Source organism: Brachyistius frenatus, unplaced genomic scaffold (genome assembly GCF_029030835.1).
Source record: "Brachyistius frenatus isolate BFR_SWC_R1_liver_20210118 unplaced genomic scaffold, ASM2903083v1 Contig_94, whole genome shotgun sequence".
Taxonomy (NCBI): Eukaryota; Metazoa; Chordata; class Actinopteri; family Embiotocidae; genus Brachyistius; species Brachyistius frenatus.
Genome location: NW_027210693.1, coordinates 865,153 through 936,470, shown reverse-complemented (window position 1 = coordinate 936,470; position 71,318 = coordinate 865,153). Strand labels below are relative to the sequence as shown.

General features: G+C 41.6%; 3 protein-coding genes and 1 long non-coding RNA gene across 20 annotated transcripts; 2 read left to right on the top strand and 2 right to left on the bottom strand.

The window, feature by feature from the left end:
* Window positions 1-20,072: 20,072 nt before the first annotated feature.
* On the top strand, window positions 20,073-28,218 carry LOC138628021 (alpha-synuclein-like). Its single transcript, XM_069710746.1, has 6 exons — window positions 20,073-20,392; window positions 20,778-20,936; window positions 21,085-21,114; window positions 22,765-22,907; window positions 26,996-27,067; window positions 27,341-28,218. The coding sequence occupies exons 2-6, from the start codon at window positions 20,816-20,818 to the stop codon at window positions 27,356-27,358; spliced, it is 384 nt and encodes a 127-aa protein (XP_069566847.1). The 5' UTR covers window positions 20,073-20,392; window positions 20,778-20,815; the 3' UTR covers window positions 27,359-28,218.
* A 2,007-nt stretch (window positions 28,219-30,225) lies between these two features.
* On the bottom strand, window positions 30,226-39,619 carry nop14 (NOP14 nucleolar protein homolog (yeast)). Of its 2 annotated transcripts, XM_069710808.1 has the most exons (19): window positions 39,470-39,619; window positions 39,011-39,193; window positions 37,759-37,893; window positions 37,272-37,413; window positions 36,694-36,842; window positions 36,416-36,553; window positions 36,208-36,330; window positions 35,448-35,579; window positions 34,966-35,308; window positions 34,676-34,806; window positions 34,509-34,594; window positions 34,259-34,394; window positions 33,916-34,017; window positions 33,456-33,609; window positions 33,182-33,341; window positions 31,257-31,404; window positions 31,027-31,145; window positions 30,737-30,892; window positions 30,226-30,647 (listed from the first exon to the last, which is right to left on the bottom strand). In XM_069710808.1, the coding sequence occupies exons 2-19, from the start codon at window positions 39,191-39,193 to the stop codon at window positions 30,551-30,553; spliced, it is 2,634 nt and encodes an 877-aa protein (XP_069566909.1). In that variant the 5' UTR covers window positions 39,470-39,619; the 3' UTR covers window positions 30,226-30,550. The 2 variants fall into 2 exon arrangements, with proteins under 2 accessions (XP_069566909.1, XP_069566913.1); XM_069710812.1 differs by lacking the exons at window positions 39,011-39,193; window positions 39,470-39,619 and adding an exon at window positions 37,988-38,185.
* On the top strand, window positions 35,556-37,348 carry LOC138628057 (uncharacterized). Its single transcript, XR_011311441.1, has 3 exons — window positions 35,556-35,645; window positions 36,331-36,846; window positions 37,266-37,348. It is a non-coding gene; the product is annotated as an uncharacterized lncRNA (long non-coding RNA).
* Window positions 39,620-40,804: 1,185 nt separating the features above from the next.
* On the bottom strand, window positions 40,805-67,268 carry add1 (adducin 1 (alpha)). Of its 16 annotated transcripts, XR_011311440.1 has the most exons (20): window positions 67,104-67,268; window positions 58,369-58,577; window positions 57,686-57,848; window positions 57,220-57,371; window positions 56,791-56,871; window positions 56,465-56,614; window positions 56,228-56,371; window positions 55,455-55,553; window positions 54,935-55,108; window positions 53,893-54,243; window positions 50,802-50,897; window positions 50,539-50,631; window positions 50,152-50,169; window positions 49,015-49,101; window positions 48,002-48,158; window positions 46,111-46,203; window positions 45,158-45,191; window positions 44,301-44,316; window positions 43,411-43,464; window positions 42,914-43,014 (listed from the first exon to the last, which is right to left on the bottom strand). XR_011311440.1 is itself a non-coding variant. In XM_069710822.1 (19 exons), coding segments are annotated over exons 2-18 (2,088 nt in total). In that variant the 5' UTR covers window positions 58,564-58,577; window positions 67,104-67,268; the 3' UTR covers window positions 42,914-43,014; window positions 44,301-44,315. The 16 variants fall into 16 exon arrangements, 15 of the variants coding, with proteins under 15 accessions (XP_069566914.1, XP_069566916.1, XP_069566915.1 ...); XM_069710822.1 differs by lacking the exon at window positions 43,411-43,464; XM_069710819.1 differs by lacking the exon at window positions 45,158-45,191.
* Window positions 67,269-71,318: the final 4,050 nt, after the last annotated feature.

Below are 71,318 nucleotides of genomic sequence, written 5' to 3'. Positions count from 1 at the left end.
TTCAAGTTAGCGTCGGGCTAAAGTCTCTGGTGCTCATGTTGTACCCATAGAGCACAGAGCAACACCAGATTTTAAAGCTCTGTATTGTAGATACAGAGAGATTTACCAAGAGGAGACTGGCTTAGTCAGCATTATGGGAACTTGTATGGTAAGGACTTAAATATAACACCCGCACCATGATTTTAAGTCAGTATTAAGACTGGAGGTTAAGCCTGGCTCTGTCCAAAGGTGAAAAACAATGCTGGTAGGCAAACACGCGTGAGGCAGCTCACTACTTCAAGTGTTATTTCACTTTTATTTAATCCAAACAAAAAACCAAAGTGTAAAATGCCAAATAGGGCATTTTATAGGGAATCATGCGTTTCTTGGCCAAAGTTGAACCAAAATTGCAAATGCAAATGCTCTTTCCCCACATACCAAACTATTCTTTCAGCAACAATCCCGTTCTACCTGTATCTGGAAACTGCAATTTAACCGCCTCATTTGCAGCCTTAGCTCTCCAACGGAAAAATTACTGGTTCTTTTAAAGATTTACCACAAGGTGTTTTTGTTACAGTTGTAAAGTGTACTCGCCTTTAAAATGGAGGAGGCAAGTTTAAAGTAAAAAGCAGACCTCAGTAGTAAAAAAAAAATTGCATTGTATTCAAAAATATATAGAGCTATAGTTAATGACAGAATAAAATATATATTTTTCTAACTGATAAACATGTAGAAACAAAACAGACTGTGTAAAAGATGTCGAAAGGGAAACTAAATGACTGATGGCTCATCCAGGTGGTCAGATGTTCATTTGAGTTGCTGCTACATCATTTACCATCTTTAGAAATTTGGTGTATCCATGTTTGTCACAATGACTGACACCAGATCCTTTTGTCAAGTGACTTCCTGCCACTGTGTTTTATTGTGTGGAGACAGTGTGACGATGCTGGTTGGAGCCGCAGCGGACAACCATAAAAACAAGCCAAGCTCTAATTTAGTTTGTCATTTACTGGATGTAACACATGTGGCAAAAAGGTCTTCCACTACAACTTTCTACAAATGTATAATGTGTGGTGGATCCACTGATGGAAACGTGCATTGATTTTTTTTTTTAACATGGTTGAGATGTGAAAACATCTATTTTCGTAGACCTCTGCTGAGGAGCTTTTCCTCTGCAGTGTGCGGCTTCCCTTCAGCTCCCTTTGATCTTTTTCTGGAATCAAATGTAATGATTGTGGCTAACTTTGAAATCTGGAAACACACTTGCTGTGTCTCGTTGCAGACCTCCTTTGCACGACTCTCTCCGGCGCAATTTAAGCTGCTGTTTTATTTATTTGAAATATCGGATCGTTTTTGATGAGATGCCGTGAATCGCTGACCGAGCGTCGTCTCATTAGTGCCGAAGTGAGTTTTCACCGTGTCAACAAAAATACACCAGGAATAGTTGGATATTTTGAGGAAATAGAACCGATTCACTTTCTCATTAAGCCATGGATGAAAAAAGTCAATATTTCTCTCGTCTGAGATGTGAAGCTGGAGCCAATAGATGGTTAATTTAGCTTAGCACAAGAGCTGCAAACAGCAGGTACACCAACACCTTTGAAGCTCAGACAGACATTGAAAAAAATGATGTATGGTGTACAGGATGAGCTTTCCTGTATCTAAATAAATTCATTTCTTGTTTGTGGATAGAAGAGATTAGATACACCAAATTAATTAATGAGCTTAAAAACGAGGCAGCTGCATCCTGCATCCAGTCTTGATGCTAAGCTACGCTAACCACCTCCTGAATAAACCTCCATAATCACAACATATCGGGTGGTTGGCAGAGGTGGTAAAAAGTTCCCGTGTTTAATTCAGGTCATCAAACAGCTCAAGAGGTGTCCATATGAACCCGTTCTTATTCCCGGGTTGTCAAATACTGACGTTTTATCAAAGACTTTCCCGTCTCCTATAGACGTAGAAGGTGCTGTAGGTTTTGGCATTATATGGTTAGGGGTTATGAAAAAGATCATGGTTTGGGTTCAAATAAGTACTTCTAATTGAAAGAAATCCATGTTGACTTCTGCTTTGTCAGTCCTGGGTTTATCCCATCCAACCATGTTCCTTCCTGAGATCATGTGATGAAGTACCTGATGATTTACCTTTTATAATTTTTTCTTTTTTATAAAAACTATGTACAGTCAGCTTTCCATTAGTGGATCACTGCGTAAAAACTGGTTCCTTAAAGGGAAAATCCTATTTGTACTTGATCATAAAACAATTCATCGTCTTTGTGCACATCGATTTATTATCCCTCTCTAAATAACCTCACTTTGTGCAGTTTCAGTTTTGTTGCCGTTAACTAGTTCAGGTTATCTTCCACCATATGTTTTTGTTGAGTATCAACCATCATTACATAAAAACCAGTAAATGCTGAAAGGCTGATAAACAGAGCGTCAGTGTGAAGAGGTAGACCCAGTAAGACACTGCTGACTGCATGTCAGACTATGATGGTAGATGGAACTGGAGCACAGCGTGTCTTTCATGTGGCAATAAGCCTATTTGTTGGAGTTGGGGGATCGTGCTTTTATGTTATTTAAATGGCTTTACGAGGCAATACTCCAATATATATAAATATCTTCTTACCACAAGACTCGGAGTTGTTGTTTTTTGTTTTTTTCATGTGAGCGTGCATTTTGAAGGGAATATATAGATGCATTTTTTTTGCTTGTTTCCCTTATCTTGTATTACAGTATAATAATGAACTCTTTAATTATGAGGAGCAAATATTATAAATGTGGTACAGAAAAAACTGAAGAAATTCTACTCTTAATACAATTTTGGGACTTTTGGGGATTTAAAGAAACCATTTCAGTTTGTAAAATCTTCATTTGTTTCATAATTATTATTTTTTTGACTAAATGCCAGTATTTAAGTATATTTTAACATTAAAATAAGATGTTGGGGACCTATTTTAACATTTCACTATCACCACTATGTGATCTGACATCGCAGCCTCACAAAGCTAGATGGAGAACGTGACCTCTCCACCTTGATTATCCGGTGTAATGAGTTCAGAAGGTGTAGCCCATTAATCTGTCACTATCTGGTTAGGCTGCTGCACCTTACCTTGTCAAGAAAATGATTTGGCACTGCAATCAGTTTTGTAAAGGGATGTTGTAACTTGCACTTTTGTGTTGCTGCCTACTCTCTGTATTGGAGTTTCTAACTTTAAATCTTAGGTACAGCATGTTATCATTACGCCCGAGGCACAAGTTGACACATGCAAACAAGGTCCAAAATAAGAGTTTGTAATTTCAGCTAAACAAAGAGTCTATTATGGCCGACTGAGACGCTGACTGCTGATATTTCTGTTTGTTTAAACTTTTTACTCACAGCGAAACAATGTTAATTCTGGTTTGTGGGTTGACGGTGGTCTAGCATTGCAGAGCGGTGTGAAGACCAGATGGTCGGAATAAAACCTGTCGGAAAACGCACAGCCAGTTGTGACAGTGCAGTTTCTTTTCCTCTCCTGATTGTGAAAGTCGCCACTCTGTGACAGATCGCAGACTCGGTGAGACGGCAGATATTTGTTTTGAGCTTTTGTTTGATTTTTTTTGTGTGTGTGTGTATTCAATGCGATATGGTAATCATAGAAGAGAACAAGCCAAAGACACTGTACTCATTTAGCAATCAGTGAATGCAAGAGAGAAAAAAAAAAAAAAAAAACGAAAGCCCCATTCCCAGCCGTAGCACACACATGGGAATCCGTTCCCACTAGTGTCTTAAAATAGTCACAGAGGGCTTTTCAATTATACAGGCCACGCTGTAAGAAGGGGCCCAATCATAAAACCAGAGTGTTTACCTCGTCTCTAAATCTTATTCTGCTTTGATTAAGGAGGCAGAAGGCGGCTGGGAAGCTGGGATAGGAAGGACGAGGCCGGGGGAGAGCGATACTGCACGAACAGTGTAGGAAACACAAAAGGGAGCTGTAATTGTCAGCCATCTGTGACCCGAGGCCGGCAGATTTTCCGCCATAATGTCAGATCGGTCCTGTAAGACTGGAAGGAGAGCGAGAACATGAGTGGGGTCACTGAAGTGGCAAAGTTATGTCAAGGTGTGTGAAGCTGAGGTTCAAGTCAGACTGTATTAAAGGGGCCCTCTTCCATTTTACATGTCAAAGTCAATTGATTTGTCATGAGGAGTAAAACTCAGCCTGAGAAAACAGATGAATAACGTCTGTGAAATCACGTGATATTTCCAGAATATCCCAGCTTGTTTTTGGAGACTACAAATTTTAAACTCAGTGTTTATAAACTGGAAGAACCAGACAGGGAGGAATTAGCAATCTATGAAGTTGCATTATGGAAAGTGTTTCGGTAAATCAAGATAACTCAGTCTTTGCTGCTTCAGTTTTGACCATATTCATCATCTGTCTCTTTAAATTCCTAAAACTTTATTAGGGGTGCTTTTACACCAACCTTATTTGGTCTGGACCTTTGGATTTTTCAGTTTGGCCAACAGCAAAACAAATAGCAGATGTGAAAGGTGGCTCAGATCACAGTCCGGACAAATAAATCAAAATTTCGGTCCAACTGAAACAGGTGGTCTCGGTTCAGGTCAAACTGAACCCTGGTTTGATTCATTTACAGTGTGAAAGGAGTTTGGTTTGGACTTTTGGACCAATTACAGGAAACTGAGGCAGGCAACCATCACAAATTCAACAATAGAAGGGGGGGGAAAGAACTGGAAGAAAGGTAAAAATGAGCCGTGGCAGCACATGGGAAAAGGAGGAGACAAAGTATTTAACTGTAATCTGTTCTAATAAAAAAAAAATCTAAAGTCAACGTGACAAAACGCATAAATATGCTGAAACCTATTTTCTGAGAGGAAAGTAAGTGCTGGTAATAATGCCATTATAATAATAGTTCAGTGGCAACGAAATGAATGTCAAACAGTAAAGGCTGCCTGAACTGACAACACGTTATAACAACGTCAAACACACGCTTTCCAATGAACAAATGTCAAATATAATAAGACGCAGCCACGCAGGTGACGATGATGTGACGTTGGTATGACATGCAAAGACCTAGAAACGAACCAGATGAAATGCTGAGACTGTAACAAACATGAACCGTGAGATCGGACTTGTTCTAAATCACTGCAGTATTCTTTTAAACGAATAGTTCTACATTTTTGGAAATGTACTTCTGAACTTTCATACGGCACTGAAGAAGATCGCCTATTACTCAATACATGAAGTATAGAGTTGCACAGTAGGAGTCCCATGCATATGCTCACAAGGTTACTGTAAACTTCAGAGCAAAGGTTTGTCCTCAGAGTTGCACCACAGGATTCCCTCACTGTCATCATGGAAAATATTGCAAATCCCGCATCCACACGCACATTCGGTTGGGCTCGTCTTACTTTATGGGTCTGCCTAAAAGGGTGTGGATTCACATGTTCCCAGGTTTCATTGTCCACCACTGCTTTTGAAGAACCAGTCCGACCTGTTCGGATTGAGCTCCCTCTCAATTAATTGCAACATAAAGCACATCTTTTATAGCACATCTTGCCATTCATGCTGCACGACAGGCCAGCTCATGATGTGCTGCTTTTGCCTCAACCACTAAATACAGGCTTCAGGACAACATTTTTCTCCTGTCTGTTATTTGTTCAGTTCCCCAAACTTAAATTGCAATGAAATTATCTTCATAATTCAGGTTTTGTCATTTGTAGAAAAGCACTGTCGCGAATACATTGTGTGGTACAAGTCATTAGATTTACAATAAAGAAAGTTTGGTAGAAACTACTGAACATTTTCACTCTTAATTGTCAAACATACACATCTGGGAGATGATAGTGTCCACTGAAAAATAAATATATTAAACAAATACTTGTTTTTAAACATAGGACTTGGCTATAAATCATTGATGCTCATTTAAGGGTAAATTAGATTTTTGTTGATCTTTAATTCAGCAGGTCAACCTCAGCATAAACACCCCCATCTGATCTTTTTCTGCTGGCTGGATGCTCAGGGGATTATGTTTTTTAACGAGCTTCTCCTCATAGGAGGTAGATCATCCCTATCAATATTTCAACGCATATATTAACATTATCCAAATTGATTAAGAGTTGTTTATCAAAGGAAATGTCACTTGATGTATTTGGCTGTCCAACAGGGTATCTTCCTGAGGACTCCATGGGAGGACACGGTGTAATATTGATCAATGGTTTAGCTGGGCTTATCATCACAAATGATTCAAGTAAATGTTTACACATGCCTTTAGGGAAACAGTAAAGGAAACATCGGTGTGCATGTTTTACAAAATAAGTGGGGTCCAACTGAAAAAGCAAAAAATGTATCAACAAAGACGGTTATCGCAACGACTGCATGCAAATCAAAGTTCACATCAGTGAGAAACCGTGAAATTTGTGTTTAGAGCCGGATGACAAACACTGCAAAGTGCCTCACGACTGCAGCGCCGTTAATCCGCCGCTCTGTCTGGTTTGGGCTGCTGTTCTGCAGGCGTTCAGGGTTTTAGGCAGTAAAACTACAGCAAGTAAGACGAGATGAGTAGAGCTGGGAGGAAACATGACACAAGAGACGAGCCCGCAAAACAACATGTTTGGCCTTCTGTTGAAATGTTCACGGCAAACATGAGACAAGCAGGAGTTCATTTTTGACGCAGTTTTTGATCATAAAAGTGGAACACGGCAGTCATAGAATAAAAGAGGAAAGAGGATGAATAGTTAAGACTACAGAGTGATGTAATTTCACTCACTTCAGTCTAGTTGATATCACATTTGATTCAATTTGAGAACAGAGTATTAAATTATTTATCCTGGCAGAGATGGAGACCTTTAATGAACACAGTGGTGTATGAAGCCTGTCTAATACTCCATTTGGCCTTTTGGAGGAGGTAAGATGATGTTACAGAGTGAAACACATGCGTTAAATTTGTTTATTATTATTATTATTTTATAAGACAATAGAGAACAGATGATCCATCAGTTCACTCCTCAGTCATTATTTTTTTCTTTCTCTGGGTAAAAACACACAAGAAAAGAGATTTTATTCAAGTTAAAGATGACGTTTTCTGACACTGTGGGAAAATATAATTAAAAACATTTCTGTGAATCAGAGCAACAGTTGAGGTGCAGTTTAGCTGCTTTATCCTTCAATCAAAATGTGGCTTTGGCGCAATCTTGTATGGAAATGAAATGTGAGTAAATATCCCCGAAAAACATGAACAGGCATCTTGATGGGAATTCCCACCAGCTGATCAGGATTGTTTCTCTGGCTCACAATAAGAGATGGAAAACCCTCCAATGTGTGATCGGTCAACTGAGGAGAGAGACGGCTGTGATTTCATTTTTAAAAGGACTGACTGAAGTCTGACCATCAGAGCACTGATACAGTCTGCACCAACTGTGCAAGTTGTGTCAGCTGGCATGTGTCAAAAGATTTTTCATGGGTTTTGATATTAAGCCATTTTCATTTTTGCCATCAGCTTCTGTTCCCTGCAGCCTGATGGAAGTTCGGCCTACAGCTCTCAGCTTACAGGCCTTTTAGATGATTAGATGTTGCTTTGTATAGAATGGAAAAAAAAAAAAGTACAAAACTGGGACTTTCTAGATTATTCTACACTGAGATGCATTTCTTGTAAGCCTATAAAAACTGACATTTATCTCTTTGCGACATACACCAGAACCCGATTACAAATCACAGGCCAGATCTGAAGTCATCCTGAGATCCATAAAGCACTAAACAACGCTTACCACACAGACAAAACTGTGTCGCAATCACATTCTGCGCGAGGTTTTAAACTCCGACCCTCCCTGCTGCGTTTTCACAAACATAAACAAGCCTCGGGTTTGCAGCCCATTCATGAATCTACTTCTTTGGAGTTCCTGTTTGAAAGTACGAGTCTACCAGTTCTGACTCAAAGCCAAGGGACGCCCTTGTTCTCTTTTCACTGTCTCTGCTTTGCAACCATTCATGCCCTGCGGAGTGTATGCTCCACCCAAACAGTATCTCCATGGTGACACACATACTGTATATAGAGCAAGCAACTCTCAAGGTGTGTGTCTAGGTGCATTTTTTTCTTTTTTTTTTTTTTTTTTTCCATCTGTACCTACGCAGCCTTTGAACTGTGACAACGTCAGCAGATAAAGGGTTTCCCTGCTTTGGCCTCCGGTTGCCCGGGCAACATTCCGTAGTCGACAAACATACGAGCGGCTGCATACCAGAGGATCTCCCAGGAAGTGTTGTTGTTGTTGTTGCTATAGTAGTGGCTGCCAGCCAGGGGGTGTGCACAGGTGACAGCAGGTACGCTTCGCTGTTGCCATCCATTCAAACTATAGTTAGAAACACAACACTGTCTTCACAGACAAGAGGAGGACACACCTGAAAGACGTCACGAGTGGTATGACGTTGTGGGCTATCCCCGACGCTGAACGTTACCGTCTGGCATGTTTGTATTGCAGATGTGAACCGACATACATTAACTATATAGGAGTATAAAGATAGCGAAATAATCATTAAGTTGACATTTCTTATCACTGCAATCCTCCACAGCATTACCTCGAGTCAGTCAAATAATAATTTGCAGCATCAAAGCTGCACATAGCAAGATTTAGAAGATTTTTCAGACTCGACCTTTGAAAAAGTCATCGTACGTGGTCCTGCGCGCGCGCGCGTGTGTGTGTGTATATATATATGTATATGTGTGTGTCCATGATTTGTCATGGTCACAAGGGAGGCGAGAGGCTTGCAGCCGTTCAGTGCAAACCCAAACCAGGGCCATCTGCAAGCCTGGATCCCCTCCAACAGCAACACTAGCGCACACACACACACAAGTATATCCACATCCACACACACTTTACATGATATCATGAACTGGGTGTCAGTGGCTGTAGCACCTCATATTTTGAGGTGCATGTATACGGTTTGGAGCCAAGGCAGATGTTCTGCGAGAACCTAAAGGAGTTTACGGCAACGAGTCCGATTCAACGCTCAGAGATGTTGAACAATTAATATGTTAAATCCGGCCACTATGATTTCAATTAAATTCCTGCAGAGTTTGTAATGGAGTCACATCACACAGATTGTGAATCAAGATATGTCTTTGCCTCAAGTCCTAGTTTCAGTGTTGTTGGGTAATGTGGAGAAAACAAGTGAAGCATGTTGTTATGAAACAGTGACTGATGCCGTGTAGCAGCAGGCCAAAGTGAAAATGTCTTTTTCCCTGCCAGAGATTTGTATTGGAAACCGCAGAGCCATGGCAAAGAACCACATAGGCCTTCCTCGAGCAGCGCCCAGGAAAACGTGGACGTGTGTTTGCGGTTGCCTGCCCGACACGCCGACGAGTGTAAAAAGGCTTCAACTGCATCTCCAACTGCAACCGTAACCAAGTTTCTTGTCGATTTTAACAGCAAGAAAATCAAAAGCTACAACAAACGACCTGAAAGTGGTTGCCATAGCGCTGAACGGACATGTGATGAATGCGCTGTCATGTTAAACTTTGTGAATGAGCTGCGACCTGAACATAAACTTGGGATCGCTTTCCACTCCAATCTCCGTCTTTGTTTTCTCTCATCTCTAATGGAAATGTTTTGAAGAAGACATCCGTAACTAATTAGGTCTTTGAGGTTGTCTTCTTGATCCACGTTGCTTGGATACAAAAAAAAAAAAAAAAAAAAAAAGCAGCAGTGGGCTTCCAGCTGTATACACTGTACAGTTAACCATCCATCAAGCTGGTCTCCTTCCCTCTGAAACTCCACAACTTCCCTTTGAACTTAACATTATGGATTGAGAAAGAAAAACAGTTGATAGTCACAGTGAGCGAGCGAATTCTCCTCGTAACTCAAGACGGTCTGCCGTGTCCTCTTATCAGCCGTGCAGACGGCTAACGCACGCGGATTATTAGTCAGCGCACGTCCACATTGAGCTGGAGCCTCTTGAGCTGCAGCACAGCCTGTTATTTAGAGAAGAAATGTGGTCATTAAATGCATGCTTTTTTTTTTTCCAATTCCATAAATTCACGACAAACCATGAGCGGCTGTAGCAGCAGTTACATGTTCACCTTTTTACATTCTGATTGAAGATTTCAGGTCAAGTGTTAAATTAGATGTGATCTAATACGCCTGGAGTTGACATGCGCTGCATGACATAATTGTGTTGCTCTTAACCAACAACTTGAGAACAATGCCTGCTTGCTTGTACAGGAAGCACTGAAGGGAAGAAAGTGACCACAAGAAGGCCTCTTTTGTGTGATGGCACTATGCGATGCCTCTGGGCATCCAATAATGTTTAGCTCTTTAAGAATTGAAATCAAAAACAAACCCTGTGGTTCAGTTCAGCTCCTTTCCATCGGATCATCTTTCTTTTCACTGGTTTCCGCGACTGATTTAGATTTCAGTCGGTTTGGACCCGTTTATTCTGTTCGAGGAGTTTATAGGAAGCGTTTTGGACTTTAAAACTGATTTTAATCTAGATTTTAGACTCTTTGTAAACATGGCTTGTGATCAACTTTAAGGATAAAAAGAAAAATGAAGGACCGAACAGTGAGCGAATAGTGAGCTCACCAGATATTCGTCACAAGAAACAGCTGCATGCTGCAGCAACTATATTCTTTTGTCCACTTGGGCACACTTGCTGCAAACACAACCCGAGTACTCACTCCACTTCTGACTCAGTTTTGGTCTCCACCAACCCTGACAGAAATATCTGGGTCTTTAGCAGCTAAATGGTCCATTATGTTTACCTGATAGTCACTAACTGCATCACTTCTAATTCTACGCTGTAACTTGACCCATTTATAATTCATTGAAATGATTTGTGTCTCTTAAAACAGAGATCAACTTAACAGTGAAAAACTGACATCACAGACTGACATGCTCAGTGACAACAGATCAGATTAGATTAAACTCGATCATGAATTAGTTATCACTCAATCTGACCTTTAGCGGTCCCTGTTTTTCCAGGTGGGTTTTCAGACGAGTCACTCTGAGGTTTTTCAGCCTCTTCTAGTTTTCTGTTTGGATTTCAACAGATACATTAAATTGCTACCAGCCTGTGCCACACTGATAAGATCACCGATTAGATGTACTGTAATACGGCCCTCACTGAGTAAGAACTTAAGCAGTTATGTGGCAAAGCTTTATCAGAAATCCCCGTTACACTCTCACTTCTCAACGAGGAGTTCCCTGAAGACATTTTCATGCTCTCACTAAAAGTAGTTATGCAAGAGACATCATTTTCAGAATTTGTGTAATTCCTTCAGTGGCAGACAAACATATTTATGATATTCAGTTTTGAATTCTACGTATTGGATGCTTTTAGATTTGGTAGAATATCCTCCATTATACTGGTTGTGTTTGGCAGGGTAACAAAAGTTGTATGCATCTTATGTTTCATCACATCACATAATCTTTCCTTTTTAGCTACCACTACCATCTAAATATGTAAACTCCATTTTCCTTCCTTCAGTGTTCACATTGAGGTATGGACCACCTGCACAAACTGTGAGGGTGATAGCGGACAACAATCTGATGTGGCTGGTCTGTATCACAGCTGCACAATTCCCTCAAGATCTGTTGCAGAAATATTTCAGTTTTATTACTCCAATGCCAATTTAATATCTTGAATATTTTTCCTTCTGTTTCAGGGTTTTCAAAACTTTCAGCTCAAATCTTTATCTAACACTTACAGCAACTTTATCAAGAATTTGGGGGTACTAATGTGACCATGTTCTGCTGTTGCATATATTTCTCTGAATAATAAAGGCATGTATATAACTAAACTGTTTTCAGCCACAGCTCGGTTTAGTCCACACGAGGAGGCCCAGTCTACTATTTTGGTGTCATGTGGTGCCATCTAGTGACAATTGTGTGCAGGCAGGCAGTTGTCAGCATGTTATAAGGAAAGTAATTAATTATGAAATGTCTGACTTGTGTTTGTGTTTGACCTCTGAAGGAAAAGTAGGTCAAAGCCGTAAAACCACAGGAATCCTACACCCACAGCCTGCAGAGCCGACATAATCGGTGAGACTACGAAAACGTCCAGGTGGGAAACGTCAGGCCTATCTGAGGGAGCCGTAGCAATAAAACTGGTCAAGCAAAGCGGAAGATCACAGAGTCAGTGCATGAGATTCTCACCAGTGAAACCAGAATGACTGAAACCATTGTTGGGTTGCGAGGTGGGAGTGGAGACAAAAAAATAGCGTGGTTTGAAGAGGTATTGCGCAAGGTTCGGGTTAATCTATGGTATCAACCCACCAGTGCAATTACCTTAGTCATAGCCACTGCCTTAAATTTATCATATAGTGGTTGAAATGAATCTAACCAACTGTTGCATCCTGTATGACTCATCAACGGTTTGGAAAATAAAGGAGTCAAGTTATCAAGTTGAGGCAATTTCATCTGGAGAGCTCAAAATGATCTCCGACCATATGAATATACAAGGTACAGATCTGGGAAACAAAACTACCGCCACACCCCCGTTCTCACTGTGTCCGTCAGTAAAAGGACGAAAACAGCAGAAGAAAAGCATAGAAGCTTAGAAAATAGAACATTAGAAGAAGATATATTAATATGCACATGTGGGTGGATCAAATATGTCATCTTAAATGTCTAATGAAGGACCTATTATTTATATTCTTTTAGGTAAAAGGTAACAGCTTGTACACAATTGAAAAAAATCTGGACTGTTTGCCTGTACGGTACTATATACTATCATATATACTATTTACAAAAACACTTTAGGGTATCATTTATTGCTCCTTTTCTCTAAAATGTGCAGTTTCTACCATGCTCCGAACAGTCGTACAGATATTTTAAGTAGAAGAGGGAATTGCAAAAGGCAATAAGTGTTTTATGGTACCAGATTCATACAACAAAAGTTCACTGTAAACCACAGGCTGTAAAGTGTTGCCAGAAAAAGCCCCCCTGAGGGGGACACGAGTGAAACGACACAAAAATCAATAGGAGGAGGGAGCCGCTTTCTGCCAGAGTTAACAAAATGTCGCAAAGCTGCGATATAAAGTTAAGTTAAAATTTAAAGTGTAGAAATGTGTGCTGTAAAACTGCAGATAAATGTGCTTTGCGGAATTACTTAATGCAAAATGAGATGCAAAAGCATTTAACATCACATGTAAGGGCAACAAGTATAACTGAATTTGTATATTAAGAGTTAAACTCTTAAATCAGCGATTGTCTCATTCATAGATCACAAAAAGACACATCTGGGTGCATTTAACAGCCACTGACAATTATAAATAAAGGAACAAGCATGACGATAATACAGACAATCAGCTTTTCACCTTTTCGTGGCTGCACCTACTCTCGGACAAAAACATTGAGCAACACCCAAGGAGTGACTAACTACCGAACCGTCATCGCTCCTCCACGGCCTCCCAAGCGTCTGATGATTCAAAGTGTGGACGATGTCCAGGCAGATGCAGTGACAGTAAAGGTTTGTGAGCCATAAAGGGGATGGATGCGTCATCAAAAAAAAAAAATGCTAATAAGAAAATCTGTAGTTGAGGTCATATGTTAGACAAAGCTTAAAATGTTCATTTTTTAAAATAAATTAACTAGTATCAGAAGAGAAAATTCAGCAAATAAATAAATAAATGACATATGTGGAAATTTAATTTGTATAAATGACAAAGCCTGACGAAGCGGGCTCATTTATGCAGGATCGTGCAGTAGCTTGTCTTTGTGTGTGCAAGTTTTCACAAATGTTAATATAATGATTTAGAAATTTGTGTGATAGATACTCAAGTTTAAAGCCACTGAAAATATTATTTTGTGGATTTCTGTGGAAAGTTTGATATTTCATCATCTCAGCCAAATATACCAAAATATTAGAAGGATTAATCACCCTGATGTTTGCAGTAATGGTTCATTTATACAGCAGGTACACCTGGAGCCAGAAAAAACAGATGCGGCAATGACATTTTAACCCAATTAACGAGAGCCACGTGTTTTTACAGACGCATTGGACCGGTGTGTCGTGACCTCACCGAGCGCAGCAGACAATGTGACTTTCAACACAACTCAAATGCAGTCAAAGTCACAGGTTGTTGTTTTTTTATCCGAGTGATCAATGGATTTTAATTCTCTTGTGCAGGTGAGTGGGTTCAAATGGCTGTTGCACAAGTCCTACACTAGATGGCACTGCATAACATGAAATGAATTCAGGTCATTAAACACTTTTTGACACCTAAAAAGTTTAATAAAAAGTAAAGAAATAAATGATCATTATAGTTTGGTGCAACTCCATGTTTGAAACTGTGATTATCATCATCATTAGCAGCAGTACAATTGTTCCTATTGTAAAATAATAGGTTGATCATTTCTTTCGCTTTCTGTATGATTTTCACATCCCTGTTTCTCTGTAACTTTAGATCTCAGTCAGTCAGTCCTTAATGAGGCCAGAAAAAAAGTTTCAGAGTGAAGTTCTTTGCTTTAACTTCATCAGCACCCTTCTGGTTTCTGCACACACATGCGGTAGGAAAAAAAAAAAAAAAAAAAAAAGAAGGAGATGACAGACTCACCAATTACTGTGACCGGTGGTGAAAGCAGGGCAGAGCTGCAGGGTCACACAGAGGTTTTGATGTGTCTTTATCCTCTTTATGGTCACTGTGCATCACTGGACTGAGTCTCGCTCTCCTCATACACTCAGTGCAATTCATCTTTCAGCTGTAACAAGAAAAGGAAGATTTTATAACCATAACAATAGTGAAAACTGTATAATGGATGAACGCAATATGGTATGGATGTAGTTTCTATGACTCACGAGGAGGCCCCTTCACAAAGTGAGTTGAGAGAAGAAGAAAAAAAAGGATTACTCCCAGCTGTTTATGAGTGGGCTAATTGTGACTAACGAGCAGCATGTTGTTATGGATTGCAACTGACTGACGTCACTCCTTAAAGAAACTGCCTTTCTCTAGGAATGACAAGTGTCAAAAGAATTATGATCCCAACACTCCTGATATGCATATAGTATGTGAAAGGCCTTTCACCTAACACTGATATGGTCAAGTAATACACGAGAGTCCTGTGTCAATGACTCAATGGGATGACGATGATAATGAAGTGTCTTTTTTAAATGATTTGGGAAGAAAGCATGAAGAGAAAATGAGCTGAAGGAGAGAGAGCCTCGTTGGCACCGCCACCTGTCCATGAGAGGAAAAACATATGTAAATAAAACAGTGATTCGTAAAAATTGTAAAAAAAACAACAACAACTGGGTGGTTTCTTCAATAAGACAGTGTAACAGGGCATCACATGTTCAGCTGAAGAAACTTTCTTCCAATAGTTGCCTCTGTAGAAGATCTGTTAGTGAGTTTATCTATCAGAGTATCAGGGATCATTAACGGATCAAAGTCAGACACTAATTCATTACTTTAAATGTAATCCACTATTTATATTCAGTATCTGACGATTAATATTCAGAGTTCCATGTCAGAAAATATAAACGAGGTGAAAACAAAGTTAAGATTTGACTTCATAATTTTTTTTTTCCTACCAAGAGTATAGAGTCACTAATGTATAAAAACTAAAAGGAATTGTTAAACAGTTGAAACAGAAAAACAAACTGTTCAACTGAATGAGAAGAATACATATGGTGTCCAACCAAATAATAATATCCAGTTTAATATATATTCCTCTGAATAGCCTACCGCAAGATGGATGTCTGGATAAAAAGGTTGAGAACAGACAAGACCATAAATTCATGTCTGTAAACACATTATATTCCAGCACATTATATTTCAGCGCTGTGGAGGAGCTGCGTCTGATATTAGAGACATTTTGACCTCATTTAATTCAACACCATTTGTCTCATCACTTTATTTTTTTTTTGGCAGAGTAACATTGACATGATTAATATTTCATCACTGAATTCCATGTTTCTCACAAAATTTAATCAATATCAATATCAGAAGTCAACAGAGTGAACCCCCCCCCCCACTCCCCCATTAACAACAGTAACAACAATATAGATACCGATGTACAGAAACGTCCTTCATGAAATACATTCATCCAGAACAAGAGAGGATTACAGGGTTTCTACATCACTCTGAAGAAACGCCAATGCTTCTTCAATATTAGTGTGGAATCCATCAGGTGCTTTTAATTGAGCCTTTGGGCGGCGGTGCTGCCGCTGCATCACGGTGAGCCCGCGGCTCGACAGCACAGACAGTAATGAGCCCGACTTGTCCCCTGCAGCTACTGATAAATGGCACGAGGCCATGACGGCTCGGCTCTCCAGCAACCGACTGACAGCACAGCGAATTAGGATTTGGTCTCGTTACACTGCGAGTACTCGAACACATCACATCCACAGTATTTTCTGATACAAAATGACAAATTCAGCAGTGAAGTAAATTTTAGAAAATATACAACTGTCATAAGACCATGTGACCAATCCCTGGACTAACTGAATAGCTATTCATACTCTTATTTACATAATCGATGTCTTGAACATATGTTATTGCCTTGCCTGCTGTGTTAAGAAATTTCTCCCTGGAGACGAATAAAGTACCAACCCACACCTCTGATTGTGCTTTTCCTCGACACCTAGTCGTCTATTGAAGTAAATGGTGATTTTCTCTTTTGTTGTTGTTCTTTACAAAGTACATGTATACAAGTCAATGCGTGTGGCGCTGTCTACAGTATATAGTCAATATATGTATTCATAAATGGATGGTACCACACACACTCATTGGGCTGTTTGCTTAGTGCACTTTGGTAATAATACAACTTTCAAAGTTTGGATTCAGCCTTTAAATCAAACAGAGTAATCACATCCAATGAACAAGTAACACAGGTGAAAAAAAATACTCTTCGTGTCTGTGAGAGCGATCGTGCATGATGATTCACAGGCAGGAAACATAGCAACAGACTTTGGCAGCGACGCTGCCTCCGAGCAGGGAGAGAAGTAGAAACTTGCAGAGCAGGAGTGAAGGGAAGCTCTGAGGCCATCTGGTTTCTCTGGAAAGATGCCAACTGCAACACTGAGGTTCAACGGGGAACGTTTAAGAGATGAAGTCTTCAAGCTTTCTGCAGTACAAAAATTGTTATCAGGGAGGACTAGAGGGGGCAAATATCATGCTATCGTCATGGTAACTTGAGTTTATGCATGACCATTAATATTAGTCACGCGAGTCCACCTGTAAATTTGTCATCTAAGTATCCGGTCTGACATCAAAATGTGTTACAGTGTTGGTCCAAAGCTCAAAATGTTCTCGATTCACAATAACGGCTCTAAAAATGTGAGATAAATATTTGCGACTGGAAGTCGGGGTGGTCGGATAGATCAAACGTAGGACTGTCACCCCGGAGGCTGGTCTCCGAGATGATGAGAAAAGCAAAATATAATGTGGATTTATGTCAAGTAATGTAAATAAGTAAACTCACATAAACTCTTAGGTTTGAAACGTTAGCTACGTTATTTACTTACTGTGACTTAAACCATGACCTAAACCTGAGACGTCTTGTTCACATGCTGAGGTCAATAGAAAACAATAGGCCAAGAGAAACAAAGGCATCTCACAATTCTTGGAGCAGTTATTGTAAAATATTACAATATTACACATGCTGATGTGAGACTGAGTTGCATATAATAGATCCTGTGATTTGTGGCTCTCCAGACATACACAGTGTATTTGTTTCAGAGCCCCGCAGGTTGTATTTCACGGTTCATTTTGTGGTGTGAAATACGATTTTGAGAAGCGAACGCTCAAATCTGTTTTTTGTCCAACACACTCCGCCGGCAGCAGCCGTCACAACAGTGGTGCCGTAATGGCACCGGAGCAGTATCTACTAACCACTTAGTCATAACCAGGGGAAAATGGCTGCAAAACATTTTGCTGTCAAAACAAACTAAAACGAATGAAAAAGCAACAGGAAGCGATTTGCTTCCCACCTGTCAGATGGTCATACTGAGTTATGAATTGATATGATCTGGGATTTTCTCCCGTAACCTGCCAGTTAAAGAGTTTAAGAATCGATAGCAATGCCTGTGAGGTAATGATCACCGAAGTCATGTGGACAATGAATGTCTGCAACAAATGAAAAGGCAATCTAGTAAAATAGTTGTGATCCTTCATTCTGGAATCTAATTGGTGGATCGACCGACCGACCGACCGACCGACCTCGTGTAAAGTGAGCCGAGACTTCTCACTCGTCATTTTTCAATACGTTGTCCGATTCTCACTTTTAAGCGGCATAAGAGGTTGACAAGATCCCAACAGCCTTCTCTAAACGTCCCAGGTCCATGTGTCTATTAAGACCGATGACTTTATGAATTACATGCACCAAGAATGATCAAATGAGGTTCTTCCGAAGCCAAATGTAGACTAAAACTAGTCAAAGGTATACTCAGAAAGAGATGAACAAAAAAAAACACACAAAAAAAATTACACAAACATTTACAGCTCCATGACAACCGGCAAACTCCCATCTACTGATGAAGGTCATGTGATGTGTTCAAAAGCTCTAGAGCAGCAATGACTGTTCAAAGTCAAGAATGAGCTGCCAAACTCAGATCATGTGGCTACCATCTCACATAAATACGTATTTATCTCATTTCAGTTGTTTTCCATGACACATTATCTAAACAAAGACAACAACAAAAAACTTTAGAAAACTTTGAAAAATGTTATAACTGTTCACAAAGATTAAATTAGAGCCTCTGACGTCACTCATAACCTGAAAGAAAGCGGCACATCAGCCCAAACAGCTCACCGTCCTGTCAGCTCACTGCAAAACAATCTGGTTATTTTAGGATTCACGCTCTCATTTATGTCACGTGCCAACGCAGGAAGTAGCGTGCTCTATGTGGGTTAAACTTACCACACTTGTCTTTCCAAAACCTTTCAAACCTCCAGGTGAAGAGCTTCTGCCGGTGAAAGTATTTACAAAACACGTGCTTACATCCCGGGAAAAATATCTCTTTTTAAATATCAGAAATGTATCCATTTGGTTCAGTAACATTTCAAAACAAAGTCTCAAAGAGTCGCGCGCACTGGAAATTAGCCGAGCAGGCCTGGGGGAAGTCGCTAATGCGCATGCTCCGCCCACAGCCATGCCAGGTACGATTTATCCGCTCAGCGCGGGAATGTCTCACAAGACACCTGATTTTACAAACTCCTCATCTACTCGGATCAGATCAGAGCTATCTGACAGTGAAAGGGTTAATCAGAGCTGCGCGAACTCCTGAAGGCTCATAGATATGTAAAAGCTCCACATTATAGTATTAACCTTATCAGTGTTGCTCTGCCCAGATAATGTAGAAAGTAAGACATTTAAAATCTTGTGGATGTAAAAAAAAAGAAGAAGAAGAACAGATTGAGGGTTGGCCGGTGTTTATTCTTTTGTTGTTTTGTGGTAATAAAGTTCTAAAAGCATCAAGTTTGCTGTTTTAAATGTTAAGCAGTCATTTAATAAGGGTTTCAATCATTCTGTCTGCAGTTAGGCTGGTTTTTGAAGGATAACAGAGTGGGTTTTTTTGCAGCACTTTCCTAGAAATAGATAGCCTTTAGTTGAAGGGAGTTTTTACTAAGTGGCATTTCAAAACTTACTCTCCTATAAGTGTTCTAAATTACTAAATGACCCGTCAAAGTAATCCAACCATTTTTTTTACAAATCATAAACATTTTATGAAAGGAGATCTTTTTTCTTCTTTTTTTAAACGGTGTGTACCCATATGATCAAAAACGGTCACATTAAGAGTGAATTAATTCCCAGATTAATTTGCTGTGAGCTAATTCCAGCGCGGCCTTTTAATTCACACTGCAATAACTTGACGTGGTCCAGCTGTGCAGCTGCAGTTAACACGTGGGAGCAGTGGAAAGCCCAGCAGTGTCATCTTACTACTGCTAATTGGTAAGTTTGGCCGCAGATGTCTTCAGCAGACTGATGATTTTAAAGAGCCTGCTGCTACCTACACGCTGTGGACAACCCACGTACAGAAAGAGCTACGTAATCTTCGTGTGTGTGTGTGTGTGTGTGTGTGTGTGTGTGTGTGTGTGTGTGTGTGTGTGTGTGTGTGTGTGTGTGTGTGTGTGTGTGTGTGTGTGTGTGTGTGTGTGTGTGTGTTACAGACAGGCAGCGGAGCATCTCTTCTCTCGCATCAGCATCACGGGGTTTAATCGCACGCGCTCTCCATCGCCGTGGCTGCAGGAGGCGTCTGTCAAACCTGTGGAGCGTCTGTCTGTCTGTCTGTCTGTCTGTCCCCTCTCTGTCTTTGTCCGTCGGTCCGTTTGGGAAGACACACTTACACTCACGTCGGCTTTAGAGTAGCTGCTGGTTGAAGTTTGGAGACAATAAACCGGTTTTACTGCTCCTCGGAGGAATCTCCGCTGTCATCCCGGAAGACTCATCACGTTCACGCCTCAAAGGAAGTTGAAGCAAACAGGTGCGTAAATCACAGCTCTTTTATTTCTTGTCTTTAACCTAAAAATTTAAATTAAAAAAAAAAAAAATCATTTTAGAATATTGGCATCTTTACAATGTTGTCTGACTGCCACATTTCACTCCGATAGATCCGTTTTATCTCCGTTTGTTTCATTTAAAATAGCCTAATAGTAAATCCATTGGTGGTTTCTGAGCCGGACCGTAACCGATTCCTACAGGTGGGATTTTCAGCAGAGCTGCTCGCATCAGCAGCAGCAGCCGACGACAATATGTTGGCTTGTCAGAGAGAAAAGCAGGGCGGTGGCATGGTTCCGGGGCTTTTCATTTACCGACACCATTCGTCCCCCGTGTGCCTTCTCATCGCGCCTGTTTTGATTCCCTCACAGCTGTGTGTGCGCGCAATTTGGGAGCCAATCGAGCAGCCATGGACGCGTTCATGAAGGGTTTCTCTAGAGCCAAGGATGGGGTCGTGGCAGCGGCGGAGAAAACCAAGCAGGGAGTGACTGGAGCGGCCGAGATGACGAAAGATGGGGTTATATTTGTCGGTGGGTTCTGGGAATGCGTTTCATTGATGACCATAAGGGATTTTTTTTTATTTTTTTATGATCTTATCATTATTATTATTATTATTATTATTACTGGAAATTCTGATCACAGTGGGACTAATTGAGCTTCACCTGTATTTTGTTCCAGGTACTAAAACAAAGGATGGCGTCACAACAGGTAATATATTAGTACAAGTCTTCATGCATCTGTTTCATTCCCCTTTCCTTCTTTAAAAAAAAAAAAAAAATCTATATTGTATGACTTTACACGTTTTGTGAATCCAGACTGACTTGTTAACATCTGAGGAAGTTTGTTTTTTTTACTCAGTACATCTTTGACACAAAAGCAAACAGGGGTAATTTAACTGAATCCTCAGGTGGTCAGTGAGAGGTGTACTGAAACTCTGCAGGTGAGTTAAGTGTCATATTTCACCACCAATAACTCAACACAACCCGCCTAACACCTGCCCTCCTCCCCTCCTCCCCCACGGGCTGAGCCTGGCTTTTTCTCATACATAACAAGCAAAGAAGCCGAGGGAGGCCACCTGTTAAGAGGCGTCCAGGGAAACAGCTGTATTGTTGTATATGTTGGCTTCAAGTAAAGCATGTGAGCGTTTTGAAAGCTGGGATTATTATGATTTTTGCGGTTTGTTTCTCTCAGTGGAACCAAGCGATCTACATGAGGTGATCTGATATCCGCTTTCAAGAGGTCCACGTAGGCCAAGATGGTGGCCAAGGAGTAGCTGAGTGTTGATTCATTATCATTTGTTTCATTTAGGCCTGAAATAACTAACATCGTCAAGAAAGGCAAAACAAAACAAAAATAGTAATAATAATTAACATTATTTCATGTAGTGGATATAATGTCCTCAAATAACTTCTCATTGAACCTTTGTTGGGGGTTTGATTTGGGAGTTGCTGGCCTGCAGAGCACTCAAACAAGATTTCAAAACACAATTGGCTCCATTTAACCGAAACGTCACTGAAATGAAAAACCTAACACTCCACAACAGTTACAGAAAACGATAAATGTAAAACCAGATACGGAAAATTACACAACAATGACTTGCTTCAACGGTCGAAGGCGGGGTGAAACCTAAGGAAGTCTGCAGAAGGGTTTGGAATGGAAATGCCTCGAGGCTGTCATGAAGGTGTGTCAGTTATCAAATGACTCCACAGTTGATGATCCTGTTTGGAATAATTGTGTTGGCCAGATCACAAGGGTTAGCACCCTACATAATGAAAGTGCTATTTACAGGGTTATATAGTCCAGATCATTTATAAGCACTCCTACTTTTGGGGGTTTTGCAGCAACAGAAATGGGCATAAATGTATTAGATGCTTTACTTACTTGTGATGATCCTCGTGTTTGAGTTTATGTGATCGCCTTCGTGCAAAACTGGGGAAACCTCATTTCTTGTGTATGTTTATATTTCAAATAGAAGGAACTTTTTTTTGTTTTTTGCTTTTCGATATTTTATAAGTGTTCCTTCATGTAAAAATTAAAACTCTTGACGGAAGGTGAGAGTGGAAGTCTGTAATCAACCCAAATAGAGCTTTTTCACAGCAGACATTTTATCTTGCCGTTGTAGGTTGAGAGTAAGTGACAGCTGGTGGTAATAGTACTTTCTATCACTGACAACTGAAGACTAGTCAGTAAGTGCCACCACTCAGATCACTGTGGCAGCTTTGTTATCCAGTATTGTGGGAGCTGTGTCACCTTGATGTCTTTTTCTATATGCTAATCCTCAAAGGTATTGAGGCTCTATAGAGATACACCCTCCTCAAAATGCCCCCCTCCCCTCTTCTCCTTCCTCCATCCTTACAGTTGCAGGTAGAACTGTGTCTGGAGTGTCTCAGGTGGGTGGAGCGATGGTTACCGGGGTTACCGCTGTGGCCCACAAAACTGTGGAGGGCGCAGGCAATATCGCCGCCGCCACCGGATTGGTCAAAAAGGACCCAGCCAAACAAGTAAGAAAGATACTTACATTTTTTTTTTTTTTTCTAAGAAATCAGTAGACAAACTGATGCAACAAGTCCTCCAACCCAATACGACCACAGAGGTTGTTTGTTTCTACCCTGAAATCTGATCCGCAGGTGTGCTTCCTAAATTAGTGCCTGTGGTTTCAACACAAAAACAACTCGTTAGTGTTAGTTTCACGAATAAAAACACACTCAGAAACGGTAGTTTGCAGCAAAACACATCCTTCTCCTCCATTTCATGTGGCTGCAAGCTATAACTCTTCACAGTTTCAAAATGGCCCCCTGACCTTGAATCATTTTTCATCACTTCTCATATCTGCTGCGTGTCTTTTCTTTTCTGAAATGAAAGCTGTTACATATTGTTAGCTTTCCAGTATTGTTCATCAGTCAGTCTGGCCTTCGTTTGTCAAAGGGGGAGGAGGACGAGGCGAAGGCAGTTTACCGTAGCAAACCATTTACTGCTGAGACACAAGTCAAATATGAAAAATGATTCTCCTTTCGCCTTTTCCGCGGGTTCTCTGATCCTATATTTTGCTGGTATTTTTCTATATCGTTCTCTCTTTCACTTTAGCTTTGGATTTTAATAGCTACTTATGTACAATCTGGCCCACAGCTAATATTTACAACCCCGAGGTCGTGTTTTTGGTGTTTTGATGAGTTTATAAATTTAACATGTGCAGATTTTTAACAAAGCAATTTAAAAAAAAATTGGAATTGGGGAAAGCTTGGCTCATGACATCATTGGCTCATTTGCTTGACTGTTTGTCTTTCCAGGGTTCTCATAATAATCAGGATGAACTTTAAAGACCACTAGTAGTGCTGCAAAGTGAACACTATAGGTGGTCACGGCTGTCACAAGACGCACTTGTGTCAATCACTTCAAGCTCTTCTGCCTTTGATAATTGGTGCCTGCACTGCACAAAAATAGCAACGCGCCAAAAATAAAGTAAACACAGTCAGAAACAATACAAGTACTGAAAAGTTACTCATGAAAGTTATGAATTCATTTCAAAATTATTAATGGGAAGGAAATGTTGCATATGAGGTGCGATTTAAAAGTTGGGTCAGCACCTGATTCACACCTTTTTGGGACCAGTGGTATGGACGCGTTTTCGGTTTCACCGTGGACCTGAAACTGGAGCAGATAGAGCGCATCCAATTTAGTGTCAAGTTTTTGGTGGAACAGAAAGAAGTTGGTGGTGGGGAGTCACGAATGTGTTCTTTGACATTTGAGCGTCATGTTGTGATGTCGGAGAACCCAAAGTGCCGTCACATCACAGTTCGGGTCTTTTGTGCTGAATGTTTTTTTCCTCAGTCTGACCCCGGGGGACAAATTCACAACTCCGCTGATGCCAAAGAAAACCAAGCTTCTTTGGACTCGGACGGCGAGGTGTCCCTCGAGTTTGACACCAAAAAATTCGATGTGCACTCCGTGCTCAAGTCGATATTAAAATCACAAATGCACACTTACCAATGGTCACAAAAACGTGCGTAACACAGGTGCTGATGTTGATCAAGCGACGTCACTCAAGAGCGTTGTAGCTTCCCTCTGCTCCGTGCTGCACTTCCTGCACATCAGGAACCATCTCTGAACTTTTTGAGCGCTCCTCGTATTTAACTGTGTTCGACATCGAGGACACACGCAGCGTGTTTAGCTGAAAAACACTGAATGTGACAAAAATACCATGCAGAGCACCAACGTTTTGACACTTTTTACTTTCCACCAGCTCCAATTAGAGATGAAATTCTTAAGCAGGTGAACTTCAGAGGAGCAGATGGACTTTATGCTCTGCTTTACACAGAAAAACACTCTGTCCTTTATTTGTTGTCAAATCCAAGCAGTCACACTTCCTCGTGCTATTCTATCTCTGGATTAATAAAGGTGTTAATATCGGATGTAGTTCTGAGGGGATGGCTGCATTTGCTTGTAATTACCCTCCTCTCTCTCTCAGCACTGCTGTTGAGTTGCAGGAAATAATAAGCTGATGAAGTATTTCCCAGGGCAGTACAAACACTTCGTCGAAGGTTTGTTGTGATGCTCGATCTCCCGTCCCTTAATTAGTGATGCAACACAGGGGAATCCATAGCAACAATTTATCATGCACACGTTTCTTTAACTTTAATAGGCTGTAATTAGTAGATAAGTAATGCACAAAACGATGAAATACCAACAAAATGATCAAGTTATTTTGCCAGCAGTGGGAACACCTGACACAGCAGTTCCTTCAGCACTTTGTTGCTTGCAAAAAAAAAAACAACAACAACAGGTATTTGAATCGGTTATCAAATCATGGCAAAGCATCCAATCAAATCCTTTCCTCTTTTGAAGCCGTTGTCCTGGTGAGGCAGAGAGATAGGTGACTCTGGTTTTCACCCTGAAGGATAAAATGATCAATATGATCAGTGTCAGTATGAGGACTCCTGACGAGCCAAACTGGCAGGAAGAGGAGACAAACAGATGGACGGCAGACTTGAGTGGAGTGATTGATGAAGAGCGAGTGGACTGACGGACAAGAATAACAGCACAGACTTCAAATATATACATAAATATCCCAGAGAGAGAGATTGACATGCAGACGGCAGTAGATTGTCCTCATTTAACTGTCGTTCCCAGGTGGCGCCGCCATTTAACATCATTAATATTGATTTTATTTAAAAATTGATGGCAGGTTGAGAGTTCATCAGCGATTCTCTCCAATGTCTGACACACACACACACACACACACACACACACACACACACACACACACACACACACACACACACGCACACACACACACACACAAGCACACACAGATCAGCAAACAGATGACGGTGGGATCCTGAGTCCTGATCAATCTCCTCATCTGGTTGCTTCACTAATTCATCCGCTGCCGATGACTCATATCATGACACAGAGATGCCGGGAAGGTGGAAGACAGGGGAAATGACAATGAGACAGAGGCGCAGGCGGCGTGTCGTAGGTAAAAGCGGATGAAAGCAGAGGAGGAGGATGAAAGATAGAAAAGGCTCTCAATCAACACGTGTTACAGCTCAGATCTTTTTAGATAGATGTAATAAAAGATGTCAGCAGGAGGAGATTTCTATGTGAAAATTGCCCTTTAAAAACAGTCTCTGTAGGCGAGGCAGCGCTTTGATCTTGCTTTTTACTTTTTTACAAACTTTGATCTGATCACAGACAGTTTTACGGGCGTAGTCCAAGTGTGTGTGCGCGCTTCACCCGAGCACGCACATCTCTGTGGCTCTGCTACGTGAACAGATGGAGGCTTGATGGGTGGTGTTAAATGCAACAGCAGGAGGAGACGGTGCAATAACTAATTTAAGGTTATGTGAGCCGTCGGCTGGCGCTTCACATGCGCACGCACGCACACGCACGCACGCACACACACACACACTGCACTGTGACCACTCCCCATTAGGGAAGGTCAGTTCAATGACACAGTGTAATCAAGGCATCCTTTCATCTAGACAGGAGAGACATCACCCTCATCCTTCATTAGCACTCGCCTCGTCCCCGTTTTAGCATCCCACTCACTCTGGATGACCACCGATCGTAACGAGTGTTATGAAATGAGCTCAAGTGCCTTTTTTAATGTATGCAGGGACAGAAGCAAGAGTGGGGTCAAGTGTCTGTGTTGTTTAAATTCAAACAAACAAGCGTCCATCATGACTTTTTGTAAAAGGCAGTAACAGACAGACGTGCCTGCACCAACCGGTCCTCCAAATTAAAGAAGCCAGTCGTCATCTACCACCCTTCAAAAGAGCTCATAGAAGTGTGTCAGTAAGATGACGTCGTTGTGATGTCGTCACGCGTGTAATCTTGAACACGCTTCAAATCGCAGCTGCAAAAATAAAGCCATTTTCTGGTCGTACAAAGCTGGCTGTGGTTGAGGTTTGGTTAAGTTTGGTGCAAACAGGAGTTGGTTATTGTTGTTAAAAGTTGCACAAATGCAGGGACAACAAATGGAGCAGGACATTCAAAGTAAAGAAAAAGGTTTTATTCACTAAACGGGAGCTCTGATGCATCAGAAAGCAAAACTGGTCTGAAAACGTGTTTAATTTTTGTCTTATTCCAGGGTGACGACGCCTCAGCGGCGCAGGACATGGCCGAGTCTCCGGTTGACGCCGACCCTGCTGATGCTACAGAGGTAAGACCAAACACACACCTCCCGCTGGGATACTTCTCCGCTAGCTACGAGCTAAGAGTTGTTTTATATGACGGTGAGTTATCTCGTCACCCGAATCCCATTTGATTTGGATAGGAAGAGAAAATCGAGGTAATTTGGTATAAAATGACTCAAAAATAGCATTATCTTTTTTTTTTTTTTTTTTTAACAAAAATGAACTATTAACACGGGGACAGGACTTCCAGGTATGTATGGAGGTATTTTTCACGTCACTTTTCTCTCTTCCTCTCTCAGGACGACACCGACGACTAAACTCCTCGAGAGCTTCTCAGTCAAAGATCAACGACCGAAACATTCCATGTCGCTCTGCCAAGTCCCGTCGTGCCTCGTTTTGGTCCTTCATGGAGTCTGTGCTCAGCGTGTGTGTGTGTGTGTGTGTGTGTGTGTGTGTGTGTGTGTGTGTGTGTGTGTGTGTGTGTGTGTGTGTGTGTGTTGTTACATATGTCTGTACAGTACATGTGTAAATGTTGTAAAGATTGAGAGGAGATGATGATGATGTTGTGTGTGTGTGTGTGTGTGTGTGTGTGTGTGTGTGTGTGTGTGTGTGTGTGTGTGTGTGTGTGTGTGTGTGTGTGTGTGTGTGCCTTTTGCACATCAGTCCTGAAACGGGACCTCAGGTGTGTGTCGTCTGTGACCAGCTGTCATTTTCAGTGACTCCCTCCCACTGAGAAGGTCACCTGCTCACTGTACGTGTGTGTGTGTGTGTGTGTGTGTGTGTGTGTGTGTGTGTGTGTGTGTGTGTGTGTGTGTGTGTGTGTGTGTGTATATATGTTTCCTGTCTAGTCTGTGGCTATGTCAACAACTCAAACATGGAAATATACCACAATCCACAAACACCTAAGTGTCTCTATATAAATGAAGAGTTGACAGTGATGTTTGAAATGGAAACATAATGATAGTCTCTATTTTTGTCTGTGTAATGTCACTGGTTTTTGCGGTGGATTATGAAGTGCTGAGCTATTTGTGCATTCATATTGTATTTTTTAAGTTGTCACTGTTATAATAGATAAATATGATAATGAATGGACTTTTCAAAGCATGTAAACTACTATTCAGCGCTGTGTCATGAATTTACTGGGATTTAAATGTTGAATAAAAATATGTAAAGTGTGGGATCAGTCGTGTTTTTAGAAACCTTCAGAGAAACAGAATTACCTCCTCCGCCAATCGATAAAGTTAGTTTCCATCCACATCTGTGCACACACTCATCACGTGTTCACATGATTGGCTCATGAAACTGATTGACAGTAGAAACTGTCAAATATGGATATTGATGCACAGAAATTCTGAAATGTGGATACGTCACACGCATCTTTAATCCTGACATCACAGAGGATCTATACAACGGTCATGATGTCACACACAGCGTTATGGTGCCGCAGTAAAGTTGACCTTTGACCTTTTGGACATAAAATGTTACCCTATTCCACATTTGTGCGAGATGTTGTCATAATTAGTGCACGTTATGGCCACAAACGTGTCCGGCGAGGTCACAGTGACCTTTGACGGGACGGACGGAGACACAATGGGTCCCTATGATGAGTAATGGTGTGGTTATTAATTTAATAATATAACAAACCCAACAAAATACAGAAACTTATTTTCTCGTCAAATAATAATAAAAAAAACAACCACATGCCTCTCAATCATCGACTGCACCAATTATCAAATTAGGTGTTGATGAATTTTTAGTTGATCAACTAATTGATTAATCAAATTATTCCTGCAGCTTTAGTCATCTTCACCCTCTAATTATTATAACATGCACCAATAACCGGCTGCTGTTTTTGGGGATTTCAGTATCTTTAAAAGATTTTTAGCAAAATAGGGTTTTATTATCAGACGGTGTCATTTTGCTACATTTTAATCATAAAATAATCTGTATTTGGCCACGTGGTTTAAGAGGAGTGATAATCTTGCCTGTAGCCATGCAGCAAAACTCAAAAATAACAATAAAACATATTGTCCTTGACGACATGCTGCATCCGGCTGCAGGCGTTACAGCGTGTGAAGAAAGACGAGACAGACATGAACTTCTGAAGGTCCGTCCTTGTAATCAACAGCTTCAGTATTTCCTGTTTTTTTTCCTCCGAAAAAGAATTCTGCTCAATTAACGCAAAGACCAGCGAGTCCTGCAAGTACATCACCGCCTGTACTGTGGTGCTTGTTGCTCATGACCTACAGCTGCAGCACTATATTACACCGTACTCAAGAAGATGTAGTAAAACATGAGAGATCCATGCACAAGTACACAAAAATAACTGGCTTACACGAAGTGGTGGCTGTCAGACGGAAAACAAAAGTGAGTCATTTCTATCTCTTCTTTCCGCCTGCTTTTCTTCCTAATGAACCCTGAAGTTTCATGAATCAAAAAGTTTGTTTTTTCATCCACACTTGTTATCGAACATACCTGTCATCAGTCGTTCCCTTGCAGGCCCAAAGAGGCGGGCGACTTGATGTTGTTGTTGTTGTTGTTGTTCATCATGACTCCTGCTGAGGGGTCTGTGACAACAACACAAGCTTCTGCTTTATTATCCCAGCCCAGCTGCAGCTTTAGTTTTATGTGTAGTGATATTTCAATAGTGGTCTGCAACCTACCTAAATAATAAAACCCATCCTGTGATTCAAAGATTATGAGATGCAGGATTTTTTTAAATTTTTTTTTAGCTGGGACAGTCACAGTGCTCATGGGAAATCAGAAAATTCTAAAAGAAATAAGTAGAACTCTGAAAATAGGCTTAGAAACACTGTGCATGACATCCAGAGTCTGGTAAAGCACATAGTGCTTTAATACAGGTGAAAGTGCATAAAAAGTGGCGTTGCACAAGAGCCTGAAAACCCTGTTGTATTAAATAGCTGTTTAACATGGTAAACATGGTTAAACATGGTTTAACATGGTAAACACGCAGACGTGATGTTATAATGAGACTCTTGGGAGCTTTTGAAGCCGTTATACCAGCAAAGGTCGTCAGCCTTTCACTGTCGGGAGCCTTCATCACTCTCTACTGTTGCTGTTTTCAGGAGATCCTTTATGCACATTGAAAACAACAGGGTTAGATGAACCTTGACCTTACTTTACTGTCTAAATATGTGCAACATTGACCGGACATACGACACCATAAAGATGAGGTTATTTATTTTTCCTGTATTTTATCACATAATGAAAGAAAGAAAAGAAAATATTCGCTGCTTTGTTGACTGACACTTCCAACAACAGTATCCCATCGTCACATCAAACACCTACATTGTAATATTTGATAACTTGGTGTGCAATCATGACAGCAAATTGTCAAACGGTTTAAAATGTGTCCAGCAAGGAGGTTGAGTGATAAAAAAAAAAATAATTGTACAAATTCCACAATTTTCCACCTCGTAGACGTTATCCAGAGCTCAACATGAGAAGTCCACTTGAAAAGGAAGAGATGATGAAGAGGACCGGTGGTTTCACTTCCTCTTCCTCCTCTTCAGGGCTTTCCACTCTCCCTCCTGAGTGGCCAAGCTGCCGAAGAGCTCTTTCACTTTCCTCTTTCTCTCGGCATCCCTGAAACACACGATGTGTATAAGTTACAGTCTTTTACAAATAGAAGTAGAAAAACGTTTTGGTTCCCCTCTTTTAGGTTTCATCCGTACCTGCTCATGACCTCGTTGAGCTTCTCTCTGGCCAGGAAGCACGAGTCCTTCCTGATCTCCCTCAGAGCGCCCTTAAACTCCTTCTTGTACTTGTGCTTCAATCGCTCCTTCTCTCTCTCCTCTCTGGTGCAGCCACGCTTCTTCCCATAGTCCAACCTGGTCAATAAAAAAAAATAATAAAGAGGCAAACGAGATATTAAAAACACAAGCAAATACACATGTTTACCATCAACTTATTAAATAACGCAAGACTGATTAGGTCTGAATGAACAAGTCCTGGTTGTGCTTACACTTCAACAATCTTTGGTGTGAACAGCTTCAGTGGAATCGGCTTCTTCTTCTCAAAAACTATCCGACTGTGTGTCACAGGAGCGCTGCTGATGGTCTCCAGGATCTCGCTGCGAAGCTCCTGCAACACAAACAACAAACAACAGACAACATGATGCCACGAAAGAGGAAGATACAAAGACAGAGAAAGCCAGAGACGCAGCTCGCTGTGTGAAACCGATCCGCCACTCACCTGCAGAGGCTCCGCAAGTGTTTGGGTGGAAAGATGTTTGGAAAGAAGCGTCCTGATTGGCTGGAAGATGTGCGTGAAGGAGGTGAGTTCTTTGTAGAGCTGGCAGCATCTCTTCACCAGGTCGAGGCAGGTGGACAAACAATTCAACCTGTGAAGAGAGAAGACTTCAGCTTTTAGGATTTACTGTTTTGTCACATGGTAACGAGCCTCGCGACCTCTGACCTCTCAGTTCTCAGCAGATGAGACTTCACATGCACCAAAGGACAGATTACCATCTCGATCCTCTCCACATGCCGCATGTAACTTCTGTCTGTCCGCTGATGCAGGACCGTATGATGGAGTATTAGTGCCACAATATAGGAGGGTTATGCAAAATAAGTTTATTTTTTATTTTGAGAATAAGGTGGAAATGTCAAAAAGTTTTGCTCACAGGTGTAAAACCATCAATTGACTGAAAGCTTCGACCTGCCTGAGGAGCTTAATTAAAGGTCAGCGGACCAACAAATTCATTAAGATTCATCTTCTGGGGACCACGAAAGTCTTAAAATTGAATTTCAATCCAGTGCAACAACGCAGTTTGCAGCAGCGGCGTTTTTTTTTTTTGTTTTTTTTACATCTCACGCATCCATCTTGTAGAATTAGTCACATGTAGGGCAGAGAAGGCACACAACACTACGAGACAGAAAACTACTACGGACTCGACTGTATCTGCATCTACAGCAACTGTCCTTCATTATTACTGCACGTCCTCATCTTCACACATTTGGAGCCCCTTTAGCCTCCGTGCGGTGGACCCTCACTCAGCCCCGCCTGCTTCATCACCCTGCTGGTAATTACCACGGCGACTACACTCCTCACACACAGCTGCTGCTGCTACTAATGTGCTGGCGTCACTGGACGGCCTGCAGGAAGGCAGAAATTAGAATATGACTCGGCACCCGTGTTTGAGGAGCAGGACTCGCGATAGCAGGGATTTAAAGATGATTGCATTTCGGGTAAATCAAGAGTCAATATGAAATAAAATGCTGAAAAACAAGCGCTGCTTTCTGGTGAGTACACTGGATATATTGGTGCATTTTATTTTCTTAAATTATTACAGGTAAATAATGACTTTTTATATGTCTATAATAAAATTGGGGGAATAAGTTCATTCTTTGTGACTCACAGGTTTATTTTCCATTTTTAAACAAAGACAGTAATTGGAATTTGATGAATTCTTTCTAACATATCTGCATTTGAGTGTTTGGTTACGAGTATTAATTTTAGTTGAGTACAAATCAAATTTAAAAAAAAGTATTTTCCTCACTAACTGTGCACCATCGCGGTCCGCTGAAGCCCGTTCGCGAGCTTCGCTTTGTGCCCACACACCAGCTGCTGTGTGAAACCACGCTGGCGACTCATCAGAATCACACGAGTGGAGGCTTCAGCTCCGAGCCGCTCAGCGAGTGCAGGTAAACACAGTATGATGGCCTGTCAGAGGCTTTCATATCCGTACAGCGGGCTCCACAATAACAATGCAAGTCGTACTGTACATTTCTGTAATATGCTCCAAAGCAGCTGGTTACAGGAGAGAACTGTTTGAGTGCATGTTGTTGTTTTTGTTTTTGTTTTTTTGTCTTCGTAGAAAAAATAATATATGAGGTTGTCTTTTTTTTTTTTCTTTCTTATAAAGTGTAACCAGTCTCATTTCATCTCTCGTGGTCGTACTCTGGTCAGAACTGAACACGAGAAGCTGCGTGAAGGAGAAGACGAGAGATTTTCTCACACTTCGGCTCCCTCTCCGTCCTCCAACTGTGCCGCACAACAACAGCGTCTTATATAACTTGTATAAAAAGTCAAATAATAGTAAATAATTCTGTGGTATTGAAGTTTAAACCAGCTTCTTTGCATTCAGTTCAGGTGTGCTCCGCCCCTCCCCCTCCTACCTGTGGTCGTCTCTGTCAAGGTCACTCTCCAGTTCCAGATGTTGGGTAGCGGACAGCGGCAGGCTTTTCTTGCTCCAGCTGCTGTGGGACTCGGAGGCCGACAACACCAGCAGATCACTGTGCTTCCCCGACCGCCTGAACGGCGGCACCACGGCGTAACCTGCGGCGCAAAGTCAAGGTGAGTCGGTTCTGTTTCACACCGCATCAGTGCTGAAACCGAAACACGCACAAGGGACTTGTGGAGAATCATTTTAAAGAAGGAGAGTGACGCTACCTAAAGAGGTTTTGTCCTGCACCGCCAGGTGCAGCGTTCCCGCCAGGAAGTTGATGAGTTCGGGCAGGAAGCGCTTTGAAAAGGAGACGTACTCCACCGCCAGACAGCAGAGCACTAACCCCGAGGTTAGGTCCTGTAATGATCTCACTGGACACTAGAAATGTACAAAACACAGACACACAGATATAAACATAATATTATGGAGGCATTTGTACTAAAAAGCTGAACATCCATTCTTCTATTTACTGACACTGAGGCAAAATCTGAATAACTTCAACTGGCCCTTCATAAATAAAATAAATAATCAGAATAAAGAATACGGGAAAAAAATGTAAAAAGATGGTGAAGCGCCTCCAGAAGCCAACAGTGGTAGTAGGACGGCAGAAACAAAGGTCATAACAGAACAACAACTGCTCTGATCAACACCAACATAAAGGAAAACATGGAAGGCGGTTTGCACCTTGGTGAGAGCCTGGCTGATGTAAAGCAGCGCTGGAGTTGTGACTCGGTGTCTGAAGTCGGAGGTAGGAAACAGCAGCGCCGTCACCTTCAGGTAGATGAGCTAAAAACACAACAATTATTTACATGAAGAAGAACACGTGGGGCGATGAGAGGCGACATCCCATTGAAATCCCATTTAATGTCTCCTGCAGTTCTATAGTTTCAGTTTGACTTAAAATCATGTCGGACGGACCAGATGAGGATGATGAAATATATAATTTAGTATCATGAAGCCCGCTGACTGAATCAAGTGACATTTAAAACCTCTAAAGATCTCTTGATGTTTGAACATGTTTGCTTACCATGTCTAGCGTGGGGAAAGCAGCATGACCTTTGACCTCAACCACTTCCTCCATGCTATGAGCAGCATCTCCGAGGACGCCCTGCATGGCCTTACAGGCCGCTTCTGGAAACATCTGGCACAGAGCGTGCAACTCACTACAGAGAGGGAGAGGGATGATGGAGCACAGATGAAGGAGAGCGTTTAGTTTCCAGGATTAAATGTTTGAATTCTTACGTAAACTTGAGAAAGAAAAGCACTTGTGTACTCACGGTATGAGCTTATCGATGGCGGTGAGTTCAGGTGGACTCCTGGTGGCCACTTCGCCGACGTACTCCAACAGGAAGCCAAACAGTTTCTGAGACAAACGGAGATGACAGTGACACACCGAGAAGAAGCCACCACACTAATCTAGAGAAATGTGTCCTCTGTGTTGTACCTGCAGTTTGAGCTTATTGCCCACAGCCAAACTGGGGTGGTTGCTCTTCTGAGTTCTGGCCACAATGAGGCGCTGGTTGTTGGGGGTGTGACCCTGGAGCAGATGTTTGAGGTCGCTGTAGCTCTCGGGGGCTACAGGAGGAAGAAAAACAGATTCAAAAAACACAATCAAAAAACACAATCAGTGCTTTTCTCATCTTAAAAAACCTCCAACATTTCTAGTTTATGTAAAAAATAATAAATCACAGCATCCTGCTTCTTTAAAATCGATTTAATCACACGTGTAGTTACCAGTGAATGTGTATGGCAGCTCTGCTTTGGCTGCCTCCTGCTGGGCCTTCAGCTCCTCTTTGGTGAGACTCTTCTTCGGTTTGGCATCGGTCTCTTCTTCCTCCCGTTTTGTCTCCTCACTCTCGCTTTCTTGCTCAGAGTCCAAGTCCGAGTGGCCATCTTCTTCTTCTTCTTCCTCCTCCTCTTCTTCACTGTTCCCCTCCTCCTCCTCCTCCTCTTCCTCCTCTTCATTATCTTCATCTCCTTCTTCCCCCTCTGCATCTGATTCCTCTTCCTCATCACTCCCTCCCTCCTCTTCATCCTTATCTTCCTCCAACTCCTCCTCAATGTTCCATTTTCCATCCTATACGTAGGAAGACAACACATTAACATTAAAAAAACAAAAAACATTGGCATATGATTGTCTATTCTTCCAATGATATGCCAATGCTGTAGCTTGAAATTAAAAATAAACTGTTCTTCAGCTCCGCGTCGTCTCCTACCTGATAGGAAAGCGTCTTCTTGTCGAGTTTATCCAGGATGAAGCCGTCGTTGAGGTCATCGGCCGACATGTAGACCTGACTCCGTGTGCTGTCCCCGACTTCTTCTCCCATCATCCTCCTCAGCCGGTCAGCCTGGAGAACGCACAGAGAAAAGAAATCTATCACACGCAGCATTAAAACATCTGATTAAAAATCAAGGTCAGTGACAATTACAGCAAAAAACTGAGTTTGTTTATGCACTAGTCAATTTTTACATTTTGTTTTTTCAGTTTACTTATCTTGCATAACATGTCTTTCAGATGAGTGGAAAGAAATATCCATAAAATAAACATTTAGGTGGATATTTTAATACATTTTATGTTTTTGTGTCTGTAGATTTCTCCTAAATTCTTTAAAATGAGCAAATCTAAAATGTTTTTTTAAATTAGGCTGCGAATGAAATATGAACAAACCTGCCTGGTGTGTGTGTGTGTGTGTGTGTGTGTGTGTGTGTGTGTGTGTGTGTGTGTGTGTGTGTGTGTGTGTGTGTGTGTGTGTGTGTGTGTGTGTGTGTGTGTGTGTGTGTGTGTGTGTGTGTGTGTGTGACTGAAAAATTCATTCAGAGAAAATCCAAATCCAAAATAATTCTATCTTATTACAAGTAGTATAAGTTTCATTGTTAAATCTGTTATTTAACATTTTCACCCTGTTCACCTGCAGTTTCTTGCCTTAAATAAAAATGCACAACGACTTGAGGGAGGTTCCTCCACTGTTTCTGTACCTCCAACTTCTGCAGCTTCTCCCGCTCCTCTCTGGCGAGCTCCTCCGGGGTTTTCAGCTTCTCCGAGGGCTGAGCCTTCATCTCAAAGCCGAGCTCTCTGACCATCATGTCATATTCTTCCAGCTGGAACGCACGAAGAAGAAGCTTGAGATCAGAGGAATATCAGAGGAGCAACAACGCTTTTGCAGTTTGATGGCTGAAACCCTACTTTGGGTTTCTCCTCCGGTATGTCGTCGCGTTCAGCTTTGGGCGTCTTTTTCACCATCAGAGCCTGAATGCTCCTCCACTCCTGATCCAGCTTCTCCGTCAGCTCCTGGGCCTCCTCCTTCTGCACCTGTCGTTCCCTCTGAGCACAAATACAAACATCAGTCAACCGCTAAAACGTCACTGCAATCAATAGTCAGTAAAAAATGTTTAATTACTAAATGAAGTACAAACAAGAGTCAACTTGGACAAACATCCTGACAAATGAGGTGCTTTCATCACCTTCTCCTGCTTGGACTTCTGGATGAGCTCTTCGATGAGCTCCTGCCTGGACTTGGCCCGCTGCCTCCCTTCCTCGTCCTGCTCCCCCCCCGATCCCTTCTTCCTAAGGAGGCCCCCTCCTCCTCCGAAGTGGGAGGCAGTCAGCTCAGCTAGGTGAGAAAGAAAAATATTGTCACTTATACCTGCCAGTTCTGTCGTCTGATAAAAACATTTAAAAAAAGAAAAATCACCTAAAAAGAAACTCAGAAAAAGGATTTTGCTCTACGAGCATCATTTACTTATTCAGGAATTATTCCTTTACTTTGTTACACACACACACACACACACACACACACACACACACACACACACACACACACACACACAGATTACACATTTACTGTTGTTGTTGTTAAATGGATTCATGTAAAAAATACTGATATTTCTCAGACCACAGTAAATTCACCTGAAGGAGCACATAACATCAGAAACAGTGACTACTCCTGCATATTTCTACGATTATAAATTTGTTTCATGTCGTTCAGGGCAAAGAGGATCAAGGTTTCACATAAATATGTTCCCGTTACGTCCAGACTCACCCGACAGAAGACCCTTCTCCTCTGACTCATCGTCGCTGTTCCCTACGTCGTTGAATTTCTCCATTTCCGCCAGCGACTGGCCGTAATGAGTCAGTTCCTCGTCCTCGTTCAGGTTGTACAAATCCTTCTTATCGTGGGCACGCTGAAAACAACAACATGAAATAAAAGAAGCTGAGGGTTTAATGTGTACGTACATAACCCCATGTTTAGTCACAGACATAAACATCGTGATAACATTTGCCTTTATTTGCTTTTATTAGAATTATTACTTATTGTCACATCTGGATATTGAGGAGAATAAAAAAAGGTACTTTATCCATAATAATCTCAAGCTGATAAAAAAAAAAAAAAAAAGGGGCATGAGGAAGAAATATTACAAAATATGTGGTTATATCTGTCCGCTCTGATTATTTTATGCTTCTCTAAACGGCGTTTCAGGACCTGACGTCCTCTCAGGTGATCAGAAATGCATCATCACGTCGCTGACCTGTCTCTCCATCGCAAACCTCTGCAGGATTTTGTCTTCTGGCGCCATGTTGGTGTCGTACTCTCCGAATCGCCTGTCGATGAACTTGTTGGACTTGTTCTTCTGTTTGTATTCCTTCAGGAGGGTTTCTTTTCTCTGCAGATTGAAAAAAAGAAGAAGCAAGAATTGGTTCTGATTTACATCCACTCCCTCTTCTCTGAACATGCACACAGAAATCTCCAACACCTACCTTTTAAAGTTTAAAGTTTTAGTTAAAGTTCCATACACACAAGCAAAACAAATTTAAAATCATAAATTAGAAGCAAACTGCAGTTCAGAAGAAGATTCAACTTTTGTCCAGCTTGTGTTTGGATCGGTTCACGGTTCCCTCTGTTCCTACAAACCTCTCGGTCACTCCTGCAGAAAATCCCTCTCGCAGCGTGACGCTGTGATCACCAGGCGTCACAGCAGAGTGTTGAATCGATGGCGAGTTGTGACCAAAGACTGCGAGATACGGCGCCACGACAGTAGATTTTTTTTATCCTTTCATTTCATCCGAATACAGAATCTTATATCATTTATTCAAGAGTCTGCCTTCTTTTTCTATATTCTGTCGTATTCCCATTTTATGTTATTCACCCCCTACGACTTTAATTTGCAGTTCTTTGGGTGTTTGGTCTAAAAAAAAAAAAACTAACAAAAAGGGGTTTTCTGTTTCTTAAACATCCTCTGGAGTTTGCAGAAACTTATAAAGACTTACATATTTATTCACAGTATTTTTAAGTGTTAAAACAAGCTCCTTCATCTGTTAAGAGGTTAAAGGACCCATAAGACACTGCTGATCAACTTTTATAAAGTATAACTTGATGGCAGTGAATTTTTTAGGGAGTAATTAAAGACTTTAAACACTCCGATGATAATTTAGTGCAAAAAAACAATTTGCAACACCGACGGACGTCTCGACCAATTGTCAGATTTGTTAAATCAACAGGAAAACTCCACAGTATCAACACACAGACGGCCTTTGACGGCAGAAATAAACCGTTTTGACAAGTCAGTATTTATCTTTGTTGCATGTGTTAACTTCTGCGACAGTTAAAAGAATAAACTATTAAATGGTTGGTACTTAAATGTGCTCCTCGATATCCTTTTTTTTTTTAAATTGTGACACAGGGAAGACGAAGAAAACCATAATGTCAAGACCACTCAGTTTGATTAATGAAAAATAATAATACATTATATTGGATGTGAAGAAACAGGAACACACTCTCACCTTATTGTTGGCTTTGGATCGAGAAACACCAGGCAGACCCACATCGTGTTTGCTCTTCCTCCCCAGAACCTCAAACTTCTTCCTGTTGATTTTCACCTCGAAGGGGTTGTTCTTGATCTCAGTGGAGGTCTTGGCTTTGCGGACTTTGTCTGCAAGGCTCCTCTTCTTCGGTGTCTTCCCCATCTAAAATGAATAAAGATGAATTCACATCAACCCTTCTGCATCTGTTCCAGCTCTATATATTTATATATATTTATATCCCGTCATAGCCATAAAGTTGTGTTTCTGACTACTGCTACAGGTTTTTAACGCATGTTGGACTGTAACATAAAAAAAAACACATGAAATTAAAGAGGAAACTTCGATTCTGTGACGAGCGAAAAAAACAAAAGCTGAAGCAACTTTAGCTTCCTTGTAAACAAACGAATGAACATGTTGTTGTTGTTTTGTTTTTTTTACCTTTTAGCTGCAGTCAGGAGTTGAATTATTAAATCCAGTCGGAGCACAACATGGAAACACAAACGCTCTGGCAACTCTGAATTTAATAAATAACTTCAAATTGTTTGATATCCACGTTGCTTCACCGGCATCCCATTTTCCAGCGTGAGCAGCCCCGAGGTCAAAGTTGAAATAATACAAGTCACTTCCGGTGCAATGGTCCCTGCAGCGCCTCTAGCGACGTAAAGTGGAAGTGCGCCCTAAAAAAAAAAAAAAAATTCAAACTGCAGGCAGTGATATGCGGGCAAGCTGCACCCGGGAGCTCCCGCCTGCAGTTTAATTTTTTTTTTTTATCGATCTCGTTCCTTATTATTATTTAACCATGAACCAACCGTGAACCATGCGGAGATCGAAACCAGTTACTTCTCACTGTGAGGCCACTGCTCTAACCACTGCACCACTGTCATACTACAGCATGTCCTCCGAAATATGATTAACAAAAAATAAAAATTCAAATATGAAAATATGTTATAAATCACACTGGGATTTTGGGGCATAAAGTTTGTGGTAGTTTGGACAGAAATCCCCCCAAAATTTAAAGACTTCTGTTAAGGTGAACTTTTTGTTTTGTATTGTTGTTGAAGTTGGTTTAGTATTATTGTGAAACCTGAGGGAACAGTGTGGCTTACCCTTTGAGGGATTCACCATGAACCATGAGTGTTACCTTGGCGGGGCTCAAACCCGTGTCTTCATGAGGCCGGCTGCGAGGCGGCATTATAGACTGCTGGACTATCTTCGGTGCCAGAGGACAAACTGCCAACAGTCAACAGATAAAAGACTACTTCACCAAGGTTGCTATCAATGGTTCAGATTCCAGCTCGGCCTGTTGATGGTGATTCAACTTTTAGTGAAGTTGAAACGTTTGGAGAAATTGAAAAAAGTTTTGCATACACTACACATTACAGGAAGATATTTAATATCACTGCAGACCCCCTTTGAAAACATGTATATCTACTATCCAAAGAATGTCTGCACCAATTTTGGTCGCATTTGAATGAATATTTATGGACGGTGGAGTTTATAGGTTGCAGTGAGTCAAAGATTTGTCACAATGCTGTCTTGACTCCTGGGAAGACAGTTGGTGCAGCGGTTAGCACTGCTGCCTCGCAGCTAAAAGGTTAGGTGTTCAATTGATTTTTGTATTTGACGGTCCTGATTTATCTCATCATCCACTGAACCGTTTACTTATCTTGTTTATGATTGTACACAATATGACATGACTGAAATACTCTCGTATCGGCTTACGATATTCATAGTGAGATTTTCCCGTAAATGACTACAATCACACAAAACAGATTTTCAAGGTAGTGTTTTTTTTTTATTCATGGCTGTAAACGAGGCAGAACCATGAGAAAAGAGAGAGGTGCAGTATTAAGTCTGTAGATGGTATAATGATGAGAGACATTTAAATCAGAAATGGTTCAGACAAACAAATCAGCATAGTTTTGACATTAAACAAAAACAAAAACAAAAAAAAATCTATGGTTGACTGAAATGACTACAAGGACTTTAGTATTGTTATCAGCACACTAAAACTAAAATAAAATATATTTCAAATATAAAGGGGGTAGGTACAGTCATTTGTAAGACAGTAAGCCCTCTAAGCACCCTTCACATGCAGTTCTTCAGGAAGTAAACCACCTGTCGTGAACAAGGGCCGAGGTTTTATTAATCAGGTGAAGCTTCTCTTTCCCCTTTTGGTTCACCATTGAGTGAGTGATGATGGAGCCTTCATTAAAACAGGATGAATAAACAATAGTAAAGCAAAGCATGTAAAGTGGCCTCGGTATTAATGCCCTGCAACCTCAAGCACAACTCATTAGCCATCTATAGATTACAGTGACGTAACAAAAATAGCAGAATTGCTTCTCCAGTGTACGTTTGTGTCTTCACTGCAACAGGAAAGTCCACGTCAGACGTTCTGAACTACGATTGATCGTGCAGCTTTTGTAACGGTGACATTGTCATTTACGTGTCCTGTAACATCTGGATGAATATGATTCAACTATCTGAAAGCAACATTGTGGTACGAGTTCCCAAACAGTGGTTTATAAAAGAGGAGGTACACAGTGCTCTCTCTGTCTCTCTCTCAGCATGGACGTGTGGAAGAGCAAAAAAAAAAAAAAAAAAAATAATAACACGATCACGCAAGAAAATGTAGCATCGCTGTAGTGTTTCTGACTTTTACAGAGATAAAGAGAAATCAAGGGGCAAATGCAAAACAAAGCTCCAATAATCCCGATAAATGAAAGTGAGATTTCCGTCATACTAAAGACTTACAGCCAAGAGCAAATACATCACATCCCCCTCGGAATAATCAACAAGCATCGCTCACACTTCATGAGCGTCTCTGTGAACTCTGCTCAATGTCAAAAAGGTTCAGAAAAAAAACATCGCCTGCAGGTTTTGCAGCGATGCAGGCTGATATCTTTTAAACTCAAAACATACCTGGCCGAGTGAAAAGCTTGCGGGTAGAAGAAAGTCGACAAAAAACATCCAGGTGTGATTTACGGTCGAGTGTGTTTTAATGATTTAATAAAAAATATTGCATTATGGACACATTTTCCTCAAGTACATTTTAGATTGAAAGAATCCCAACTGTTCTCTCAGTCTGCTAACATGTCATTACGTGGGGGGTGCAGCTTCGAGGGGGGGGGGGGGGGGGGGGGCAAATAGCACGATGCAATTTGTAGTTCTCTGTCAGAATTTACCACCAGTTAAATGAGAGGTTACAAGATTCTCTTTCTGCATTCACGGTTGTTGTTTTTTTTGTTTTTTTTAAAGACACTTGACATATTCTGATACAATCCCAATACATTCTAGTGATTACAATGATTTAGTAATACTCTATTTTTTTTGTTTTTTTTGTTTATGAAAAAATGAGGGATAAAACCCTGGAGCCTCACATCAAGTGTGTGGACCTGTAGTATTAGACATGCATAAAAGGCCAGATGAAGTGGACAAGACAGAACGCGTCACTCGCTCACAACTAAAAAGCCTCTAATAATTAAAAACATTTATGCAATCATTTTTACACTGTATACAAAATTGGCACACACTAACGAGGAAAAATAGGTTAATAAGCCGCCGACAAATGATATCAAAACAACAAAAAAGCATAACTGCGTGTAAGTGTGGCTCGCTCGTAGGGTGCGATGAAAGCAGACAAAAAGCCAAGCAATGAAAAGAGGCCAGCCTTGAGGACCGATCCAACATCCTCCAAATCTAGGACTCCGTCTTTTTTTTGTTTTTCTTGAGGAAGGAAGGAGTGCGGAACTTCTTTTTCTTTTTGGAGGGTGATTTGCTGGGAGACTCGTCGCCCTCCTGGTCGCCAGCGTCAGCGGGTTCCTCCCCCTCGGCTGCGTCTGCAGCGGCAGGGGCGGAGGTGGAGTCCTCGGCAGGAAGTGCTGGCGCGTCGGAGGGGTCGTCGGGTGTTAAATCTGGGAGGGTCTGTCTCAGGGTGGCTGCGTCGCTCTCATCCTTAGAGGTTAGTTCTGGCAAGGACTCTAGTGGGGAGGGAAAAGGGGGGTGGGGGTGATGGAGAGAGTTATTGATCTCAGATTGGCACTGCTGAGCTCACACGACAGATCAGCCACCTGGAAGCTGGAAAATCCACACGATTTTTCTACTTAAACAGCATCAACTGCACGAGTCCACACAACATTTCTATCGATCGAAGACGCTGTTGACTTCGTGCTCTTTTCTGCTAACAAAGCCTTAAACCACAAAAGCCAACAGAAAACACACTCTAATGCATGTTTTCCTCAGATCAAAAGCCAAAACAAGATACACTGATTTTACAATGCAAACTGACAATAAACACAACACAGCTGTCATTAATCAGGACTTCTTCTCTCTTATTTTGAAAGGTCCAAGCTGGTTCACAGCATTGTTTGTTTTACCTTCACTTCAACAGGCAAATCTTAATGAGTGCCGTTCCTTTGTTCATTTGTAGCCTGCACGTAAAAACAAAAAAACATCATGAGACTGAACAAAGGGAAAAAAAAAAAAAAAAAGAAAGTCCACAGTGGTTTCAAGGATTTTTTAATAACACCACAAGGATTAGACTGTGCCGTCACAGCAGCATAAATTCATTCAAAACTGGAGCAGCTCTCAAGAAGCAGTAAGTCTTGAATTATCAACGGGAGCCACAAAGTCTTGTGAGTGCAGCATTACATTTGACTGCATTTTAATCCCGATGCTGGGAGTATAGAAACCAACTACGGATGTTCCCTGATAGAAAAGAGAGAGTCCATTTTTTGTCTGCAAAGATCCCGTTTCGGAGTGAATTGTTTTATTAATATCCATATATAAGCTATCGTGACAGGTTTCTAACTCCCATCTATGAGGGCAGAAATGTTTGTGATTTAAGTGACTGGATCATCTTTTAAAATACTCCCAGCAAAATGAGATTTGTGTTACAGCCCAAAGGTCAGCCTCACGACAGCTTCAGGGATCAAGTGGCCCAAACAGCCTCCAAAAAACACTGCTGCAAGCTCACACTGTGCAGTCACAGCTGCAAAACAACCACAGCGCGTCCTTTTAATACCGCTCACATGCGACGGAGACCAGCGTGAAACAGGACCTGAGAAAACACGTATCAGGTCGTCATGTTAACATCTCTCACGTCTGTCGGGACAGAGACGAGGCCGAACAACACACAGATAAAAACAAAACATGGAGCCGAAGCGCCGCGCAGCCAAAAGCTTCGGCCTTCCACCGTGTTACAAAAGCTAAACCAACAGAAGCAGGTTGGGTTGGAAAGCAACACTCAGATAAAACACTGATGTACCTGGTAAAGGACTCGTCTGGAAGACAAACAACATTCAAACAACATTACCTGTTTGTTTTTTTCACGAGACCGAATTATACAATGTCTTTACAACATTTATAGGTTGTGCTTATGTGCAAAGAGAGGTTGGTTAATTTGATAGTGAGAAACCAGCAGGAAGAAAGAGGTAGAGAGGTTATCTAATGTAGAAGATTCAGCAGGCTGCAGGGTTTACTTCAGGAACATCCTCCACTTTCCTTCAGATCAGGTCACTGTCATTCAGTTAAATGGAGCTTTAATGCATTATGGCCAGAAAGGAATTAGGTTTTAAGGAAAATGCATCAAGATTAGGGGTCAACCGTTATGTTGTCTTCAGGCCAGATACCGATTATTGATCATCACGGTGGCCGATAGCTGATATTTGGAACTGATGTTCATTCGCAGTAAAAATGGAAATCTTTGTGTTAAAATTTATTTGTTAAACCTTTTATTGAAACAGCAGCAGAATGTTTCATATAAGATTTTAAAATGTGCTTTTCTGCACAACTCTAATTAAGATAACCATTTCTTGTATATTTATTTTGCAATGATCCATACATTTTTCTTTATGTGAACTGGAAACAATGAATCACTGAGTTACGAGAGGGAGGAGTTGTGAAATAACCCCCATCAACCCTGAGAAAGAGAGTCAGGAGTTCAGAGAACCAACAGAAACCCCGACAGACGGGTTAGTTTGGACCACAGAACAGCTCTGCTACTGAAGCCATGCCGAGAAAACCTCCCCCCCCCCCGAAGAAGGGGGTAAATGATCGAACACAGGCGTGGAGGGTGGTGGGTAATTAGGATGGTGGTGAGGAGGTGGAACATTACATACTTACTATGGCAACAGGTACTCTTTTGTATTTCCATCTCCTGATTGTAATCGCAGCCACAAAGAAGAAAAAGCACAAGTAGAAACAAATGTCTATGCAGATCAAACCACAGGCACCGCGTTAAATTAAAAAAACAAAAAAAGGAAAGTAAAAATGTGAAAGAGAGAAGAAAAAAAAACCCCAGAAGATTTGAAAAAAATAAATAAATAAAGAATGGTTGGGAACCATTCTTAGTCGACCCCAAAAAGATGGCGAATGGAAGAGAAGGGGGATAGGAGATACTGTACATAGAGACATATGTTATAGAACAACATTTCTGGTATTAGATTACACCTGCGATCAAAACTATTGATCCCCTTTCTTCCTTCTGCTGACTACAACTGAGTTTGCAGAATTTTAATTTAATTAAAAAAATAAAAGGTTACTATTAATTATAACTTCCTGTTTGAAGCCAGTTTTAGTATCATCATGCATGATACTGCTGACATAGGTGTAATCCAATAGTAATAAAGACCAAGAGGGAGAAAATAATAATAATACAAATAAAAGGTCTGCACTGGGGTCCATAAAAAGTTGATAAATACTCATTTTTCAAAATAAAATGAAATTTGTTTCTCTCAAATGTTTCACTTTCCTGTCTTAAAATTACTTCCTGACATTTTAGCTCGTAATCTTTGGCAGATTTTGTGATTTTTTTTTTTTGCTCCGAACATAAACCTGATCAAATAATGAAAACCTCTTGGCCTGTTATTACAGACTACACAGCACGACACTTGTAGTAGTATTATTAAAAGACCACAACAAGGGCAGACCCCAAGACAGACAAGCAGGTCGGTGGGCAGGAGCCTCTGCGTTCACTCCTGGAAACACCCAAGCCACCCAGCCAGAGCACTGGAGAAACCCATGCCGAACCACGCCGGACTAAAGCCGGGTGAGTCGAGTGTGTGAGGCCAACGTACCTTCCTCTGCTCTAACCGGGGTGCTGGGGGGGGTGGAGGTGGGTTTCGGGCCTTTGGGCTCCTCCTCCTCAGACTCCAACGGCTGCTCTGGATCTAAAAGTAAATCAGCAGAAATGAAATAGTGAGAAGCTGTTTAGCCCAAAATAAAGAAACCTTAATAAGGAAATCCTTAAATAAATCAGGGTTTAAAATTATTCCAAATTTGAATTGAAACAGTTTGATGTCAGGTTCCTTTTGTGCAACAACAATGCAACAAAAAGGAAAAGGGAGGACAACACAAAGACCCAAACCAGGGAGTAAGCTTCAATCAGGAGAACGCTGCAAAACTATCCAGATAGATCCCACGAAATCAACCTCAAAACATCCCGGAGACCTGATTAAAATCATTTGGTTTCATGGAAATTAGTCAGAGGCACAGAAGGGAGAGTTGACACCAACAGAGATACAACCAGGACAGGTTAGCAGGAAGAGAAGGAGGACCATTATTCATGTTCCACACAGGGGACGCTCTGATTGGATGACTGAGCTCAGATGCAGCTTCCTCAAAAAGTTAGCGCAACACTTGGCAGCTAAAGCTCTTTTTATACTTGAGGAGTTAAGAGAGGGGACGGGTTTAAAAACTTAAAACGAGCCGAACTTTACTCCAAACATCCTCTGTCCTCAGCTCCTCGTCCAATCAAACTGCAGAAAAGTATCTGATCTGCTAGAGCTCTGATGCCTTTGGACAAGACATCAGAGACGGGGGAAGGAGGGGAGGCAAAAAAAAATAATAATAATCAAGCAGAGGCTTCAGAGATTGAACTGTGGGTAGGGAGGATGCTCGCACATGGTAAAAAAAACAATGGCAGCAGACTCCAGACCCTCAGAAGAAGGAGAGGACACAGCAGGAGGGGACTCCCAGACTCCCAGTGTAATGGTACGGAGGAAGATGGGCCGGGGCTGAGCAGGGGAGGAGGGAAGTGGAAGCACTCCACTTCATCTGGTGTACCTGGAGCCCGACCCGCCCGAGCCGCTGCCTCTATCGGCTCCTTGCTGAGGGCTCGCAGCACGGCACAGTGGAACTCCTTATGGGGAGAGTCTGGAGCGGAAACAACCTCATCTGCAGTCGGAAAAACGTCATCCGCTACCGTCCCCGCGGAGTCTGCTCTGCTCTGAGCTGCCTCAGCGCCGCTGGACGGGCCGAGAGGAGATGAAGAATCCGGCTCGGAGGCCGGAGGCCGGGCTATCTCTAAGCTGGGCGAGTCAGTCGCAGATTGCAGAGGTGTGGAGCCAGAGTCCTGATCCCCTGGCACGGTATCAGGCACTGGACCGGGTACACTGGAGGCCGATTGCTTCCTACAACCGCCTCCTCCCTGCACTGTGAATCCGTGTATGTATTTATGTAGAGAGATAACATCACAGTTTGGCCAATCTGAAGGGTTTTTCATTATTCTGCAGAAAGGCAATTATTTTTTTCCTACAGTTAAAAACTCTCAATTTCATTTTTGAATCTTTGAAATAAAAGCACATTATTTAAAATAATAATAAAAAAAACAACAACCAAGTGACCAATAAGAAAACGGACCAGCTGTGAAATGAAGAACACACTTCCTGTAATGTCGCTGCAATTTTACCCCGAGGATGAAAAAACTTCAAAAAAGGTTAATCTGCTACATAGATGTCATTATGAAATCAGAGAAGGATATTAAGTCATGGCTGTGGAAAAAGTTGTACCCGTCTTAGCTTTGTCTCTACGTCAACGCCAAGTCAGACCGTCAACTGATCTGGTTAGTATAAAAATATGTTGCTTTTTTTACCAAAACCTCAAGAGAAATGCTACTAAGAAGTAGAGGAAGGGTGGAAAGCGTTTCTCTGACCACAGTGAAATTCATGTCATGTTCGTCAGCTTTACCTTCGCTTCCTTTCTGGTTCTGCTCCACCTCCCTGCGGTACTCCTCCAGCGCCTGGTCGGTGAGTTTGGTGAAGGGGTTGGGACCCTGCTTGCTGACGAAAACCTTGGGCTGGTACTCCTTCTCAATGATGGCCTTGGACGCGGTCACGAGCTCACCCTTCGGGACACACAGAGCGAAGGCAGAACGTCAGAGGAGGAGAGATCAAACTGGAAGCATATTTCATATTACAGAAAACGGACTGCAGTTGCAGTTTTCAAACAAAAATGTAGTTTGAAGTGTGATTATCCCCCCAAAAAAACACAGAGGCCGTTCTTAATTCTTACGCAACATGAGCATGAGTTACATTCATAAATGAATAAATGTAGAATTTCAGGAGTCAAATAAGAGCTGCGGGGCTGTTTCCTAATTCAGAAAAACAAACAAAATGACGAAAAACAACACATTTATTTTTGAAATGTCATACAGTAACTTTAATATGGCAAAGCACTGACAGGTCTCAGAAGCAGTCCGTGCCAACGGTACAACACAGAGAAGGCAAACAAACAAACAAACTGACAGTAAGCTGCAGTAACTCTACATCTAAGGCCAAAATGTCACTGTTGGTTAGTTAGAAAATGTCACACGTTGTTAAACGCTGTAGGAGACTGTAGGAGTGAACACAACCATCACTGGATCAGAAAACCATTTTACTGCTCACGTCAACTTGATCGCAGCCGTTTAAAATAATGATAAACTCTATTCTGCAAACACGAGTTACGGCAGGAAAGTAGACGATCAGCAACCACCTCAAGTATCCTCACCAGGAAAAAAAAAAACCCAAAACTATCTTTATTACACTGCATCCAAAAAAGGCTGTAGAAATGTAAAAAAAAAAAAAAAAGGAAAAAAATAGGCCTCATTTTAGCAGTACTATGACTCAAGTTATTGAGCATCTATCTGCAGGCTCAGCAGACTGACTGGAGGACGATGTATAATACAGGTGTAAGATATTAGTGACTGGAGCAGGAAGTACCTTTCTAATAGATTTAGCAGGACTATAGGACCCCTCGGACACATCGAGGCCATCAATAGTGTCTGTACAGTCAGACAGAGGGGCGTCCTGCAATAGTAAACCCAGTGAGGAGGGGGGGTGGGCACAACCCAGGTCTTATACAGCAACACACACACACACACACACACACACACACACACACACACACACACACACACACACACACACACACACACACACACACACACACACACACACACACACACACACACACACACACACGGGGAGGGGGGAGAGGATGACAGCATCTCATTCTAGTAGGAGTGCTATTATATAAGAAATCCTCAAACAGATGCGAGGCTCTCTGTGGTGGGAACTGCTCAAATATAAAGCAGAAATCTCAAAGTCTACGTTGGAGAGCTTACATTTTTACATATTGACAAAATCCAATTTGCTTTTATTTACTTTAACCGAATGATACGTCAGCTGTCTTTGTGCTGTGGGACTTTCCACCTCTGCATTCATACATACAAACATACACAAACACTAGAAGAGCATGCAAAGAGAGGGGGGTTCTGGAAAAAGACACGGGGTCATGAAAAGCCGAGAGGAGATGGAGCAGGTAGCGTGCACTGTGAAGGCAAGCTGTCCACACAAGGGGGCGCTAGACAGTATGTGGATCATCTGATACAAGACAACAGTTCATCAGAGCCTCGTTGGTCTTCCTACTGATCCACAGTTAACTCTGAAGCTTGATGATCCGACTATCAGAAATAAGTAACAGCTCCGTTTTCATTCAGCCGGGAGCTCCACAGTGACAGAAGGGTGATCCATGCAAACTGAACTGAACATTTCAAGCATGTTCTCATGTTCTGCATTTGCTTCTCTTAAAGAAAAATAGCACATGCATAGAAGAAAAGAGGCGTTATTTGACTGTAACGGGGATTTTTGTTTAAAAAAAAAAAAATGACTGGCTTGCAAATGCCGTGACAGATAACAGCCGTACCGCTTCTCTGAAGTACCGCAAGAGAAGACAAACCAAATAAAAAATAAAAAATAAAAAAAAAGTAGGAACAATGTATGAATATGGAGCCAGCCTGAGCTGGCAGGTTGGGAGAGCAGAGGGACGTTACCTCTCCCTCTTTAAGTACTACTCACCTGCCACATTGACAATTTCTGTGGTCAAAGAATAATGTCAGTTACAAAGTCACTCCACGCTCTGGTAAACAACACGGAGGACATGTTTTAGTGCTCCTGTTATTACTGGTAATTTTGTTCAGGAACCGATGTCAAATCAGATTACAGAGGATACGTTTTAATTGCGCCAATTTCTTTCCTACAGATCACAGTTCAGGACAGCTTCACGCACAATATTCACACATTGCAGCTTGTTGGTTTATGGCGCGACTCCAGACCTGGACAGAATATAGTCAATTTGTTAAAAATTGTTTTACTTCAGCGTCATCTTAACGTGACAAATATTCATCTCCAGGTGAGGACAGCTGTAGCAGCGAGATATTTAAAGTGCAGAGTTCCCGGACTGACCTGGTTAAAGGAGCGGTCCACCACAGTGCCGGCACACAGAACCTGAGACTGGGGCCCGGCTGTCTTTATGTCCTGCAGGTTCTGCTCCCGGATCTACAAACGACAACATTTGAAGCCATAAAAAGGATGAAAAACAAAGTGTGTCGGGCTCGATAAGCTTCCATGTGCATCAGGAGCCTTACAAACTACAGGCAGGGGAAAGGGAAGGAGCATTTAATGATACATGACAGTGAATCCAACTAGACGGACGAGAGCTGCGATACCTTATTCCTCATTTCCAGCACTTCCTTTGGGTTGGTGTTCATCGGGATGAACTGATTGGCTGCGGCAGCCTGGCGGAGACCGTCTTCCTTTGTCCACTGTGAACACCATATAAAGCGTTAAAAACATCAGCTAAAACCAGACACACAGACTGACATGAAAACCCAAGCAAAAAAATATATTTCAGACATCATACTGTTCAGGCTTCACAATACAAGAAACATGCTGAACTCAAATTGACAAAAGGTGGATGACAGATAAAAAGGTCTGAATGTAAAAAGTGAATCAATGATGATGAGGAACATTTAGGACATTATAATTTGCATTAATTTAGTAAGGGACTGTTCTCCATCATTACCTACACAACCTGTCTGATGCTTATTTATCCAGGCACGACGACACAGGATGATTTCATTTAACTGATGTTTGATTTGTGCACAAACAGACTAGAGAAGGGAATAAATAATCCAAATGGAGAGTTTAGTCTTGTTTTATATGAATGTTTTTTTTTTGTTTTTTTTTTAATGTAAACTAGAACTGAAATGTCTTAAAAATTAAAAATTTTCTCAAGAATTCCTAGAAAACATTCTTTCTGTGGTAGAAACTGTAAACACATTCAGGAGAAACAGACCCGGAAACGCATTAGTCCCCGTTACCAATGGCAATTTATATTTGTATTATTGTGTTGTTCGTGCTGACTGTACAACAAATCTCCCCCCAGGAATTATAAAGAGATGCTTGATATTTGAAACTTTAGGGAATCTACAAGGAGCAGATTTACAGTTTTAGATCGTAAAGATGATTTTAAACCCAATAGCTGGACGGTGTACTATGTACCTGATTATTTGTGTCAATGCTAAACTCTAAAAAGACCTAATCAGACCAACATGTACCAGGAGGTGAGAACTGAAATCAACATTTGACCAGAGAAACACATTTTAAATTCATGATTTTTGATCAAAGGAGTTTCAAAATGTTGAATGAACGTACAGGATCTGTTGTTTAAGGGTGTTGGTTCAGGTGTACAATTCTTTTTTAAATACAGAGAATCCTAGAGAGGACATATTGTGTTCAAAGCTAAGTTTTCCCATCCTTCAGATATAAGACTATAAAGCCTTTTAAAATGATCTGTGTTGGGGATACTACGTCAGAAACAGATGAAAACCTTGCGCACGACAGCGGATTAAAGACGTAATACTTAAAGCGCAACAGTGTATTCTGTAAATCCTTTGTCATCATCATTGATATACAATTTGAATTAAAAAAATAAATAAATAAATCAAAAACCAACAGAAATAGCACACTGTGGATCAACGGAAAACATCACAGAATGAGAAAAGAATTTAGGGGTTTAGGGAGGGAGAGGTGAGGGGTGGTGGTGAGGAAGAGGTGAGAGATGGGCTGAGTGAGACGATGAAGCTGGCTTACGAAGCGAGAGTGGCAGTGAGGGGTGAGCTGGCATCACCAAAGTCATTTTCCAGGCTGATACACGACAACAAGGACGACAGAGATACAAAGAAACACACCCGAGGACACTCGCCCATGTTGGGACATAAAAAGCCATCGTCACAACACTACAAGTCCGAGATTATCTTTCCCGCAGAGGATGAAACCTCTTAATGTGAAGGAGGAACCTGTATAAAAAGTGTTTTTGTAAACCTGGTAATGCTCAGCATGATTGAAGGGAAAAGTCTGCACCCATTTTTTTATTTTTTTTTTGCACCGAACTGAATGAGCAGCAGGTGAATATAGAAATAAAATATTCAGTTTAAAAAAAGGTTGAACAAAACATTTTGCATGAAAGCTGAACATGTAACTCGCAGTGGAAAAGCAAAAGCTCATGACGTCATTCCTGAGTTTTACCCCAAGCTTGGCTGGTTAGCTGCCAAACCAGGGGCTCGATGGGGGAGGAGAGGGGGGGTTCTGGATGGAGATAGCTGGGTTGGGTTGGTTGAGTATGAGATGAACATGTAAACACGATATACTCACTGAGAAAGAGTCTCACAACACAACATTTCCTACTTTCCCAACAGGAGATAATTGATTCAAAAGTCAGGTCAAATTTCAAGATTTTTTTTTTTTTTCTTCAAACAAATCCACTCATGCAGGCCTTAAAGGTGCTCAAACCCACTTTCAGAATAAAACTGAAACCAGAAATTAGAGAGAACAAAAATAAAAAGAGGCAAAACAAACGTACAACTGGGAGCAGTTGCAAGCGTTCGATAAAAATAAAAATTTTAAAAAGCAGGCTGCATAACTCTTTTGCCAAAGAAATCTTTGCTTTGGTATAACTCAATCACTTTTTTAATTAAATGCTATAATGACTTAATTCTGGAAAAAAACTAATATTCTCAGAAACATGCCACCTTCCTGCTCTCTCTAATAAATAAATGTTCTTAGAAATCCACAAAGCAAAGCCACATTTGTGATGTTTTGATTAATAAAACCTCACCGAATCATTATTTTTGGTATTTTTGCACCTGACTCGTCTTTTTTAAGTAACAAAATTTGCCAAACGCCAAGATGCGGAGACAAAACTAAAAGTGTGTATCAAGGGGTGGTGAGGAAAACAGTGGTTAGCAGCAGCATCACCTCGTCTTGCCACATTCACCTGCCTACCCGAGGACTCATGCCGCACCCCTGCTGCTCGCTCCTCTGGGAAAAACATCAACACCAACAATGCAATTTCACTACTACACATGCAGTGGGGTTGGGGGGTGGGGGGGCATGCTGTGGGCAGCTGGCCCGGCATCGTGAAGCAAAAGGAGACCAGAAGAGGAAAAGAGCAAAGAGGGTCGACACGTAATCACAGCTAAGAAAAGAGGTAATTCACAGATAAGAGTTGATTAGGTCTGATATCACAGTGCGTCAAAAAGTGGTGAAAAATCAGTATTGTACCGATTTGTAATTTTTAAGCTGACAAGCAGTTCTGTGAAAGGTTTGAGGAAAAGATGAATAGAGAGCAGTTTCAGATTGTAATTTTCTTTCACTCCCCGCCGTCCCCCCGGACCCTCAGGATGCCGACCACCTACCCGTTTCCACCAACAAGGTAGCTGTAAAATCTATACTATGAACAATAAGGTAGGCACAGACCAAGCAGTTGGTTATACAGCTTGGCACGCAGACACCGGACGAGAGAGACTGCAGCAAGGGTTTGACGTGATCGTGTGTTATGTTCGTCCACACCTTAGGCTTCGACTTGGGGCTGCTGCCGTCGGGCCCGTCCTCGGAGGGCTCGTCGGGGCGGCCGCCGGCATTGAGCCAGCGGGTCTTGTCGCGCTGGCCGCGCTGGAAGCTGTGTTTCAGCGGGGAGCGAGCACCTGAGTCACTGTCCTCCCCGTATGAGTAACCACCGTGGGCGGAGGAAGCGTTCTCCACGTCACTGTGCTTTTTACCTTTGTCTCGCAATGCCGGGCAGCGGTAAGGATAGCCCGTCCTGTAGCCCTGGGAGAGCGACAGAGGTCGGAGGATGGTTACTATGGTGACAAGACCTACACTTAGACTATGTCACCTTTTACGAGAGAAAATAAATGCTTGCTTTTACACCAGAAAAAAAACAGTCCAGTATAAAGAATAAAACAAACTCTTGTTCAATTATGAGTTTACACCCTTATTAAGCAGTTTAGATAGATATCACTGAGCTAATAAATCCAAAGATTTAAAGCCTAAAATTTAAAAAACATCCGAGTTTTGAATTAAAGTTTTAGCCACATAAAAGGGAAAACCGAGAAATGGGTAGTAATCTGGTAACCATGGAAATGAAAGGGTCAGTGCAGCTAAAATAAGACTTCATCCACCTTTTTCAGTCCCTCTCCTGCTGGTTGTGCAGCTTTATTTTCATCGTATTTGCAATTTCCTACCTCCTACCAGACACATTTGCCACCTTGTTCAAAGTATAAAAAAAAAATTGACACTGAACACAAATCTTTTTAAAACCATTGTCTCAAAGTGTAAGGACATCGTATATCCCACAGATTGTAGACAGCGATAAGGAGGGTGAAGTTTGAGGCTGATCTTTGTTCCTGTTGAATGAATCAAGTCATTTGGAAGAATTTGTATTTTTGGGATTAATTGTGAAATTCTCTCATAATCTCTCTGACAGGTTTAAACGTTGTCCCTCTTCATTTGTACTCACCAAGTTGTCGAGCATTCTCATGAGAGCCTCAAACTCCTGCTCCCCGACTTGCCACTTGGGGTTTGTAGCGGACCCGTCTCCCGCTGGCTCGGGGACCCGCGGGCGCGACTTGTATTTCCCCGGGTCCAGCATCACCAGATTATCGGGTCCTCCAGCGCTGGCCAGTGTTCGCACCTGGAAAACATTAAGGTGGGGTATACAGACAGAGAAAGGCGCAGACAGATCCAGAATAAAAAAGAAATTAAAAAATGAGCAGACACGGAGAAACAAACATCCAACACAGACAACAGACATCAACATGAAGAAAGATGGACATGTACAAAGATGTGGAGACAAGAGACAAAGGTAATCGTTACGAAAAAATGCAGACAAACGTGGTGCCAAATAAAAGAAACATGACTCTACACATCATACCACCATGATTAGAGAATTTCAAATGAATAAATGTCCATGTGCTGGTAGCTATTCCCGACTGATATTTCAGTGGGAGCGTCCTTTATAAAAGATGAGTGTGTCCTACCTGGATCTCACAGGCAGTGACCAGATTGTGGATGTAAAAGAAAGCCTCTTCCACCGTTTCCCCGACTGTCACCAGGCCGTGGTTCCTCAGGATGAGCACCTGGACGGAGGAAACATCTTGGGTTATTATTCTTACATACGCAGCAAAGGAGGAAATACATCAAGCATGTTCGACCATCTGAGAACACAAATCCCTCCACATGGATAAAACTATTGATCCTTCATAACTTGAATCCCTGACCAAAAAAAAAAAAAGCATGTAAACATCAGTCATAAATGTGCTCTAAAAATCATTTCCCAAATGTCGTCTCCCGCCTACATCTGTCTCTGACCTGACTCACAAGTACACAAACTGACCCCATGAAGAAACACACACACAAACTGTCCTGGACTCGGGGATGGACACTAGTGAAAGTGGAAAAGGTCGCACACCTACAATAACTCGGCAACTACTTCGATAATCGCTCACAGCATTTCTTGCTATTTTCAGACTTTTTACAGACCGAAACAATCGATCAAACAAATCATAGAGAAAATAAACAGTAGATTAATCCATAATGAAAATAATGATGATTTGTAGGACACAAAGCACTTAATCTCAAACAACAACAGTAAAACCCTGCTTAAATTTGTTTTAAATTGTTTACAAATTAAACTATGATCAAATGTTTGGTCAACAAAAAAAAAGAAAACTTCTGTTTTTAATCTCTTGAGGGTCATTATGATAATATAATGCTGATGATAATAGTGAAGTACTGTGATATTGTCCGTTACCTTGCTGTTGGGCCCCAGGTTCTTCTGTATGAGAGTACTTTCCTCCTCATCCACCAGTATGCCGTGGTAGTCGTGATAGGACACCTCACCGAGGGACAGCGCCTCGGGCGAGATGGGCAGCAGCCCGCACTTCATGGCCGACACCTGCAGCCAAACAAAAAGGGGTTACGCAACATCTGACTTAATTATAGTGCGTTTGAATTTGGTGAAACTCCCGCATGTTCAGCTGTCCCTTACCGCAGCGCCTGCAGGTGTGTGTACATGTACGATACACCTGACGTCGGGCCGTGCAGCGTAGATGGCCGAGTGGAGAGTGAAGCCGGCCTGGTTGACCCCGAGGTTGGTGCTGCCCCGGTCCACTATCTCCCCCTGAAGGTTTATCTTCACCTGGAGGGTGTCGCATACAACAAAAGGTTTGTCAAAATAACAGAACCGGTTCATTTCCACACATTTTTCGACTCATTTAAATCTGATCTGAAGAGATGAAATAATAACGTGGCATCATTTTAATAGAGAGTAGAAGAAGGCTTGATGTTCTATTAGAGATCTGGAATCCTTCTTACCAGACTGGAGGCAGTGACTTCACTGTAAAGGAGCCCAAAGGGGACGATGATGAAGCGCTCTTGGTCCGAGTTCACCCTGACCTACATGACCAGAAGTCAGCCGTGTTAGATTATACTATCCCGTGAAAAGTGGCTCAAATTGAGCGGAACTAATCAATCAATCAAAGCTATTGACCGACACAAAAGCATTTTCTTTAAGCCCATGAAAGAATGAATTAGGAAATGAAATGGATATTCATCAAGAAAAGTATTGATTAAACAAATGTGAGCTGACAAAGAAAAAATATCAACAACTACTTCTACTAGTTTATTGGAGCAGATCAAAACTAGACATTGTGTAGACTATATCTTTACTGAACTTTAAGATGACAAAATCCTTTTAATATATGAAATTTAAAAAAAAAAAAAAAAATGGACAACTGATCTTACTGTGAGGTGGTTATAGATGAGCTCAGACCAGCCGAACAAGTCAGCGAGCCGATAAAAGGCGGCCAGCTTGCAGCGGAGCAGCTTCTCGCCTTTGTCGTAGGAAATGGAGTCGGAGCCGCGCAGATCGTTGACCGGAGTTACCATCCCCAAACCTGAGAGGGAAGAGGTGGAGGCGCACAGGAAGTCAGAGTTCACTCACAGGAAAGAGGGTGGAAAAATGACAATAACGTTGAGGGGGAAGCCGCACAACGAGGGAAAAACAAATCGGATAAAACAAGAACCACTTTCCCCCTTGTTCCTTCCCCAACAAGACGGAAGAAATCTCATTTACACATAATTACTGAAATCGACTGGACTCTTTGTCCTGAAATTAAGTCCGGCATACGCTGCATTACTCATCGTGAGTGCAGACAAAGCACGGCGGAGGTCAAGAAGTCGCATACGCTCACGTCTCCTGTCTGCTTACTCATGTTGAGCGCCGCCATGCCTCCCTGCGGTGCAGCGGGATACATGGAAGGCATGCTGGTGGTCATGAAGTCTGCGATCTGCTGCAGAGCCAGCAGGCTGGTGGGTGTCTTCCCCTTCTTCAGCTGATCCTGGATCATCGTCTCCAACTCATCGCAAAATGCCTGCCGGCCATGAAAAAAAAAAGAAAGACAGAAATACAAAAAGCTATAAGGGGCAAAGTTGATTTTCAGATATGAAATGGTAGATTCTGAGGAGGAGCAGTGATGTGAAGTACGGTAGCTTTTAGAAGCATGACAAATAATAGAGAAAGTGTAATGAAAGGCAGATGACATGTACACCTGCAGCCAATAATTCAACAGCATAAGGCCGAGAAAGGCCACAGAGACAAAAACAAAAACCCCAGTTAATCTCAGCACAGTATAAACCTCTAAGCACCATTAGAGGCCCACTGTGGATACATGTGTGCTTTTCATATGTACAATAGGCCTCGAAAAAAAAAAAAGGTGCTGTATCTGTCCTGGACATTCAGCTGGTCATAAACACCGTGTTGGTGAGGAATAAACTGGATGCATCATGTGGTGGTGAGAAGGCTGCTCACGTTACAGAAGTACGTTTTATTCAGTTAGAAACGTAGAGCAGAAAAAACCGACTGTGCAGAATGAATGCGTTTCTTCCACTGACCGGGCTCTGCAGTATCATGGAGACCCTCTTCCTCTGCTCCATCATGTTGAAGTCTTGTCGCAGGTCAGGCGCCATGTTCCTCTCCCTCTGGTACTCCGGGCTGCTCTCATCCACCCGGTCAAAGTACCGCTCCTTGTGGGGGGCTGTGGTGGGAGGGGGGGCCGTCACCACGCCGGCACCTGACTCGCCGTTCATCCTGTGCTGGCCTCCTGATGGAGTGAAGGAGACGCCTGTTAAACATTTTCTATCCGAGTAAAAGAAATAAATAGCACACTTTTACTTTCCCTAACTTTCTTCCCCCAGAACAGAAACATGAAATCGAAGTTTCTCTGGTGAAACTTTTCCCCTGTTAAAACATACAGGCAATCTAGTAATGGCTCACACTTTGTCTTCAGGCATTTGTATAAGTAGACAACAGCAAAGTCAGAGAAGGATAAAAGCTTTAACCGTCCACTAATAGAGAAATGACATGTTTTGGCCGAATGCAAAACTTAAAGCATTTAACTTAATATTTTGCCGTCACTGATGTCCAGTGTTTTATGTGAGCTTGTGTGGCAGAATAAATACACGTTTTAAGGATGCAAACGGTTTTTTGAAGTACAAAACCTGAATATATTTGCTTTAAATCAACATAAAATAGATAAAAGCATCAAATCTTCCCATTGGAGGAGCTGCAAACATAAAATGAGCAGCATTCTTTCAAAACAATTATCAGAAAAACAGATTGAATATCAAAATAGCTGGCATTTTGATGGTGATTAATTAATTAATCAATTAATGTTACATTCAACCAATCCAAAATGTATAGAACATAACGGGTCAAATCTGTGATTGAAATGGTCCGATATGTACTTTGTTAATTGTCTTCTGTGGAAAAGTTTGTTTCTTGGGGAACTAATTAAAAAAAATGCATTAAGACACTAAGATGCTGACAGCAGGATGAGGAGGACGTTTCTCCTGATAAATGAGGAAATGATAGTTGCCAGTCATCGGAGCACAAACCACACTCTCCTCTGACTTCCTGTTCCTGCCTCGGTCATGTGACCACTCCCCTCGGCTCAAGAGAGGTTTTCATTGATTTCCACAATGCGTTTCCTGGACTCTAAAACACGACTCGACTCTGGGCAAAAGAAGAGAAAAGGAAAACTGGTCTCTGAGCCTGAGATTTCTAGTTATGTCTTGCTGTCAACTGCTAACTTCTAGTTCTAATATACAAATCATGCATCAGCACATATTCCTTAAAAAATAAAAAAATAAATAAAAAAAAGCTGTTGCAAAATAATGAACTGACAACAAGAAGAAGGATTTCCGATTGATCACCCAACTGGCTGTGTGTTTGAGGATGAATAGTCTCCACCCGTCTCTCTGACTCTGAAGGACGCAGGCACACTTACTGTATGAGCAGAGGGGAAATGTGTGTGCAAGTATGCGTGGGTAATGGGCGGTGCTCTGTCAGAGACTGATGCAGCCCATTAGTCCGTGTCAATACAAATGTTCAGCCACAACTCCCATGACAACTGCAGGCCGAACCAAAAGCATCCAGTATCACACAGAGAGCTGACAAACCCTCTCTGTCCTTTTCTGTCCGCTTTCATTTGGAGTTCTCAGATTTTCCACCACAACAAAACCGACGTTTCCACCCGTCTCAGATCACCCTGTTTTAAATCGGGGCTTCTGTGTTCGTATGCTGTTTGACTAATTCTGGGACGACAACCTTTTTGTCCTGGTTTACTTCATAAACACATTAAATGAAGTGAAATTTAAATGTCACATTATCTCATTTATCTGGGGAAAAAAAGGAAAAAAAAAATCGAAATAAATTGGCCAAGATGTTAGTTCATCATGAGGGATATATTATAGACATGTGAAGAGTGAGAAACTTCAGCTTTAGCCATAAGTGGATCTTTTTGTTTTGAGTTGAAGCTACTCGGAAAAGGGAAAGTTCTTATTTTTCCCACTTTCTGATTGAGAGCATTCAAGTGAAGACGACAAACATAAATCATGGTCGCCCCAAGAAATCCGCTGTATTTCTGCCGTCAGAAAACGGTGACAAAACAACATCAACCATAAAAACCAAAACAGGGACATTTTAATTATAAGATTATTACAGCTTGGTATACTAGGCAAACCAAATTAGGCTATTTCACCTTGTTTTTTGGAACATGAGTATATATGACCTTTCACCACCATATAAAGTGACATCAAAGCTAATTCTTATTGCTCTCAATAACCTCCCGCTATCCTGGTGGTAAATTCCCAGTTTGACGGGTGTACAAGAATTATAGACCTAATTTGATAGCTTTCACTAGACACTGCAAATGTGTAGTTTTCTTTATTCTGGATAACCTTGATCAATATTATTCAGTCAGACAAATACTAAAATGAAATACTCTTTGAATCCTTACGCCTTCCCCGTGTGAAGAAACTCCAAACTCTGTCCCAAGAGGAGGCATTTGGAGTCCAGACCGACACCTTTTCCACAACATTTGCCCTCGATTTCCTAAAATCAAATCCCTTCACGTTCTTCACCTTGCCTTCTCCGCTCTGCTGGTTTCCTTTGGTCATAAATACAAGCTAAATTGCGAATAAGAAATAAAAGAATATGAGAAAAGCAGGCTGTTATAATCCCTCTGCAAACAAGGACATCTCTGTTGTTCTGTCTCAGTCCTGATTATGGACATCGGTTGCTGACAGAGAAATAAGGACATCGGCAATTAGATGTGGTGCCAAATACACTCATTAGGCAGAGAGAGTCCCAGTCCCTGGCTTGATAATAATAAAAGTCGCCAAAATGTTAATATCTGCTTTGGTTATAGTTAAATGGTGCAAAATACAAAAATGAAACGCACATCAAAACCTGCCACATAAAACACCCGTAGTGTCCTTTAAAGTCCCAATGAACTCACACTTTGCTTCATTTCTGATAGATACAAGAAGAGTTGTGTGGAACACACACACACACACACACACACACACACACACACACACACACACACACACACTTAACAACACTGCAGTGTCTGCAGTCCTTCAAACACTGACCCGTGTCAGCCTGGTTTACAGCGAGGAGGTCTTAATGCTTCCAGACTGCCAGTCAGACCGTATTCGCTTTGGTTTGGACTTTATTGAAAGTCACATGCTGCATTTGTTGTCGGTTGTTCACGTTAGTGTTTACTGCAGAGAGGCGAAAGCAACCGTCTCCGCTGACAACAGGACAACTGGGAAAAAGTAAAAAAAAACAAGAGGGACAAAACCCTCAGGACTGCCCTCGGTTGAGGAGAATACACTTGTTTACACCATCTGAGTAGTGAGGACAAGAGATGTCAGCGTTTTCACAAATTTCATCCACTTGTGTTACAATAAACTCAAACAAAGCCTCAGAGCGGCAATGTGTCAAAATTTCACACAAAAAAAATTATGAACAAAAAGTATAGTGTTTTATAACACTAGAATTTTAACATTTATCTCCAGTCTTTCCTTAAAATAAATACACTTATTGTAATATTTCTAAGTAATGCCCTACAGGTTTTTTTTTTGTTGTTGTTTTTTTTTTCAATATAGAAACACTTAAGCATCATCCATTTGAGTTCACTGCCCTAAAGTGGGCAATAAGCCATGATCAATATTGTGATCAACATTATACGTAAAGGCTTGGATTGTGTCTCACTTTAATTTTTACCATTATTGTCCAATGAGAACTTGACTAATTTACGTTTTATCTGTTCATCTGAAACCGATCCGATTGGGCAACCGAGAACACAACCCACCCCCACTGATATAAAAAAAATCTGACAGCACCACAGGCCTGTCAATCAAACAGACACGCCCCCAAAAACACAAGGTTTGTTATCTAATTAATTACGGGATTATTTTCAGATGGACCGTCAGAAACCTAATAACAAAGAAAGACTAGCTAACAACACTGTAATGACTAGTGGAAACTATTTATCGAGTTTGTATTTCAGCAGACAAGTTGAATGGGAGTCAAATGGAGCCGGAGCCTTTTTGAAGCCAACCCCTACAGGCCTACTGTGGTATTGCAGTTTCAGGCACTTCACCATCATCCTCATTTATCAGACCCCGCAAGTTACATCCACTTTTATCTACAGTCTATGGCCGTAGCACCTGAATTTAAGATTGATTTTTAATGCTAATCTTGCTCAGTGCACTAAAGCACTAAAGGAACTGTGTAATAGGATCCTTTCGGTGGAAGCTGCCTTCCTTCCCCAGACGGAGTCAAACACTGCAGTGCACACGATGTCACAAGATCTGCTAACACCTGAACATACAGGGTGAATGAAGTATCTGCTCAGTACCATCCAAGACTGCATAAAGGAGAAAGACAAAAAGAGGAGCTGCTAGAGAAAGGAGGAGGACACGTTTATGCAGAAATCCCCACGCTTTCCAATATCATCATCACCTTTAATCAGTGTAAACAAAGTTAGGCGAGGTCAAAAGGAAAATATAATTTTGTCTGTTAGACTAAACTCATTTCCTGCCTCGCCACAAATGTTAACTGAATCCCTCCAGCTGTGAAATAATAGACACTGTAACAGCGTGATTATCTCCATCTTTTTCTATTGCATGTAAACAAAGTTAAAACAAACGATCAGCTGTTTATTTCTTGTGGACACTGAAGCAATAACACAGACACAGGAAGTTTTTCTTCATCTATGCACAACGCAGTCACTGATTTCACCCTATATGCTCATCTCTCCTCAGATATGTAGGTGCAGGGGCTCGGCAAGCCTCCTCTCCCGTTGAGAGTGCGATCACTATGGAAACCAAACGCATAACCATGGAAACGCGGGACAGCCTTTAAAGATTACCGTTATGTAAGAACAGCTGTAGGCCAACATCACACTGCGAGCCGGTCCATGTCGCCACCATCAAATTAACGTGTTACTCATTTCACATCGAAGTCACAACATGTCAGAGACTCGTGGTAGGTCAGAAGTGCACATGAATTCATAGAAATGCAAAATACAAAGAATCAAAAATGGCACACGTTTGTTTCACATTAAAAGCCTGTAGGCTGGGAATCAGAGAGGAATTATATTTTTTTTAGGAATCATTGAGCTAATTAAATAAATCAGAATTAGAAAAAAACTCCAGAAATGGACACTGGTACAAACCATGAAAGCCCAGAGATATTCAAGCTCTTCTACATCGGTGTTTATTAGCAGGGAAAGAATAAGAAAAATGCAGTCATGATATAAATGGAACATCTTGTGATGAACTTCCTTGCTAAAGGCAGATTCGCCCTGAGTTATTACCACCGAGTGGAGCCTTGGGTGTGTCTGAAGCTGCAGCTCATACACCACCCTGCAAATGTTTGGGATTTTATAGCCACCCCGGCTGCCAGGATTTAGTCTAGTCAATGCTGAAGGGGCTCTAACAGGTTTGGAAAACCAAAGGGAGTTGCGGGGTGGTCGTGTCAAGAAAGCATTTCTTACATTTTAAATAAGCCTCTTTGCTCACTGCATACAGGAGACACAACTAAGTTAACCAAAGAAGGAAAGTGAGTTCAGGAGGAAGCTGCTGATGAAGAAACGTCCTCTGAGGAGGTTTTGGCTGACGGCCAGTCAGACACTCTCTCACCTGCAGTAGCAGCATAATCACCTGGTTTGAGTTCGTCCCTTTAGGATGCTGCTGTAAGACCTACTGATGAGTAGAGCATCTTATAAACACTAAAAGCTTCTCTATTTCTACCACCATATTCATTACACGGACCCCTTTACATATATTGGTTTGACAGTGAGTCTCATCATTGCTGAAATGTGAAATGCTAAAGACCCACCAGGACAATATACATCTGTACCCTCCAGGAGGAACATGAACAGGACTGCTGTTGTGGTCAGATTTTCTCATGACCGATGTTTTAAACTTGCCATGACACCCACCAATACAGATGTTTCTATTCTCTGCAGAGGCTGCGATAACGCACTGATGGTGAGAAACACACAGTAGACGTACTGTATGAAAAGTAGCACCAGACTCTCTCCGTGTCGAGCTCTTTATAAACTCGAAATTAATCTGTGTATCATAATTTACTTATGAGCGACGGAAGCTTGCAATAAAAACATCTATTCAGCGAGCGATGACTAAAAGAGGCATTTTGTTCCGTCCAAAAAAACGCCAATCAACCGACCGCCAATAAAAAAGATCATTATGTGTGTTAAAAGAAAAGAAAGAAAAGGTTTTTTTTTTTTTTTTTTCCATCATGCTGGTCTTTCTGGACCATTTTTCGTGAATGTGTGCGTTTCAAGCAGTTTTCAGACACTCAAGAGAAGCACACAGACGGGACCTCTTTATATCTCCGAGCTGGATGCATGTCATTACTGGGGCTGAAGAATCCAATGGGAACTGCTCGTGTGTGTGTGTGTGTGTGTGTGTGTCGTCTCCAACTACTATGACCAGTAGGAATGCCTTGGGTGTCATTTTAGCACTGCCCCATGTATGGCCTGGTCTCGTGCATTAGACCGTATTTAGCGTGCACAGAGAAGTCTCTGTTATTAGCTAACAACACAAGCTAACGGCAGACAACAAGAATATAGTGCTTAAAAACAATTTGACGTTACCGACGTCGAGATCAGGGAAATAAGGCTTCGCGACAAAGAACAGTCTGGAAAAAAAACCCTGCTTATTCTGCATTAATCAATATCACAGTAATGGAGTTTGTTTAGTCTCTGGAGTCGGACGGAACCGGCCTTCATCTGCTTCACAGGATTGCCGTGTCACCGTGTCGGCGAGGAGGACGTTACGTCTTCATCTGCTCCCACTACATTTAGCCTCTATCCATTTTTCAATGGATATGAAACAGTGCAGCTTACAGATATTATAGCTTGGTCATGTGATGCTCGCCCTCGAAGGAAACCGAGTGGGATCAACCAAAGACGTATATATATATATATATATATATATATATATATATATATATTATATATTTTTTAAATGTACACCAAGTAGGCTTCACCATCACCGGGACTATCGGCGTGTGAACGGTATCGTCTGCTGCTGACTGCCAGGCGTCTCGTGACGCCGTTATATCTGGCTGTCTCCTGTCATAATTTGACAGAGTGGTGGGAGATTGTCCTCTGAAACAACCCCACCCCCCCTACCTACCCTCCCCCCCCTCCCCCTCCACCAGTACATATTTTCCTCTGGCCTACCCCCATCATGTGTGCATCCGTGCAGCATTTTGCTTGCTAAATATGCACCCCCAGACGTCACGACACGCAGCGACACCCACACGATCTTCAGTGACCTCGGCGGTGTGAATGAAAGTTCACGAGTGGACTCGTTTTCACTCGGGAGACTAAAAGCGACATGCGGAGAGGACGGACGGAAGGAAGGGGGGGACTGAAGTAAGAGAGAATGGAGCCGAAATGAGGAACACATTTTCAGCTGCAGTGCAGTCGAGGGTGTGGGCGTAAGGGGGTGGAGGAGGGGTGGTGGAGGACGGGTGGGGGCGGTTAAACAAACACAAAGCTCTGTATCTACAGCCGGCCTGTATCTGTAGTAGTGAAGTGTGTATCGATGAAGCAAAGACCGACAAGAGCTAAACTCCGTCCTCGGAGAGCTTCACTCATTCCAATGCAGGGAGTTACCGTCGCTTCACACACACTCACAGACAATTTATCCTGACAGCTTTGCTAATCCTCATGAAGTGAGAGGTGTGGAGGGGGGGCTTTACAGTGGACCTTTTTCTTTTTTTAAGAAGCCAGACACAGCAACAGCTTTATAGTCAAACTGGACATGAAAAATAAACAAGACAGCTGTCAGAACACAACAAACATTAAAAAAAAAAAAAAGGTTGCACTTTGCATGACACAGGCTTTTCCTTCGCCTCTCGTGAGCTGCAACTAAATAATACATATTATAGGTGCAATTTATTCAAAAATCCCTGGAATAAAAAAATTGACAAAGACGTTAAAAGTAATCAATTTACAATGATATCAAATGAAGTATATCAAGAAATTTAAAACAACTCAGATTTTTCATTACCATGCAATTTTATCCAGTACATTTAAACTTCTAATGTCCATGTTTGGTTGTTTATTTTAGTATATCTGACTGGTGTGATGTGTAATTTTAAAGTTCTAGGATCGGATCTCATGCAGTATGGGCCTGGTGTGTGTTCCCCCCCCCCCCCAACACCCCCTCCTAAGGTACTGCTTTTCAAACTGATGATGCACAGATCGTATCGTGCAGGACTAACAGCTGTCCTGACCTCGGACAGGAAGCTGCTCCATCACCAACACAGCTGAAACACATTCCGCTACTTCGAAACAACACCCAGACTAGAAAACCAAAAAAAGAGCCCTGAAACCGCTGACATGGAACAGCACAGGATATTAAACATTAATAAATAAATAAAAAAAACAACAACAAAAAAAACAACAATGCAACCACAGGCCTGCTCGTGCAGCCAGGGAGGGAGGGAGGGAGGGGGGAGGGGGGCAAAACACTCCAAAAACACAAAAGTATGCGCTTCCCAGCTGCTGTTTTTCTACCCAGGTGAGTTCATAAACCGCAGTGAAACACAGAGAAGCTGTTGTTGTTGTTGTTGTTTCCCCCCCCCCGGTGTGTATTGCAGCCTGCGTGCAGACTCCCCCGCTCACAGGCAGCAGCGGATTAGCACAACACAAGCTCGCCACACCGAAGCGCAACGGAGAGACCCGGACAAACGCGTTACGCACATGCAAATGGCACCGATTACTTTTAGAGCTTACCCTCTCTTTGATGAAGTGATGAAATGTGAACAGTGCTGGGTGAAAGCTGGACGGTGGTTTCCACTGGGTCTTTCTTTTTTTTTTAATTTTTTTTTTTTTATCCCCTGCCCTGCTGGATTCAGAGCGGGTTTATCTCCCTGCGCTGCGTGTCGGAGCTCCGCCCCATCCACCATCATCCTACTTGGGTGCGGCAAAAGGGCTAATCTCCGTCTCCCTATTGGTCGCCTGGAGACACGTGATAGAACCGGAGCTGTTGATTTGTTTACAAGCTGCGGGCCCGCCCCCGCCACTCCAGAAGGAGCTTTTTATTTCAGTACTAAAAGTTCATGTCAGTAAACTGAAGGCTTCAGAGTTACTGATTTTTATTATTGATTAACTTGCATGTTATATTTGTTGATCAGTTCCATAGATAGATAGATAGATAGATAGATAGATAGATAGATAGATAGATAGATAGATAGATAGATAGATAGATAGATAGATAGATAGATAGATAGATAGATAGATAGATAGATAGATAGATAGATAGATAGATAAAGATCCATAGCTAAACTAGAAGTAGCCTACCATATAAGTACTTAGTGGCACTGAGCTTTAATTCGATATCATGTCTGAGATATATCTGATTACAGAGGAAAAAACAAGTTTTATCTGTTGCTTTGTGGAAATTGAATTATGCAGGCTATAATTACAAAATGACATCCTGCCAATTTGTCATAATACATTTGATTGTAAATGTCATCTAAGTCACCGTTACCATTGACGTAACATATTCCCCAGCTGCGTCACTGCTGACCTCTAAGGATGTGCAACTAGACATTTTGTTGGATATGATTAATATGAATTATTATATTAATTCATTAATTATACAGTGTAAGGTTCAACAGCATACTTGGCATGGCAGAGACAAAAATAACTAATGTTGACAGTGCTGCAGTTTTTTGGGAATCTTTTTAACTGTGATAGTGTGGTGATTTCATAATTTAAGACATTCACAACCTTAACTTAATTATCAAATTAATAATTAAACTGAGTTTATTTGCAGGAAAAATAAATCATATTCGTTTTGAGATATTACACACAACTCACATGTGACCAGTCAAAACCACTTTCAAGGGCGTAGGGTTACACTTAGATCATTTGCCCCGGTGCAATGTCACGTTACCCATTTAGTTGTACATCTACCAAATTACCTTTATGTCCCTTGCAGCCAACTTGCAGTCGTGGTGCTGTTGCAGATTTCTATTGAGTAGTCGTCCTTGTGTTTATTTCATGGTTCAAGTCTGGTATTTAAATCGCACCCTGGTGACCTCTAAGGGTCTGAGTGGGCCCTCAAGAGGGTTTTTTTTTTTTTTTAAACATTGTGCATAACTGGACGAAACATCGCTGGCAGCCAGGGGGCGCACTTCATTAATTTCATGGAGACCTGAGGCAGGATTTCCGGTGAAAACACCAGTCTTGCACAAATATCACAAATATACTAGCTCCTACCTCTGATGGACCTGCTGACAGGTATGTTGTCGGAGCACATGTGCATTCATCACATAATTGCTGCAGAAACTGTACAAATGGGCATATTTATGAAGGGTTTTAGCGTCTGTAGGTGGTCAATGGTTCATCAAGCATATTGACGTGTTCAATATTGGCCGCTAGATGGTGCTGATTTGCCACATTTATATTAAACACTGCTGCATAATAAGGACGTTACATCATGAAGCTGATGGAGGTTATAAAAATTCCAACCTGAACAAAGACACTTAGTTTATTAAGTAAATCAGGCTGAAGCTAATGTGCAATACAACAGTCCTGCTTTAGCTAATGTTAAAGTATTTTACAAACCATCTTCGAGAGAAGTAAAATGAACTGTTGTCATTTTGGAGAATTCAATCTGTGGTGCTGTTGAATTGTACTGTGTTGTATAAGCAGGTGTTTTCTATTTTTTTCCACACTGTATATATCAGTGAGTGTCAAATAAGTAACAAGAACACGTGATGAAAGAGCACCACGAAAACTCAGCCTCACTGGATAGTACAGATGTACCAGGATTTGATCCAGGACTGTGCAATAGTGTAGTTGAAGGCACACTGCAATATTACGGGTCTAGGAAAGTATGTTGGCAAATAAGTAAACTTATCCTCCTCACGGAGGAAAGTGGGAGAGTAAACTTCAGAGAGGAGAGGACGGGCACAGCTGCAGGCTGCAGCATAAACAAGAAGCAAACAAAACTCCTTCTTCCACCTCTGTTTGTAAAAATATGTGGTATGTGTACAGCAGAAAGCCCTGGCGTCGTACAACCCACATCTCTCTGAGGGGATTCAAGGTGGCTGCTCAACAACAGTCTTACCAGGTGTCTGGAAAAAAGAGCTTCAGCTTCTGCCTTGATATTTCTGTATATTGTGTTTTTATTAAGTTCCATGGTTAGTCTGTTTCATCACCGAGAAACATCATTGCTCATTAAACTGTGTAACAGAACTACTAACTCTTTTTAAACCTCTGTTGTTAAGCTCCACTTCTTCAAAAGTATACATTGAGAGTATTTTCTATTTACCACCAGTTAAAGTTGCTGTCTACACTGAAAACTTAATCTGTGCCGACCTTTGCAATATTAATAAAATGTAAAATAATCTTCTACTTTAAGCTCCTGAGTTTACGCCACGTACTTTTAATGAGTTGAACGTCGGCCCTGACCTCTGACTCTTGTGGCGTTAATCCTTTCCCGTACCAGCGGACACGCATGCACCCTCCTCTTGACTGATCTCAGACCAGCGCTGGCCCTTCCACTGTTGTGAATAATTGCGGTCTGCCTTGCAGCATGGATACACCAGCTAGGGACTCTAAATATATCCAACTGGTGTGTCTGAAGAGCTCAGGCATGAAGATCATATACTTACACTGGAAACCTACACCTTACTCTATCACTTTGCTGTCTATTGTGTGTGTGAGAGTCTTCCTGACCCCCCCCCCTTCCCCGTCGCTGTTACGTTTACATTATGCGTATTAATTTGCTATTCTTATCCCAAGCAGCATTAAAATGATCATTTAAATGTCCGTACAAGTACAAGTTTGTGAAAGAGAGACAAAATAAGATAAGAAGGACAGACAAGAAAGAAAAGACCTCAAAGAGAAAATGTATAAATCAGAGATTAGATTAGTAGGCTGCATAAAATATGCCTTCAAAATGCAGACTTGTCCAAGTGGTAACAAATCATTTGAGCTCCAGCATTACGTTTAAGTTTCAGCACACATTCCTGGGTCACCTGTTTTCTCTTAGCAGCACATGTCACAGAGTGAGTGAAGATAAACTCAGCTGCTTTTCGTATTCATTTCAGCCAGCACTTGCCATCCCCTTTTAACTGCAGCCAGCCTTCAGCTCTGAGCTCTCAAATCACCAGAGGCTGATATGAAAATAAACAATTTGTAGTGCAACTCATGATGCCTGGTACTATGGGCATATTTAGGGATAAGGCCTAATTCTTTCTCGCTGAAGTAACAGACTTTATAGACTCATTGGAGCTCATTTGGGCAGGTAAATTTTCCAAAATGTGTTATTCAGTGAACGCACAAAGCAGCCACAGAGGTAGACTGGGATACTGTTCTATCTTCGACCAGCTGTAATCTGTCTTTAACTCAAAGATGGTATTGTGTTCGGCCTGCAGAGCCATGAAAAGCCCCCACTTCTCCCTCCTCCTCCACAATGAGACAAGGGTCAGTCTGTCTTTCCTCCACTGTGTTTTTGAGTCTGTCCGCCTTTAGGAAAATATTGTCTAACCTTTGACCTTCAACAGCGACCTTTTAAACCCACCGGTTTCTCCAGAGTCCCTGTCACCCCGAGTTTAATGGAACCGGTTCTTCACCGGGGTTGTAGCTATAGATACCACAGAGGACATTAAAGTCATGTGACATTGAAGTCCCTGTGCACAAATCTACCTGCTAGAACTGTAGAGAAAGCTTTGAAACAGCAATAATATAATAACAAGTGGTTTCCAAACTTTTGGGCATCTGAATTTTTCTTCTTTCCTCTCCCAGTAATCATTTGACAAACTCGTGTCAATTAAGCAATATTCCAAGAATTCATATGATTTAAAAAAAATAAAAAATAAAATTTGCACGATGAGCTATTTCTTGGCTACTTTTGATACATTAAGAACATTTTGCAGTACTTTTACTGAATTTATATTTTGAATACATGGCTTCTACTTGTAACTGGGTATTTTT

Coding starts and splice junctions, on each gene's coding strand:
- nop14 (XM_069710808.1), bottom strand. CDS start 39,193: ATGGGGAAGACACCGAAGAAGAGGAGCCTTGCAGACAAAGTCCGCAAA. Junction 34,807..34,965: donor GCTGCCATACACATTCACTG/GTAACTACACGT, acceptor TTCCTCCTGTAG/CCCCCGAGAGCTACAGCGAC. Junction 30,893..31,026: donor ACACCAAAGATTGTTGAAGT/GTAAGCACAACC, acceptor TTTATTGACCAG/GTTGGACTATGGGAAGAAGC.
- LOC138628021 (XM_069710746.1), top strand. CDS start 20,816: ATGGACGCGTTCATGAAGGGTTTCTCTAGAGCCAAGGATGGGGTCGTG. Junction 20,937..21,084: donor AGATGGGGTTATATTTGTCG/GTGGGTTCTGGG, acceptor ATTTTGTTCCAG/GTACTAAAACAAAGGATGGC. Junction 22,908..26,995: donor AAAAGGACCCAGCCAAACAA/GTAAGAAAGATA, acceptor GTCTTATTCCAG/GGTGACGACGCCTCAGCGGC.
- add1 (XM_069710813.1), bottom strand. CDS start 58,563: ATGAACGGCGAGTCAGGTGCCGGCGTGGTGACGGCCCCCCCTCCCACC. Junction 57,372..57,685: donor CATGGCGGCGCTCAACATGA/GTAAGCAGACAG, acceptor CTTCCCTCTCAG/GTTTGGGGATGGTAACTCCG. Junction 55,554..56,227: donor ACCTGGGGCCCAACAGCAAG/GTAACGGACAAT, acceptor TCCTCCGTCCAG/GTGCTCATCCTGAGGAACCA.